The sequence below is a fragment of the Schistocerca americana genome, chromosome 2 (assembly GCF_021461395.2).
Source record: "Schistocerca americana isolate TAMUIC-IGC-003095 chromosome 2, iqSchAmer2.1, whole genome shotgun sequence".
Lineage (NCBI taxonomy): Eukaryota > Metazoa > Arthropoda > Insecta > Orthoptera > Acrididae > Schistocerca > Schistocerca americana.
Genome location: NC_060120.1, coordinates 425,730,781 through 425,802,869, shown reverse-complemented (window position 1 = coordinate 425,802,869; position 72,089 = coordinate 425,730,781).

Here is a 72,089-nt window from a genome sequence, read left to right as displayed (position 1 = left end):
CGATTTTACACACATAAGAACCTTGATCTGATGCCATGAAAATACAATGAAGTCAGGCGTCATGAACGTAGGCGAAGGAACATGCATGGAAGATCAGAGATCCCCTCGCAAAAGTACCGAAATAGAAATGTCTGAGTACTGAATTTAGGAGCAACATCCGGGACACTATTTCCATTAATTATAACAAGCTACCTACAAGCATACGACGAGCTGTATACGGAAACTGAGGAACTCGATAAGAGCCACAAATTCACCCTCGGGTCTATATATATCATCCGAACAACTGCGTTTCACAAGCTTTGCCGATTGCCTTAGAAACTGCCAGAAGCATTATGTCAGCAATAGGAAACAGTCAGGCAAGGCAACATTTTCAATGCGAATTTCGACACACAGACACTACCCACAACGAAAGCAGGATTTAAACTCACCGACGTCAATTACAAGTTACGAGCGTTACACGTGTGTCCAGTGTAGAAGCAGTGGAAAAAGCAGCCAAACAGCTTAACGGCCCACTTGCTGAACGAAATAGCTTCTCCCAGCTTGCAGCCACCCATAGATTTACTTGGATTCAACAAGGAAGGCCATTTACCAGTGACAACAAATTCGTTACGACGGGTAGTTTGTGCCCGGCAAAGAGAAGCGGATGTCCCAGTGTGAGTGAATTGAATGTGGAGCGCGTACGAGAGACATTCAAAGGAGTGAAAAGAAATCGGTGCGTCTTACATCCTGTGAACTCGAAATGGTTCGAATGATAGTGTGGAAAGTCCTGCGACAGAAGCTGTCTACCAAACCATTCGATTTGGAGCCAGTGCAGAAACTCAATGAGAACGACAATGACAAGCGTTTTGAGTTTTGTTCGCAGTTGCAACAACTGAATGAGGATAGGGAGGCATTGTTGATCACTTAATTTTTAGCGGGAAAGCCACTTTTCACACTGATGAGAAAGTGAACAGGCATATTTGTCGAATCTGGGGTTCTAAGCATCCACACGAATGCACTGAATTTAAGCGTGATTCCCCAAATGTTAATGTTCCTTGTGCCTTGTCACGTCGAAAACTGTATGGGCCATACTTGTTCGCCTAGAGCACTGTCTCTGTATATTCCTACTTGGACATGTTGCAGCAATAGCTGATGCCTCAAATGAAATACGACTCTTCGTTCATCTTTCAGCAAGATGGGGCTCCACTCCATTTTCATGGTGAAGTTCGTGGGTACGTTAAACACGGAGCTGCTGCATCGATGGATCGGCTGTGTTACAAAATGGGACAGCTGCTTCATGAAATGGACTTCCCGATCACCTGATATCACTCCGTGTGGCTTTTTCTGTGCGGACGCATTAAAGCTCTGCTGTATGTACCACCTCTACCATGTGATGTAGCGGAGCTCCGGGATAGCCATAGACGACGATGGCACATCGAATGTTAAAAAAAGAAAGAAAAAGAAAAAACTTTTAGAGTTTCTCTTCAAAATGAAATATGTATGACACCTGTGTAATGTTTAGTTTTTGTGCAATAAATAATTGAAAGTGTTCCCGGACTTTATGTACACCATGTATTAATGTCAATATGGAGTCACGATGCAACTCTACATGGCTCAATCGCCGTTACCAGTGAATAGGATTTGGTTGTACTTTTTAAAAATGATTGTTTGGTACGTGAATCGAAAACATATTTCAAGGCTATGTAGCTAGAATCATTCCAGCAAACCACTAACATATACAGAGCATTAGTTTCTGACTGTTGTCAATAAGGATGCTCGACGCTGAAGGAGAATTTTGATTCTCTGGAAGTTAATTACAACCTTTTCGAAACATTCGACAGTCGTTAGCTGTCTTGGCTATTCGATGCGTGATTTTGACTTGATTTTGTAATCACTGAAATAAAATCATAAAACAGTCAGATGAACGAAATGACAGCACGGTAAAATTCGGAAATATTTACTGGGGCCATTACATTCCATTTTCATTCTGTGCTTATGTTTGTATTCATGGTCTACTGATAAATATCGCGCAGTGCAAATGCAAAGGCAAGAGATCTATCACACTCGCGTTTCACGTCTTTAAACCGTATTTCTTGTCATATAACCACATATGCAGGAAAGAGCATAACGACCTTTTCTCATGTGAAGCGTATTGATGTACGTAATCCACCTGGGCAAAATTCATCTGAAAAATAGGGAAACGTGCGCGTAGAACTCGCGCTATGAAGGTTCCGTACAAACTTAATAATGTTTGTAGATAGTAATAATAATTTCGTGTAACCAAATGCACTGGTTCAAGTGTTACTATTGGACTCCACTTTGGCGCATTGTGTGTCCCTAATCTACCCCAGTTATCCAGCCAGGGAAACACGTGTTGTTTCCTTTGTGGCAGCTCCTCACATCGTTTATGTTTGAAGGCTGGGTTACAATGAAGACTGAAACATCGTTGATCCATAATCGATCCTGGGATGTCTCGGTTCCCAGGCACATGTTTTGTAGTTTTTTTTTCGCCAAAGTTGCCATCACTGGCTAGGCTTCTCCGCTGTTCAGGGGTTTCTCTCCCGAAGAGTCATTTATACAAAGTAGTACTTTCAGTTTTTTATAGTTTTCTTAGTTAAATTATGTTTTTAGCTTGCTGAGATAAAGAAAATAGATCTACTTTCTTGATTCTAATAGAAAATTAAGCTGACTCTCAACAATGAAAAAATTAATTATGTAAAACTGTGTGTGAAGTCTTTCGTCTTCATTAACGAGAACGTAACATCTTGATTCCACTTGTAAGTTAAAATTTAAAGTAGAGCATAAAACTTCTCTTCTTGTAAAATAATGAGGAACTGTCAAAGGAAGAAAAATAATTGTGTATCTTAGTTCTTCATGTGACTTTCGTCCTGTACTTGTTTCCATGAATTTGATTCCTTTACTTTTTGTCCCCTAATGAGTCTAAGTAAATCTATGGGTGGCTGCAGGTTGGGAGAAGCTACTTAGTTTAGCAAGTGGGCCGTTAAGCTGTTTGGCTGCTGTTTCCACTGCTTGTGCACTGGACACAGCACGGAAGTTGACGTCATATAATTTCCAGTTCAGACCTTTGAGCATCTCGCTATTGGTGAAATAACTAACAACGTCTGTTCGTGACAAACTCAACGTCGACAGGTGCAGAGTTCGAATCCCTGCAAGGCAAAACTTTTCGTTTCGTCGTTTCAGTGTCACTTATCTCGCTATTGGTGAAAAATTATGATTTCTAACAATCCGATTCTGTACTTGGTTCTAATCCCCGTCCAGCACAAAACTTTGTCATGTCATTTCAAGGTTAAGCATGCGCTCACCATGCTACTCGCTTTTGAAACCATATTTAAAATACTTCGTAGTTAGTTAGCAGGAACGATAGTGGGTGAATTTGAGTCCTGGGTCCCAATCCAGTACAAAAATGTTCGTAATATAATTTCAAGTTGAACGTTCCTTTTTGACATTTGATTTCCCGTATTAAATTTGAGTTTACAAGCGTAATGGTTGTATCATCTCTAATGACGTGTTTTCTGAATGTTGCATTATGACAATACTATTTTGCACCTGGACTGATAGCCACACAGGGCAATTATTTCCTGAAGCCTCTTATAGTAACCATTCTGTGTAGTCAAACGAGTGTACAGAAAAGAGAGCAGAGGACCTGTAAGACAGTCGCCGCGCGGGATTAGCTATTTCGCCCCTGTCTGGAGATACGCTGCGCTCACACGCCTGCGCCGTCTGCAGCTCATACAGAACAAAGTACTCAAAATCATAAGCAACACTCCGCGCTACACACGCATCGCGGACCTTCAACGGGAATATCGGCTAGATACCATCTTGCAGGTATTCCAAAAACTCTCCACACGACTGTACAATAACACGAGACACACGCGCAACCCGTTTATCCTTTCTCTGGGTAACTACGACCACAACCATAGATGGAAGCATAACAGACCAAAGACACTACTGGCTAGGAACTAAACATCTATGGTCCATAGCACGCTAACACGACAGTACTGCAGTACTGGCGAGCCACTGCAACACACGTACTACTGGTGACGCCAGAGGCTCGACCCGCCGAAAAACAGGTAACCGCAGGGAAACCGCACTGTACACAGCACGCAAACCAGCCACACACACCGTCTACACCGTCTGTGAGCCGATCTATGACCGATTGCCCACTAATGTATAACGACCTTGAAGTGTTGCAGGGACGCAGCAACTGCAGCAAGCCCCGCAACGAGCTTCCGCAACGACAAAGGTAACGATCCACGATACATCGCACTGACGTAACCACACCTTGCATGCACTGTCGCAAATAGCAAGCCGCTAATGCCCTTACTACCCATCCTACTGTCGCAGAGGTTTTTTTTTCCCTTGGCGCATGCCTTGGCACTTTTTTTCCTCCGCCCTTACAACCGCTACCCTTCGATCGCTTTCGTCCACTTTCTATCTCCTGATGGACCACGTTAATGAGTAATATTACCCAGACGCATGGATAACATTACAGCCCGCATCCTGTGACTCCTGATTCAAAAACTAACATACTATACCGAGGTGACAGTAGAACTTTTGGTTTGGTCACCACGTTGGTGTGGGCGTGCAGGGGCGTCATCCTTTGGTGAAAAAAGCGGGATTAGCCGCGCGGTCTTGGGCGCTGCAGTCATGGACTGTGCGGCTGGTTTCGGCGGAGGTTAGAGTCCTCCCTCGGGCATGGGTGTGTATGTTTGTCCTTAGGATGATTTAGGTTAAGTAGTGTGTAAGCTTAGGGGCTGATGACCTTAGCAGTTAAGTTCCATATGATTTCACACACATTTTTTGCAAGACAGTTACGTTATGGGGGTTGCAGACAAGTCAAGCGAAACACAGTTCAGGTTGTTCGGGTACTTTTGAGCGTGATTGTACCACCTGTCCGTGGTAGAGGGGCTCCATTCGAAAAATTTGAAACTGAAAGCTACTTTCTGGAATGTGAGGTAATTAATTTCACTCTGGATGCCTTACATGGGCCACAGAAAATTCTCTGTGGGTACGTCACGTCGATCGTGAAAGGAGGTGGTCTTAATGGGTAGTGTGCAATCGCTGCAGGCGAAATAATCGATCCACATTACTTCGCAGGTACCGTTAGAGACGAGGTTTATAGTCGACAGTTAGACGCTGTTCTTGGAAACGTCAGTCTAGGTATTAGAGGACGCGGTACAATGGACATCCTGTTCATACAGCTTATGGATTTCTGCAATAACTGACTAACAAATTTCCTGAAAAATGGTTAGTACGCCAAGGTCCTCAGGAATAGTCCACACAGCAGCCGGATTTAACACCAGTAGATTAATAACTGGTCGAAGTAGAGACGATATAAAATGTAGATTGGCATTGGCAAGGAAAGCGTTTCTGAAGAAGAGAAATTTGTTAACATCAAGTATAGATTTAAGTGTCAGGAAGTTGTTTCTGAAAGTATTTGTATAGAGTGTAGCCATGTGTTTAAGTCAAACATGGACGATAAATAGTTTGGACAAGAAGAGAATAGAAGCTTTCGAAATGTGGTGCTACAGAAGAATGCTGAAGATTAGATGGGTAGATCACATAACTGACGAGGAGGTTTTGAATAGAATTGGGAGAAGAGGAGTTTGTGGCACAACTTGACAAGAACAAGGGACCGGTTGGTAGGACATGTTCTGAGGCACCAAGGGATCACAAATTTAGCATTGAAGGGCAGTGTGGAGGGTAAAAATCGTAGAGGGAGACCAAGAGATGAATACACTAAGCAGATTCAGAAGGATGTAGGTTGCAGTAAGTACTGGGAGATGAAGAATCTTCCACAGGATACAGAAGCATGGAGAGCTGCATCAAACCAGTCTCAATACTGAAGACCACAACAACAACAACAACAACAGATTATTTTTTGTGGAGACATTTTAAGAATAGTGTTTGTGTTGTGCAAAACCACAACCCCAGAACGCTTCAAACCGCCCACCAAAGAAGCTTCGACACCAGCAACTTTATGTACAGTGCGTTGCATCCAATACCGTAACTTTGAACGTTTATAAGCACCCAAACTAAAACTGGTGGAAATGAGATCAAAATTTAAAAAATACGTGATAGAGAAATATGTACAATTTAAGCTATTACGAGTCGTTTCTGTGACTGACTGGAAAATAATTAAATGTAATAAATTTGTAACTCTGAAGAAAAATACTGTTCCAAAGAACTAGGGGAATATGAATTTGGCGCCTCTCATGCTCCATCGAGCAATAATTGAGCACTGGGTATGTTACCAAATTACACCTTTGTCTTTAAGTACACAACGAAACATCGTCACATGCTACATCATTTACATAAAAAGAACAGAAATGTCAGACAACTACTCTGGGACAAAGTGGAAACAATCGTACACCCTGTCATACTATGTGCTTTCGTTAGAATTTCAGAAGTTCAATAACTAGTGTACCATGCTTCAGCGTTTACCACTACCTGACACCTACGGAGGGATACTCTGTATAAATCTCCGGCGGTCACCCTTGTGATATCTGTTCCCATTCTTCAGTGTCAACCCATGAGAGTCCTCGGAAAATAGCTGGTGGAACAGAACGACCCAGAAATGGTCTGTTAAGTATGTCTCACATACCCACGATGGGTTTAGAATAGCACTCACCGCCGACTATTCTATTGCTTCAGTATCGAACGTTCGCAAGAAGTTCCTGCTGACGCACGCCACATAGGCCCTGGCATTAGAAGGGATTGAGGGCCACCACTGTATGCAGCGGCCACCACGTGGTCCAACAGGATCTCCTCAATGTACAGCCCTATCGAAAGGAAACCATGGACAAATACAAATTCTGTATGACTCTCAAAACTGAAGCCTTCCCACAACATCATCTTGGACATCTGTCGATTTCCAGAACAAGATTTGGCAGGTACCGCTCATCACGTGTCTTCGTACACGAACACGGCGATCACCTTGCGTCAGAGGACATCTGGACGTGTTTATGGGTAACAAGTTTATCAGTGACGCAGTTGCCAGTTGGCATGGGAACGGCAGATCTGAAGACGAAATGCAGGATATGCTCGCGTCAAGTGGGATAAACAGAACGTTCTGGATCAAATCAAATGGCTCTGAGCACTATGAGACTTAACATCTGAGGTCATCAGTCCCATAGAACTACTTAAACCTAACTAACCTAAGGACATAACACACATCCATGCCCGAGGCAGGATTCGAACCTGTGACCGTAGCGGTCGCGCGGTTCCAGACTGAAGCACCTAGAACCGCTCGGCCACACCGGCCGGCCATTCTGAATCGTAAGGTCCTTTCTTGTGACCTGTTCATTACAGTCTGATCGTACACAGTGGCTCCAGTGACCCTTCTGAGATAATTTTGCAGTGCTCTGGCGGTATCCGTAAGACGCCGCAACGCAGAGATGGCCAGATATTGGACGTCACGTAGGCCTTGTCCTACTCGCCTTGTGTGCTGACCTGTCTCACAGTAGCATGTCCACAACCTATAGGTGACACGCGGAGAGGCATTGGTATCTACGACAACACGACAATCCTTTTTGGACCGAACAGATCGCTCTCGAAACTTGGACTGCTTTCAGATGTTGATTGTATGTGTTTGGTTGAATACAACATCCACAAATGACAAAATGTGTCCTTCACTAGAACACACTGGGACATCGGCACTCACATCCTTCTGAGGGGTCACCTGGTACTGTAAGACCTATGACATCCAATAAGTTTTGAATGATTTTATGCCCACACTGAAAGCGAAGATCTCAAGCCATGCAATAAGACCAAAGGTACCGTGCGTATGAAAGTAGATTGAACGTACCGGACGTTAATACTCGTGTTCCCCTAATTATTTTGAACAGTTAGCTGCACCTCTTACCTGTACCAACATAAATAAACATTCCTTTCACTTATAACGTCATACGTTTACGTATCTGAAATCCCGCGTGTGTTACAAATAGCATCTAAAATTGATTACGACACAAATTCTAAATAACAAAATGCAACTTTCAACCCTATAGGCGGATACTAATACGCGATTACACCCTTAAATGCTACCCCTTTACAAGAATTTGTAAATGACTGTGATTGTGTGCTAAAGGAAAGGGTAACTGGACATGATCTCGTTTCTTGCATGAGCTAAGTGATGAAGAGTAAATAGTTTTTCGAGCTGGAATCGAACCAACAGTACGTGATCAAAACGTTAACCATCTTGTTGAGGAAAATAAAAAAAATCGTCAGAATAAGTTAGCCAAATGTAATTTCAAGTAACCCTACAGTTAAAGTAAAACTACTGCTGGATGAAGCTACACTTTAACAAAAACTTTGTTTAGTAATTGGGAATGGCAAATGGTTCAAATGGCTCTGAGCACTATGGGACTTAACATCTATGGTCATCAGTCCCCTAGAACTTAGAACTACTTAAACCTAACTAACCTAAGGACATCACACAACACCCAGTCATCACGAGGCAGAGAAAATTCCTGACCCCGCCGGGAATCGAGCCCGGGAACCTGGACGCGGGAAGCGAGAACGCTACCGCACGACCACGAGCTGCGGACAAATTGGAAATAAAAACGATAGAATGTACTAGCAATGTAAGCAGTCATGAACTAATCTGTTTTTTGTTTAAGTATAATATCAGAAAACTACTTTACGCTAATGTACACTCTTTGCATTAGAGTGTAATACAAAATGATAGTAGCACTGTACTACTTAACAAAGCTACTTCAGCTACCAGAGACTATCATGTGTGTGCGGGTTGAGTGTGTGTGTGTGTGTGTGTGTGTGTGTGTGTGTGTGTGTGTGTGTGTGTGTCGGTCGTCTATTTTTGACACAGGCCTTGTTGGCCGAAAGCTTATTTTGTGACAGTCTTTTTGTTGTGCCTATCTCAGCACCTCCGCTGTATAGTGAGTAGGAACTATCCCTTTCATAACATTGTTATATTCCATCTCGGATTTTCCGTCGTTCAACGAAGGAATAGTTGTTTTAGTTGGCTATGAACCTTTCATTGCACAGCTCGTGGTTGTATATGAAGGCCCTGATCCTGTTAGAGCTTAAACCAAATACATCAACTCATAATTGTAGGAGCACAAATATTTCAAGAACATTTAACTAAGCTTGACATAAACTTTCACTGTAGAATTCCTGACAGCATCACTACAACATTGGGGGGTGGGAGGGGGGGGGGGGACGGAACCAAGAACTGTTCTTTCTCACAACAACCTATAGTAATAGCAACAAAAACATCAGCGCAAATACGCAAATATAGTATTATATATTGTGACTTGGCAAGACAGCCAAGTCACTATGAGGTGAAGCCGAAAGGCACGCGTTTAAGCTCACGCAGGATGGCGTGAGGTCTGGAACAGTTAAAGAATTTGAGTCTAGCAAATAAAGTACGTAGCTGCTGGAATACTTAACTTTAATCCATAATTGGTGAACATCGGTCTGACGGTACATGCATCACAAGATAAATAGCAATTGCTAATGGCGCCTTGCTAGGTCGTAGCAAATGACGTAGCTGAAGGCTATGCTAACTATCGTCTCGGCAAATGAGAGCGCCATTTGTCAGTGAACCATCGCTAGCAAAGTCGGCTGTACAACTGGGGCGAGTGCTAGGAAGTCTCTCTAGACCTGCCGTGCTGCGGCGCTCGGTCTGCAGTCACTGACAGTGGCGACACGCGGGTCCGACGTATACTACCGGACCGCGGCCGATTTAAAGGCTACCATCTAGCAAGTGTGGTGTCTGGCGGTGACGCCACATTATAAACCTGTTGTACAAATACGGAATGGTTATAATTAAACTCACAGTCTTCCAAATGCTGTAGTGTGCCTGTATGCGTCGCAGGGTAGTGAAGAATCTTAGTTATGGTCATTAATTGGCGCGCTCGCCGAGTATGTTGAGAATAATAATAGTTCAGTTTTGTGTACCAGGTAATAATATTGTGCCGTAAGCCATCAGAATGCGGTGTGGGTGCAGGAAAAGGAGAGGAACGGTCAAACACATAATAAGGCTGGTTCTGGCACGTCCATTAGAATGTGATCACAAGTCACGGGAGCACGCTTCATCCGTAACTTCGATGGTCGACGGCTGCTTGCAGCATATGATGTAATCACAGCGATAGGTCGTTGTATGCTGTCCTCAACATCTAGGATCTTTCAGATACTCCCAACCAGATGTCACATGAATATTGGTTGGGGGGGGGGGGGGGAATCTGGAGGGCCTCACATCGAGAAGTTGCTTAGAGACAGTGAAGTCGTTGCCGAAGGTTTGTCGTAGCAAATTTTTCACCTGGACAGCTACATGTGGCGTCGCCGCATCTTGCATGAAAACAGTGGTGTAGACACAGTTGCATTATGATGCTACACAAGGAAGTTCTTACAACGGGCAGATGTCACTGCACACCTGACAGGCTCGCGAGGTGTCATCTCCTGCCAGAAAAATCGACAGAGAATGAAAGAGTTTCCCACCAGGCACATACGCTAAGTGCATTGTCCGTTCCTGTTCAACGTGTGCCGGAATAGAACACCATATGCGACAGTTCTGTGCATTGACGGCACTGTGTGGAATAAAATGTGCCCTGTCCGTCCATTCCCCGGCCACATATCATCGATTTAAATGCAAGCCAAAAGTCACAATCACGATGTCGTAGGCTATCCTGGGGCTTCCTTTGGCGCACATTCTAAATGCTGTAGGGATATTAGTGTTAAAAGCGCTGCAAAATGTTTTTAAACCAGGGGAGACTTAATTCCCCTGACACAGCTCGACCACTGGCTTCAGAATTTGAGACATGGTGCTGCATGGTCGGCTATACCTACAGCAACTTCAACAACTGCCATGGGAATAGGCCGCCTTCCTCACGCTGCTGCACCACCTAATTCACATATTTCAGTAATTTTCTTAATCATATTCTTCAGTCCATTTATTGACATGGCGCTTATTCGCAGGTGCTTCTCTCGGTGATATTACCACAACGAAGCGCTCTAATTGCTGCCATTCTGATATAAAAAAAAAAGCTTTACTACAATTGCACGGACTTTCTTCTCAATAGCCATTACGTTTCACACGGAAAACTTCATCCTTATAAATCCTTTACAGCAACAGTCACTTCAGAAAGGAAATCAACACATGTCACCAAGCGACAAACAGCGTGCGGACGTCAGAAACGTAAAAAATTTACATTCAGACAAATTACAGCGTCATATTTTCATCTGGCGATGGAAATGGAACTGGTTCAAATGGCTCTGAGCACTATGCGACTCAACTGCTGAGGTCATTAGTCCCCTAGAACTTAGAACTAGTTAAACCTAACTAACCTAAGGACATCACAAACATCCATGCCCGAGGCAGGATTCGAACCTGCGACCGTAGCGGCCTTGCGGTTCCAGACTGCAGCGCCTTTAACCGCACGGCCACTTCGGCCGGCGGGAAATGGAACTATTATGTTTCTACGTACTGCGCGAGCGCACCGTTTAATGAACGTTCCTATGATGTATCAGCATCCTGCGATGTATACGGCATTCACTACAGCACTTGGAACACCGCTAGTTTAATTTAGCGATCCGGCGGGAATGTTTCAGGTTGTAATCGATTATGCCCTAGACCAGGGGCGGGCAAACGTTGCACGCGGCTCATGAGCGCACAGCGCTGCACGTGTGCTGCTCGCGTGCAGGCGTCGACCGGGGCTGTGGCAACAGCCGGCAGGTTGCGGCAGTGTAGTGCCAGGCTAAGCTGTGGACGTTGATGCGAAGCGAGCACTACGTAGTGAACGTTGTATTTCAAGAAACGGAGAAGTGGAGATTTGCTATCTCTTAAAAAGTAATGGGAGAATCATTTTTTCTTTGTGCAAAAACGTGAAAATTCGAAATGTTTAATATGTGGCAGTATTCTCGCTGGTCAACGGAAGTTTAGTATTGAAGGCCATTATAATAAATTTCACGAGGACGAGTACAATTTATTGTCGGTTTCTGAGCGGATGGGGAATTGACTGAACTTAAGAAGAGCGATCTGACGATACCAGATGAATCTGTCGTAGTTGGCCGGCCGGAGTGGCCGAGCGGTTCTAGGCACTACAGTCTGGAACCGCGTGACCGCTATGGTCGCAGGTTCGAATCCTGCCTCGGGCATGGATGTGTGTGATGTCCTTAGGTTAGTTAGGTTTAAGTAGTTCTAAGTTCTAGGGGACTGATGACCACAGCAGTTAAGTCCCATAGTGCTCAGAGCCATTTGAATTTGTCGTAGTTGCTGTTGTCACGAGAGATCTGCGACTTTCTCTCGTCATGTCTCTCATCTAACTGATTTAACATTTTATGAAGCACTGTATTCAAGTTTTCAGGACGACAACAATAATAGCCCAGCGGTATCTGCAAGTTATAAGACTGCGCTTAATATAGCGAGAACTGGAAAACCATTTGCTGAATTAATAAGTCTGGGTTAAGAGCAAACATCAGTGATGAAAATTTACGTAACTGTTTGTGTTTGTCTGTATGTAGAAATTTTGTTCCAGATATTAAACGTATTGTAAACTCCACCTGTGATAATTAAATGGTTCAAATGGCTCTGAGCACTATGGGACTTAACTGCTGAGGTCATCAGTCCCCTAGAACTTAAACCTAACTAACCTAAGGACATCATACGCATCCATGCCCGAGGCAGGATTCGAACCTGCGACCGTAGCGGTCGCGCGGTTCCAGACTGTAGCGCTTAGAACCGCTCGGCCACTCTGGCCGGCGATGATTAAATAAAACGTATCGTAGGTAATAGGTACTCTTTCAAACCATGATTTCTTTCAAGCACTCCTACTAACCTTATTCATTCACTCAATAAAGCAAGCTAGGAAACAAAACGCATTACAGAGGAAGGAGCGAACAGAAGGTATGGTGGGGATGGGAGATAAGCGGGTGGCCAGCTTGCCCCTGTGTGCACGCGGAACACCTGTTAACTGCACGCGTGCAAGTGCACCGCACACGTGCAGGATTCCTGCCCGCCCCTGCCCTAGACTGTTCTGTGATCATTGTTATCCAAGAATATTTTAAGTTTTGTGATATTTTACTAATTCTTTAAAGTTAAGTCCTCATACTGAAATTTCAAATTAATATTCTTTTACTGTACTTATGAAATTTATCTACCATATGGAGCCCTTCAACAAAAAGTTACTTCTACGATCAATATCTATTGATCCACGAAACTTAATACGTCTTCCAAGTATTGCAGTTGTTTAATTCGACACTTATACTTTGTTGAAAACTTGGAATATTCTTGTAACAGGAACAGGATTCGATCAAGGTAAGTGATATAGGATTAATCAAGATCTGTTGCACAAAGGTAAGATTAAGCAGCTATAAAGTGAAAACTTCAGCCAGTCGCCGGTCCATTCAAATAGGCCTAAGGCGTATATACGAAACTAAACATCACTTTGCCTCAAGGTATATACAGAGGCGATCTTCAATGGCGAAGGAATAGTGAAGTATGTAGCAATCGTGGCTGCCGAATTAATGAACTCCTCATATTCCTTCCCGGCTTCAGAAACGCATAACTCTAAAGCAATCCAACGAATGCCACTCTACAGCGGCTAATAACAATTCACATTCGAGTCATATTCATCTATATTTCGAGGAATCCTTGCCTCACTGAGAACTCGTGATGTTTACTCTTAGAATGCTAACGACAGACTCCTTGCCAGGCAAAGAGATGATATGTTAATTCAGGTCTATCTACCTCTTACAGTCAGGCCTGAGCCTATCTGTTATGGAGCAAGTTCCATCATTTCTATTACATACAACACTACATTCTCTAAGCGCATCAAGTCAGAGAAGTTACAGATATGTTACAATTTATTACATATGTAACGTTACATGTCACAACTCTTAACATATATTTACAGAATAATTCTAAATTACATAAATTTTCAGTATGAGAAAAAGTATTTACATACAGATCAAGACAAAGGAGTTAAAGATTACAGGTGTTGTAGAATCGATAGTAGACTTAAGTATTTTGTATTCCCAATGTTTACTGGTAGGGGCAGCATCAGTGAAACATCTGCAACACTCAACACAATTTTGAACGTCCCCAAACGCAGGTTCTACCAAGTATCGTTGATTTTTATACACTTTGCCTTAGTTTCAAAATTATTTCGTTCAAATTTACTCCATCGTTGATATTCTGCATACACACTATTATAAAACAATGTTTTTGCATCACATAAAAGTTTCGTGTGAAAAATTTACGCACAGGTGAGAAATACATAGAAGGTACGCAGGATTTTCTCTTAACAAATTTTTCATGCAGTATTATCTACGGAACATTTTCAGTATATAGAATTTTTTCTTGTAAGTGTAATAAGTACACTTTGATTTATAGCTGGCGCTACATTTTGCAATGCTTTAAATTTTGAAAAAATAATAAAATATTTTATTTTCATTTTATTAAAGATGAAGTGAAGAGATTACTCTCATCTGAAGGATATTTTGTCTTCAAATATTTTATTAGCTCCATCAAAAGAAAACAAAACATACTTACACACGTTGTTTACAGTAGTTACAATTTTGCTGTAGCGATCCAACACAGGCAGTCCATAGCAAAGAATTTCTTTTACAAACCATATTATGTCAGCAGAACAATATGCTGCATGCTATTGACTTCGGCAGTCAGACTCAATACTTTACTAATGTTTTCACAACAAGTCTTAAGGAGGCCCAGTTTCGTCTCAAAGAATGTTATGTACTTGCTTCTTCCTACAGTCGAAGGTTTCTCAGGCTTTGGGATTTCGAAATGTTTTGCGATATGAATCTGCTATTGACATATAAAGTATTATGTATGGTACATAAATTATTTCTTTTCCGGTTCTTCATCTCCTTCATATTCTTGTACATAAAATATTTTCTCTTTTGCAATTTTTTCTTATGTATTAAATTAGATTACTTAATCATTGTTCACAACTGGAGTAGTTTTAATCATCATTTTCCACCAGTGTCAGTAATTTCGCCACTCCCTCACCAGAATCTTCATATGAGCTTTCTACTTCAGTAGTTATACTTTCTTCTTCGTTAGTTCTACTTTTACTTCGTAGATGATATACTCCTCATTTCCTTCAAAAGCTCATAAGCAATCGCCTGTATCAAATTTATCTAGCTCATTGGCAAAAATGTTTCTTTATTTTTTTTATTTACACGTCAAGTTCTGTAGGACCCAATTGAGGAGCAAATCTTCAAGGTCATGAACCGTATCTGCACATGAAATTACAGCACAAAAGTAATAACAGATAAAAATATCATTTTTATGAAGTCTAAAAAAGTCAAATCAGTAGTTTAAGTAAACGCAAACACCTATAGAACAAGAATCAGCTTACTTGTTCAAGGTACTCCTCCACAGAATAGGAGTGACCCATGAGGAAACTCTTCAGTTTCGATTTGAAAGGGTGTGGATTACTGCTAAGATTTTTGAATTCGAGTCGAAGCTTATTGAAAATGGACGCAGTAGTATACTGCACACATTTCTGCACAAGAGATAAGGAAGTCCGATCGAAATGCAGGTTTGATTTCTGCCGAGTATTAACTGAGTGAAAGCTGCTTATTCTTGAGAATAAGCTAATATTGTTAACAAGAATTGACAGTAATGAATATATACATTGAGAAACCAATGTCAAGAAATGACAGTAAGGAATATATACATTAAGAAACAAATGTCAAAATACACAGACTCGTGAATAGGGGTCGACAAGAGGTTCGTGAACTTACACCTCTTATTGCCCGAACCGCCCGTTTCTGAGCCAAAAATATCCTTTTAGAATAGAAGAGCTACCCTAAAATATAATACCATACGACGTAAGCGAATGAAAATAAGCAAAGTAGAATTTTCATGTCGAACGGTCAATTACTTCAGGTTCCGTTCTACTAGTAAAAATGACAGCATAAAGTCTTTGAACAAGACCCCGAACCTGGGATTTACACGACGGTTTACTATTGTATCTATCTGAACACCTAAAAACTTGAACTGTTCAGTTTCACTAATCATATGCCCATTCTGTGAAATTAAAACGATGGGTTTTGTTGAATTGTGGGTTAGAAACTGTAAAAACTGAATCTCACTGTGATTTAGAGTTAATTTATTTTCTACAAGCCATGAAATTAGGTCATGAACTGCACTATTTGAAACCGAGCCAATGTTGCACACAACATCCTTTACTACTGAGCTAGTGTCACCAGCAAACAGAAATAATTTAGAGTTACCCAAAATACAAGAGGGCATATCATTTATATAAATAAGGAACAGGAATGGCCCCACATTGGTCCCTTAGGCACCCTCCATTTTGCTGTACCCCACTCAGACCCAACATCACAACCATACTCAACACTGTGAACAATGACATTTGCTGTCTGTTGCTGAAGTAAGAGCTGAGCAAATTGTGAGCTGCTACCCGTATTCCATAATGGTCCAACTTCTGGAGCAATATTTTGTAATCAACACTATCAAACGCCTTAGATAAATCCAAAAATATGGATAGTGATCGAAACCTTTTGTTTAACCTATCCAGTACCTCACAGAAAAGAGAGAATATAGTATTTTCAGTTGTTAAACGACTTCTAAAGCTGAACTGTAGATTTAATAGCAAATTATGTGATGTAAAATGATCAATTAGCCTCACATACACAGCCTTTTCAATAATTTTGGCAAACACTGATGGCATAGAAATAGGTCTCAAATTGTCTACATTATCCCTTTCTCCATTTTTGTAAAGCGGCTTTACCACCGAGTACTTAAATCGAATAGGAAATAAAATAAAATAAAATAAAATTTATATTGCATGTCATGTAATATTTTGTCTAATGTAATATCTGGTATAAACACCTTTTATTAACCTGACACGTTCCACATCATTACGAAGTGTCGTATTCATGATCTATGGAACAAGTACTAATCTAATCTAAACTGACCATTCCTAAAAGAAAAAATTACAAGTATGGCTAAATACTGCTAGGTACTCCATCATAACCATGAGAGTCCTTAGTCTTCATTGATTTGATTATTGACTCAATCTCTGTATCACAGAGGAGTATTTCAGACATCAATTTCGGAAAGGCATTTGCCAAGAAAGTTATATGATTCCCTGTAGAAACTAAATTTTTATTTAATTCACCAGCAATCTTCAGAAAGTGATTGTTAAATACTGTACATATACCTGATTTATCAGTATCATAAATATTTTTGCTACCAAAAGACTTCATACCATCGACTCTGTGCTGCTGACCAGACACTTCCTTTACAACTGACCATAAGGTTTTAATGTTATCCTGTGAATTAGCTATTCTATTTGCATACCTTGTACTCATTGCCTTCCTAATAACATTTCTATGCACCTTAGAAGAATGTTTGTAATGGACTACTGCAGCTTGATTGTGACTACTTCTAACATTTTGCTGTAATTCCCGCTTTGTTTTAAATGATATCCTTATCTCACTAGTCAGCCACCCGGGCTGCCTATTACTGCTAGTACCCCGTTTAGAATGTTCAAATGGAAAATAGTTCTCAAAGAGCATGAGAAATGTGTTAAGGAAAGCACTATATTAAATACCTATGTTATCGGCCCTATGAACATCCTGCCACTCTTGTTCCTTGACAAGGTTTTAAAAACTATCTATTGCTGTTGGATTCACTTTCCTACATAGTTTGTAATTGCGTATGACATATGTTTGTGTGCAAAAACCTTTTAGTGTTAAAATTTGAGCAGCATGGTTTGAATGGCAGTTCACCAATTTACTAACAGAATGCCCATCTAATAATGAAAAATGAATAAAAATATTGTCTATGGCTGTATTACTGTTCCCCTCCATCCTAGTCAGAAAATACATAGTCTGCATCAGATTATATGAATTTAGAAGTTCTTCTAACATCCTTTTTCTTGCACCATCATACACAAAATTTATATTGAAGTCACCACATACAACTAATTTCTGGTCGTCTTAAAAAGTGAATCAAGAGTCCTCTCTAGCTCGAGCAGAAATGCTCTGAAGTCAGAGTAAGGGGCCTATAAACAACAGCAATTAGAAGTTTAGTTTCACTAAATTCATCTGCCCCTGCACAATATTCAAATATCTTTTTAGTGTAGTGCCATGATAGTCTATGGACTCAAATGGGATACTATTTTTTGTGTACATAGCCACTCCCCCCACCCTGCAAGGAACTCCTTTAAAAACAGCCAGCTTATCTGTATCCTGGTAAAGGAAGCATCTGAATTGTCAAATTATTTAACTGGTGTTCCGACATATCAATAATTTCAGAGTCAACATCTATAAGCAGTTCACTAACTGTATCTCTAATACCTGTCATATTTTGACGAAATATGCTAATTCCTTCTCTACTTGGAAACATGACAACCTCTGAAGGTGAGCCCTTAGTTAGAGGGACTTCCTTTAAGCAGGTATACCTATCAGCTGACTTCACTCTAAAAAAAGGTGAACCTCTAACACCAACTACTATAGGAATTTTTCCATGTGTGATCCCACCAACACCCACTACACTGTAATCTATAAGATACGCCAGCATCTCATTCCCATACCTATTGATGTGCAGGCCATGCCTAGTGAAACCCGATCTACTGATAGGCCCAACTGCCACCACCGAAATGTGACCCATGCCCTCTGCCATCAGCGCGCTCCCCAGCCCCATGTTAACCCGCCTAACAGCCGCATTAAGATAGGCCGATCATGACGCTGAAACAGTCGCACGAAATGCACCTTACTGCCACCAGTTTGAGTAGCTATCTTTACCAGGTCACCATCTACACTCCTGGAAATTGAAATAAGAACACCGTGAATTCATTGTCCCAGGAAGGGGAAACTTTATTGACGCATTCCTGGGGTCATATACATCACATGATCACACTGACAGAACCACAGGCACGTAGACACAGGCAACAGAGCATGCACAATGTCGGCACTAGTACAGTGTATATCCACCTTTCGCAGCAATGCAGGCTGCTATTCTCCCATGGAGACGATCGTAGAGATGCTGGATGTAGTCCTGTGGAACGGCTTGCCATGCCATTTCCACCTGGCGCCTCAGTTGGACCAGCGTTCGTGCTGGACGTGCAGACCGCGTGAGACGACGCTTCATCCAGTCCCAAACATGCTCAATGGGGGACAGATCCGGAGATCTTGCTGGCCAGGCTAGAGCACGTTGGGTGGCACGGGATACATGCGGACGTGCATTGTCCTGTTGGAACAGCAAGTTCCCTTGCCGGTCTAGGAATGGTAGAACGATGGGTTCGATGACGGTTTGGATGTACCGTGCACTATTCAGTGTCCCCTCGACGATCACCAGTGGTGTACGGCCAGTGTAGGAGATCACTCCCCACACCATGATGCCGGGTGTTGGCTCTGTGTGCCTCGGTCGTATGCAGTCCTGATTGTGGCGCTCACCTGCACGGCGCCAAACACGCATACGACCATCATTGGCACCAAGGTAGAAGCGACTCTCATCGCTGAAGACGACACGTCTCCATTCGTCCCTCCACTCACGCCTGTCGTGACACCACTGGAGGCGGGCTGCACGATGTTGGGGCGTGAGCGGAAGACGGCCTAACGGTGTGCGGGACCGTTGCCCAGCTTCATGGAGACGGTTGCGAATGGTCCTCGCCGATACCCCAGGAGCAACAGTGTCCCTAATTTGCTGGGAAGTGGCGGTGCGGTCCCCTACGGCACTGCGTAGGATCCTACGGTCTTGGCGTGCATCCGTGCGTCGCTGCGGTCCGGTCCCAGGTCGACGGGCACGTGCACCTTCCGCCGACCACTGGCGACAACATCGATGTACTGTGGAGACCTCACGCCCCACGTGTTGAGCAATTCGGCGGTACGTCCACCCGGCCTCCCGCATGCCCACTATACGCCCTCGCTCAAAGTCCGTCAACTGCACATACGGTTCACGTCCACGCTGTTGCGGCGTGCTACCAGTGTTAAAGACTGCGATGGAGCTCCGTATGCCACGGCAAACTGGCTGACACTGACGGCGGCGGTGCACAAATGCTGCGCAGCTAGCGCCATTCGACGGCCAACACCGCGGTTCCTGGTGTGTCCGCTGTGCCGTGCGTATGATCATTGCTTGTACAGCCCTCTCGCAGTGTCCGGAGCAAGTATGGTGGGTCTGACACACCGGTGTCAATGTGTTCTTTTTTCCATCTCCAGGAGTGTACATCGTATTCCCCATCCGTATCAAGACTGTTGCCTGCTCCATCCACTACCACTACATGAAATTCCTTTACAAAATTCCTACATAGCTCCCGTCTGCCGTCAGTCACCTGAGCCAACCCTGCACTGGGCTTCACAATGCTGGTGACCTGATACTCACTCCCCAACACTTCCTACAACTGCTGGCCCACACCTCTACGGTCCCAACTACCTAGCAACAGAACCTTGTTCTTTCTGTTAGACTTTGCAACTAACCTAGGCCTCCTAACTGCTTAGGACTGCTGCATGTTTCCTACATCTACAGCTACAAGAAGCTCCTCTTACAGTTGGTCAAATCTATTGCATATACGCAAAGTATAGCTGTCTGAATACCTCCTCCTCCTAGCTGCCTACTTCTGTCTGCCAGTTCCCATTAATCAGCACCCTTCACCCTCCTCAACCTATCTAGTTCCTCCTTTGTACGTTGTAGCTGCACCTGAAGGGCACAGATCTTACGCTCCTGCTCCTCTATCAACTTATTTCTATTAGAGATTCTGCATTTCGAGGAGAGGATCTCACTAAAATGACCACTGGCTTCCCCACGGCATTCCCCCCAATGAAAATACTTTGAACAAATCCCACACCGTAACCCACTACTCACACCAAAAAAACTTCACAAAATTACTAACTAAAACCAAAAGTTCAAACGGCCAGTGGAACACTCAAAGAAGTTAAAACACTGTATGAAAATTTTACTGAAATATTTCACTAGAAACAATAAGAAACGTCACCTTAAAACTAAGGCACGTCATTTATTAAAAGACTTCAACGCTCAGAAAACTCTAAAAAACACAGCGAGCGAACGTTTCGAAAAGTTTCTTATATCGTCAGTTCACCACAAGCAGCATGAAACACAGCTGAAAACTATTAAATTTAATAGCTGTATAACATAACTTTGTCAGTAATTGGCTTTATACCAGCAACAGCTGCAACTGCATGCTGCGAAACGGAAACACACTACTGAGGCGTGAGGCTTGGACGAACGACATAAGCACACTTGCGAATAACACACCACTCGAGTCAATAACACAGGAGGAAAGACTGAGATTAATGAAAGTCCACAAATAAGTTACTTTTTGAGCGAATATTAACCCAAGTAAACTTTAAAATAAGCAACTGAAGACTGAAACTTTATAAAATATTGACAAGCAACTTCAAAGAAAGTCCAGCACACGTGACGTCACACCCACTGGATACTCATTCTTCAGCAATCCTCGTCCGCAATGCTAATTACTTCACCTTCTTCCATTTTTCACCTGTTTGTGACCTTAGTCTATTTTCTACCACTGACTTTAATGTCACTGGCAGCATGAGTATTTTGCGCGACACATTACTTCCCTACCTGTAGTACTCATTACAGAACATCAATCTGTTCACACCAGTTAGCTACTCCTGGTATTTCAGTTTCACTTTACTGCGTTGTTGCCAGAACTATTGTTAGATATTATTTCGTTGCATAGGCTCGTATTCTTATCTTAAAATGTTACGGAATTATTAGCTAGTGAAACGGGTTCAGTGCTCTCTCTCTGACGTCACTACTCGGCCTAGCTGCTGCAGCAAAGTTTCTCACACGGTAGACGATCGTTCTGCTTCATCTATTGTCATCGTGAGCTCATCTAGTAAGTGTTACAAACACATCGTATAATTTCTAAAAATCTAGAAGCTTTTACAGATTATGACTACAAGGGTAAAGCCAAGCGACTAACGAAACTTTCAATATCGACTTTTCAATTACACTCTCGGGATCTCCTCCTACACAATGAATGGTCAGCATCCCTTCCCACTACTACACCGTTAGGCATCACACAATGTTGAACATGGGGCATCGTTACTACATTAGATACCAGATGTCAGTAGAACGGTTTTAGGATTTGTTGTGAAGCACTTTTTCGTTTTTACACAGGAGATTCCGGGAGAAAGGACATTGCTTGATGTACTTACCTTTGTATCGGCAAGGTAATGATGTACTCAACCCGAACGCTGGCCATTTTTACGAAAGGATTATGCAATAAAAGTCTTATCTCGTCAGCTCACACGTCATGTACATTCAGTATTTAATAACAATTAATGAACCCTCCGACTAAAAAAATGACTGTCTCACATTATCAGTATGTCGTCAGTCGCTCGACTGGTTGGAAGTTGTGTTGCATTTCTTTTCTCTCCTTTGCTAATCTTTTTTTCTTCGCATTGCTGCTGCAACCCAACTTTCTCTATGAACTGTACAGTATATTCTACACTACTATTTTCCCAGCTACTGCTTCTTCCATTGCCAAGTTATCAATTTCTAGATACCATAGCTGATGTCTCACTAACTTGTCCGTTTTCCTGGTAAGGGATTTTTATATATTCATTATTCATCTATTGCTTCCATGAACTCTCCATTTAGTACTTTACCAGGCAACTTCATTTTTAAAATTCTTTTATGGTAACAAGTCTTCTCCTCCGGTTTTCCTATTTATTAAATATCGGTGAATGGCCTTATTGTCACTAAGTTGTTTATTCTCTCACTTAACTGACGTACGTCTACACTAAAATTCCGCTTTTTGCAACGTAAACCCACTTGTCACAAAAATGTGAAATAAGTCTAACTTTACATTTACATCGTGCAAAGAGCGCTATAGCTACATGAAAATGCATCCCAAGAGTTTATGAGAAGCTGGACGACTACTTTTCACACTAATGGAAAAAAGAGCTAAGTTCTTTAATGAGGTTCGTACCCCACGGATAAATTTCTGATCGTTAATAAGAAGTAAATGGTTTTTCTTATTTGCGTAATATTGAAATAAAATCTGTCACAATGTCCTACTACACTTAACGTAGTCCAGAAATACACTGCGTAAGATTTAAGTTACCGACAGAATCGTTATAAGCAGCTGGCTGTGGCTATGTTGTTACACACACTACTCTTGTTCTCAACTAGCTACAAATGGACGAAATATACATTTCCTTAATTTTTGTGTAATGGGCATATTTGTTAGTAAAAGTAAATATACCTCCACAATATTTCATATTTGTCACTTGTGCTTGGTGTCAGTGATGACAGCTTGCTATGAAAACACAATTTCCGCATTCTATCTGTATGGTGGAAAGTTACGTGGAGGCGGATTTGACTCTTTCAGAGATTTCATGTATCTGAAACTATGTTTGTACATTTTATTTCGTACTAGAACTTGAATAGGCTTCTGTACTCTGTTTCAGTATTTTCATTACAGTCGCACTGATCTGTCAACATTAAACACGTCGTTGGTAAACTTGCAAACAATAATGTTATGTCAGACTCCAATTGTATAGGATGACCTTTTAAGAATGTAGAAACGTCGACAGCCAAACACTTGGCAGATGAACGAATTACTCAACAACAAACATCAAAGATTTACATTTATTCACAATTCTAAACTGTTTCAAGGGAGTTGATACTAAGGGTCTGTAAATCATGAAATTGAGTTTGCGTATTTTTACGGGTTGATTTAGATGTGAGCAAAAAAATGTAATCTGAAAATTTGTCTTGCATCTTTTTAAGATTGGAGAAGTGACCAAGTTCCTATTGTCTGACGTTTTTGTTGCGAAGATATAGTACCGTTCACTGTCAAACTGAATCTTCAACAACAATAACGCCAGCCAACAGGTACTTGGTCACTTCTCGAATCTCCAAAAAATCAATCTAAAGAAAAAAATCTTTCGAATGCAGACTTTTATCTCACCACTCAAACAACCCAAGAAATACGTGGAAAGTGTGTTTCCTGATTTCGGTCTTCTTGAGGTACTAAGGTGGGTACTGGATGCATTTAGACATGGAAGAAAAATAAGTAGTTCGAATGGCTCTGAGCACTTTGGTACTTAACTTCTGAGGTGATCAGTCCCTACTTAAACCTAACTAACCTAAGGACATCAGACACATCCATGCCCTAGGCAGGATTCGAACCTGCGACCGTAGCGGTAACGCGGCTCCAGACTGTAGCGCCTAGAAGCGCTTTGCCACTCCGGCCGGCCCTTGCAGACAGATTTGACACAAAACAGAAAAGTCGTATTTATGACTTATGGGCTTATGATTAGAATACGAGTACTAATAAAGTATGTGAATAGTCAGAAACTTAGTAATCCTGCTATTTCACAGAGTACAGTTGTGCTAAATACTATCACTGAAGCTTCTGTCTTCACAGATCTAACAGCGGAAGAGGTGTTCCTCATACGCCTTACAGCAATGATTCCAACCGATTTACCTATTCATTTTAAGCGACTTCAGTTCGCATTCAAGGTTTCGTTTGAACATAGGCACGAGAGAAGGAGGGAGTCATTAGAGAGGAGAGATGGGAGAAGGGATATAGAGAGGACAGAAGAGGGGATGGACACAAAGACTCAGGACGTGATGATGCACAGACAGGGGGTAGAGGACAAGGTGGGAAGAGTGAGGTTGGTGGGGTGGGGGGGGTTAGGAAAACATTTAGGACGTATATTCAATTCCAATACATAGTTAGCAATTAAGAATCATTCACCGATTTGCTAGTAACATATACGTACTACACGTAGGGCTAGCGGCCGTGATAGATGGTGATAGACTAGAAAATTACCTCTTGGTATTTGTTCGTTGTATTTTGTTGACTTCAAATACGGTGGAAGTATGAAACGCAATATGTCTGTTACTTGCATTATTCAATGACTGAGTTACAGCACAAGAATTACTACTGCGAGCCAAAACTGTTGTCTGCCGTTTTCGGAGTCAAATATGCCACACGGCTGAATACCATAGGTACATATGACTTCTCTGGAGCCGTATGATGTAGAATTCCTAAAGATACACATATAAATGCGAGTGGGTTCGATGAAGCTATTAGTAGTCCTGAAAGGTTTTCTGTCTCTTATCTTGTACCTAAGTGTCATCGACAGTCATTTTCAATTTAAAAAAAAAAATTGCATACCTCATGATCTCAATCAAAATTGAAATAACTGCAGGGATATAAATGATGGACACATGTGTTTTTGAAACGGTATTTCATACAGTTTAGTTACTGAATTACGCAAGTACGTAGAAAACATTCGGATGTTACCGCAGTTACTACGCTCGTGGTCTGGGACATAACTCACAGCAAGTTCTCACGTGGCGCTCTCTAACCGGTATTTTCGAAGACTACAGGGAGCCGCAAGAAACCCTAGCAGATCGTAACTCATCTCCTGATAATAGTGGCTTCAGGCAAGGCGGCATCCTTTGTCCACATGGTCGGAAAATTAATCCCTAGGTCTGATTCAGGCCCTTTCCCTAACTAGTACCATTCATCACGTTCCGTGATCTGAAAAGACAGCAACAGAATAACTATAAGCTCCGTTCCGGAAGAGTATTTCTCTCTACTGCAAGGCCAAAACAGGAAAATATACGAAATTATGTTCCCTCGCAGACACGTATTAAGTACAGTGTTGAATTAAATATTAATCCTTGCTTTGTGTACTGACGGTTGCGTCATTTTGGTATTGACAACTGTGGGAAAGTACGATGTTGAGCCTGTGTTTCTGCTCCCAGCCTGAAAAAAGCACTAGGAGTACCACCGAGATAAATGTTTTCATCCGATGGAACGACCACCACTCTTAATATTATATTCCCTTAAAACATTACGTAGAGTTAAGGATTTTACTGTTTCAGCAGACTGCTGTCTCTCACTTGATAGTTTTTCAATCTGTCTCTGTGAGAAGAGACACGGGGCACAGAATCGTTGTTGCTTCCAATTTTCGGCAGTAAAAATACTAATTCGCTATCAAGATACTGTGTCATTCGCTTTTCCAGGCTAAAATAAAACTGTTTTGCGTAAATTGAAGGCGGAGAGGGGAAAAAAGGAAATGAAAGGGAAGGAGCTATTGATGTCAAATGTATCGGGACTTTATGAGGAATCAGTGGCGTCGAGCGAAAAATATGAACCGGATCGGGATTTGAAATGGGGATTTTCTGCTTACTAGGCAGTTTCGTTAGTTACTGCACCACACGGTCACAGCGTTTATCTCAATTGTGCGGCCTACCTCTGCGCGCCTTTGGGGCACTCCGTCTACCGGAAGCCCACACACACAGATCTGTATTTGCAGGCGACAAGCTGCCACCACCCTGCACAAACCATGTGTTTGCTGCGTACTCTGGTGCACAGGGCACATTTGGTATCTGATAAGGACAGCCTTCCTAAAGAATTAGAACATTTGCAATCCGTCTTCAGGGAGAATGGATATTCTACACGCCAAATCCGCACAGCTGTAACAAAGAAGAAATGTAAAGAGAAACAAGAAGAAGAAGAAGACAAAGAGGTGGTCAGGTCCAGGGCGTTTCTTCCGTATGTGGGTAACCTCTCCTCTAAAATAGGAAGGATTTTAAAGAAGCATTGTGTTAAAGTGATCTTCCGACCACCTACGAAAATATCGTCTTTGCTTGGCTCTGTGAAGGACGATCTGGGTCTGAGGAAGGCGGGTATTTATAAGATCCCTTGTCAATGTGGGAAATCCTACATTGGCCAAACTACTCGCACAATACGGGAAAGATGCGTGGAGCATGAGCTCCACACACGTCTACTACAGCCCAACAAATCAGCCATAGCAGAACACTGTATTTCGACGGGACACTCCGTGGATTATTGTGGAACAAAAATTTTAGCGACAACTAGATCTTTTTGGGAATCCATTATCAAGCAGTCCGTGGAGATACGATTGGGAAAAAATATTATTAATCGAGACGGCGGCTTTCAGATGGATAAAGCATGGGATCCTGTAATTTCTTCAATCGCTTCACAGAGACATGGGTGTGCATCTAGTGCGACGGCCGACGAAAATTGATTTTATACTTTCGACTCCGCGCCTCAGCTGCGCGAAGGCGCTTTACGACAATAGCGCAAATGTAGGTACACCACTACGCATGCGCGGTCCGCTTCTGCTGCAGAGCGCGCCAAATTAGATAGGGGGCGCGGTATTAGCCTTCTCCACTGCGCAGGCGCCGCCGCGCCAATTTTCGGTATATATAGAACGACGTGCACCAGTAATCTTCAGTCTCGTACTCACCTGAAGATGGCTGCATGTTTGTTAGCCGAAATATCGTGCCAAGATGTTAACGTGATCCGGCTGCAAGCCCGAAATATGATGGACCAGTCAATACGCCGGGAAAACTTCAAGATACAGATGAATTCAGTTGCTAGCCGCCAACGAACTGTGGAGCCCGCTGTCACATCCTCCATGCATGATCTTGGCGAATTTTAACAGAGCGTAAGTATGCCTCCAGTAATACGACTAATTAGTTTAGAGATTTGCTAACAAGAGTTTCCTTTTTCTGACGGGAACAAACGTCTGATAGAGAATCCGATCACATTGATGTCCAGCTAGGGTACATAAGTTGCTCGAATGTGCCTTAAATAGGCAGAAGTGAACACACGGGTAAATGAAGCTACAGCGCTATGAGGAAAGAACAATCTCCGTTAACTGAGCTGAAGTGCGTCACTCACGAATGTTTAACAGCACAAAGGTATTATCGCCAACATAATTTGCTACAGTGCTGTACGTAGTAGCTTACCCGCATTCCTGTTTCGTTATTCGTTGTTAGACCGACTCCTAAATTACAACTATTTGGTTTTGTATTTCTAAACCTGTATCCAACTGAACGAAAGTGCTGTTCCTTCTGCCACTGAAGTTCGCTAAGCCTCACTATGCTTCAACCTATCCATTTACTTTTTAAAATTTTCTAACCTACCTGCCCAGTTAACGGATCCAAAATTCCGCACTCCGATCCGTTTTGTTTCTTCTGATGTCGACATCGTCCTGAGAGTCTCCGCCTGAAGATCCGAAAGATACTATTTTGCATGCAAAATATTTTGCCCATGAGGATTATATCATCATTTGGCCATACAATAGTGCTCCATGCCCTCGGGGAAAACTACGGTTGTCGTTTCCCCTTGCCTTCAGCCGATCGCACTTCCAGCAAAGCAAGGCTATTTTGGCTGATTTTACAAGGCCAGATCAGTCAATCATCCAGACTCTTGCCCTTGCAAATACTGATACGGCTACTGCCCCTTTTCAGATATCACGCGTTTGTCTGGCCTCTCAACAGATGCCCCTATCTTATGGTCCACTTACGTTACGGCTATCTGCATCACTGAGGCACGTAACCCGTACACCACGGCATAGTTCATGCTTAGTCCGTTTGTGTGTGGGGTGGAAGGGAGGGGGAGGATTTTTAATTATTATTCTTATACTTCCGAGAAACGGTTGAATTGTCAATGAACATTTCATTACATGTCATACGTTAGCACTAAGTGTCTGTGGGAGTTTTTCACGCATAATAGAGTACAGAACTAGTTATAAAATACTGTGAGTAGTGACTCCATCTTTTGTTACAATGTTTCAAAGTACAATTGTGACGGCGCACTTAAAGCCACGATATCGTTCTTATAAATAATTTGATACATGTGTGATGTCTCTGTTAAATAGCGCCGTGGTAAACAGCAAAGCTCCAGTCTTGTTGCTTCCATAACCACTTGTGACAACAAAGCAGTCAGGATCATCTAGTGAGACTAAGCTGCTCAATGTCCAGCTACATTGTGCTTATTACATACCAAGTGAAACTACCGTGTTTGTTTACGGGATAAGAAGTGGGTTGCTATACACGGAGAATATTTAGCATCACCTCATTGAAAAATCTAGGGGCCCTGGTTCGATTCCCAGCTGGGTCGGAGATTTTCTCCGCTCAGGGACTGAGCGTTGTGTTGTCCTAATCATCATCATTTCATCCCCCAAGTCACTGAAGTGGCGTCACATCGAAAGAGTTGTACCCGGCGAACGATCTACCCGACCCTAGTCACACGACATTTACATAGAAAAACGAACAGATGGAAGTAGGGTTTAAGTTTACATACACAACAGGCCACTATATGAGTAAAGTACTCTATCTCCAAACATTCACTTTACACTGTGTTACACGCTCAGCAAGGAATCATCAGTTAAGATATTGCGTCCAGCATACAAATGAAGAAAACGACCATACATTTTTAATATAACGATCAATAGTTATGGAAAGTATGTGATGCAACTAAGCTAGAGTGACATGTAAAAAGAGATAGCATTGTGGCGTCTGTTGTGTTTCACTGACTTGTAACAGAAGCTCTGTCACGGTTTCTCACTTCAGACGGTCTGAAGAAACATGTCTTGCTTGTGATGTCGACGTTTATGGATCGTTGGACAAAAGTCTACAGTCCTTCAGTTCTTCCATCGCTAGTAGTAATAAGACACGGTCCTTACAGTTATTGGGCTCTGCAGTTTCGAGTAGTTAATGGACTGCAAATCCTATCACATCATAGAAAAGTTTAAAATACGAATTCGGCCGGATGGTATTAGTTCCAGGGAAGTGTTAAGTGTTTTTGTGTATTACGACTAATCAACAATGAAATTATGTTTTTCATGGTCAGTATGACTACCGATCTAGAAACCATTTCGATCATTCCACGTATCGTCGGAGTTACAAAATTATCCAACTAGAATCTAGATGATACATGAAGACATAGGGCAAAGGAAACCGGGATATATTTTGACAAACGTTTTGGTGACTACTGAACTCCAACAGAATACCCCTTCCTTCAGTGAGGTAGTGGTAAGGTAGGTACCGTATAAGAAATGGATCGCAGACAATACCTAAAAGTGTCGGACAGGAGTATTGATTATCAACATTAATTTGAAGTTTTACATGCAGCCCAACTTTGTAAAGATGGTAAACTGCGGAAGACAATTCCTAGTAGAACGAGGAAATAATGAGGTTGCAATATAACGCACACTACCTTGTGATGGCAACGAGGGGGAGAACATTGAAGATGTCTGGCGAAACAATTAGCAGGTGTGGCTCGAAAGTTAAACACAGAACTTACAAGGACCTGATCTTCTTCATTTTCCAGTATTCGTAGCCGACGTAGTCTCCTTCAGTTTCCCTTTTCCCAAAAAATCGCTATGACAGAAAACGTATATTTTGTAGACATATAATTCTTCTTTATTTTGCCACTATCATTATTGTTATTAATGTATCATTATTATCTCACCTACTATTGTCACTATTAGTGGCTGCAGCTGTAGTAATTCAAGTAATGTCATTAACTTCGTTAGTTCATAGCCATTATGAATCACTCACTTTATTCCCATACATCTCAATTTATTGATGAGGTTGTTAAGTGTTTTTCTCGTATAAATAGTACATTTTACTTTCAATCAGAAAGATTGATACAAGTCAAGAAAAATAATCCTAGTATATTCTACAAGAGTTTTTATTAAATTCATTATCCCAATAGTTGTTATAATCCTCGCAACAATTTTATCAAAAGAATGACCGGAATAAAAGATCACCATTTGATTGTGGATCCGCCACTTCAGACACTCAGATCATTTAAATACTACCTGTCATATTAAAACTGTAATTTTGCTAAGTAACTACGATGTAATGGTTTCTGTATGTATGAAACCCTTGTCCGATGTAAGAGAGGAGCTGGTGACGCTGATCAGATCGGACCACCAGGAAGGCAGGTACGCGCTGCACATAACAGAGACCGGTTCTGTGGTGTACCCCGTGTCAGTAGAAGGGGAAGACCTCGGAAACTCGGAAACTACGCTTCCTTTGTGAACACGGCTGGTAAAGGCAGACTGGGCGAAGGAACGAAAGGAGCAAAATGTTATAGTGACCAAATTTAGAGCTATTTATGAGTGCCAAATACACTGAGGTGTCAGTCATGGGATACCGAAATACCCGTATACAGATGGTGTTAATATCGCGTACACGAGGTATAAAAGGGCAGTGCACTGGCGGAGGTGTCATTTATACTCAGCTGATCCATGTGGAAAGGTTTCCGGCTTATTATGAGCGTACGACGGGGATTAGCAGACTTTGAACGCAGAATCTTAGGTAGGACACGCTATCTCGGAAATCGTGACGGAATTCAATACTCAGATCCACAGTGTGAAGAGTGTGCCGAGAATACCAGCTGTGAAGCATTATATCTCACCACAGGCAACGCTGTGACCGACGGCCTTCAGTTAACGACTGAGAGCAGCGGCGTTTGCGTTGGGCAATACTGCCTGAAATGACCCCAGACATCAATGTGGGACGTACGATGAAAGTATCCGTTAGAACAGTGCGGCGAAATCTGTCGTTAATGGGCTATGGCAGCAGACGACCGACGCGAGCTCCTTTGGTAGCAGCACATCGCCTGCAACGCCTCTTCTGGGCTCGTGAGCATATCGGTTGGACAGCAGACGAGTGAAAAACCGTGGCCATGTCCGATTAGTTCCGATCTCAGTTGGTAAGACCTGATGGTAGTGTTCGAGTGTGGCGCAGATCCACATAGTTATGGGCCCATGTTATCAACAAGGCACTGTGCAGGCTAGCGGTGCTTCCATAATGGTGTGAGCTGTGTTTACATGGAAGAGACTGGGTCCTCTGGTCTACGTTAACCGATCATTGACGAGAAATGTTGATGTTCGGCTTCTTGGAGACTGTTTGTAGCGATAATGGACTGCATGTTCGCAGACAATCGTGCGCCTTGCCACCGAGCCGTAATTGCTCGTGATCGGTTTGGAGAATATTTTGGACGATTTGAGCCAATGAGTTGTCTCTCTGATCACCTAACGTGAGTCCTATCTAGCATTTATGGGACACAAATGCACATTCGCAATTCTTGACGCCTGTAGAATCAGCATGGTTCAATATTTGTGCAGGTAACTTCCAACAACTCGGTGAGTCCGTGCCACGTCAAGTTGCTGCACTACGCTGGCCAAAAGGAGGTCCGACACGTTATTAGGAGGTGTCCCACGACTCTTGTCACGTCAGTGTATACCACAGTGTTCACGAAAACGAGACAGGAATTCATTGTTGTTAATCCGATAGATTTAACATTACTATAGTAAAAGTATACATATAGGAGTTAATTACTAAAAAACACCTAAAACTTAGAAGTTACTTAATTAGCTGTGATATCTACACAAAAAATATATCAGACGATAGCTGAGGATGGCCACCAATGCCGTTGTACATCTCTGACCTACGGCAATCGCACAGTTTTGAGCTACTGCTTGATTAGTTATGACTGAATTTGTGAACTGCGTAAAAAATTGTAACTCTTCATAAATACGCCTTATTTGAACAGGTACATTACATATAGGATTTTTAATCTTTCCTTTGATCTGTAACATTCGTAGTTTTACATTGATTTATTGATATTTTAGTTAATTATTCACCCTGGCATAAAATAATTGGATGTAATTGGATCCCTCTACTGCAAAATCTGAATGCACTACCGTGAACGGTGAAGAAAAACAATTCAAATTAATGTATTGGTCTTATTGTTTCAGATGTATTCATTTAATTAATCATTCACGTAATGTTTAACCTTTGTTGCCTTGTGGAGTCTCAAGAACACTATAACGTTTCCCTACAGGCAAGAATGGGAAAACTAATTTTTCTTTAAGATTACATGCTTGGCTCAAGATATCGAATTGAAGATAAGAATGGTCGGCAATCGCTTTATATCGTTCATTGAAGGTATTATAGATGTCACTGACACTAGGTCGTCACATCCTAACTTTGATTTTCATAGAATTACGATTCATGTATGTAAAAAATGATAAAACTAATAATTATCACTGCCCAATGCAATATTTATAAATCATTATTTTGTAAAGAAATTTCTCACTCCATTTGGAGACGTTACAGGCCGGACAACTTAGGTGTTATTCTCAATATCTGCTAGTATACTATGTGTGTGTGTGTTCAGATTTTAATGGTCGTCCATTTTATGAAATTGGCGATTAATTGGAAGAGTGGGGGCATCTAGAGAATATAAACGCAGCGTGTATTAGTCAACGGTGTAGACTTACAGGTACTTTAAACTGGGAGGCAGGCGTGTGTGCCACACTAACTTCCTTTCGGACGTAGCACAATTTAGACTGAAGATGGCGACATTCTGACCGGAAGCGATTGCCAATACAAATAAATATTTTATTTTGATCAATTCTGTTTTTATAATGCTTTATAAAATATATTTGTAGCATTTGTAGATTTAGAGAAAATTTATGACAATGTTGACTGGAATACACCACTGGAAATTCTAGATGTAACATGGATAAAATAGAGGAAGCAGATCGTCATCTTCAGCTCTTACAGCAGCTACACAGCAGTTATAAGAGTCGTAGGGCACGAAAGGCAAACAGTGATTGAGAAGAGAGTGGAACGCGTTTGTAGCCTACGCCTGTCCCTATCCATTGAGCACCAACAAATCTTGAAAGGAAAATTTAGCGAGATATACTAAAATGTTTGAAGTCTATCGATGACGTAACTCCCTCGCAGTTGGTAACGGAGTTAGAAGACCAGTTGAAAAGAACGAATGGGTATTTGGCATGCAGTGCAATCTCAGCTGTGATGTTACTTTTTAAATGACGAAAACTACAATACCTATGTCAAAATGATTTATTATTCACGACTAGATTCGTGACATTAAACCTACATATTCAAGGTAACAAACTGTTGAACTAAAGAAGATACAATGACCGTAATTAGAAGCCCTTAAAACAAACAAAGAACTGATAAAATTCTGACAGGCGTGTGAGATACATACACCTTTCGGTACATAAGGTCCTTATAACTTAGTAAGGATAAGTTATAGAATGTCACTATTCTCCAGCACGAAGTTTCCGTTACGAAGTACGCAAAGTAGTGAGTAAAATAATCAGAAGATATCGTAGCCGCAGAAGCAAGGATAGTTGAATAAGAATCGGCATCCTAAATGTGGCTACGACCCCCAGCCCGAAAGAAGCTCATCGGACATACGTGGAATGTCTTCTCAGGCAACGGCCAGCTACACAAGTGTTTCATAGCGGAATAATGAAGCCCCATCCTCGGAAGAATGCACAACGGCGCATACAAGGAAGCCAGGTAAAGCGGATCTAGAGACGCGAGAAGCAAAGGAAAACTGCTGAAATGAATTGATGTAAATATACGGGTAAGCACAAGAGACGGGGAAACCCCTGTGCAAACTAAAGAAGACCATAGAAAGTATTAAAAGCATTGCAAGCAACCTGACACACGTGACAAAAACAAGTCGTAAGATAAGCCCTTGAAAGAGGATGAACACTGCCACGAAAATGCAGTTCAGTGACACCTCCGGGGTTGTTGACCCGGATTTAAATTCATGTGTGATACACATTACCGACATACCACTATAATAACATCGCTCCTTCGTAAGAAGAATTATGAAAACTATTCTAAAATGAGGTCCAATCGGTCGTGAAATGGAAACCACGGTGAAAATAAAAAATGTTTTATTAGCAACAGTTAGATACATCTTCCAGCTTCTTTTCTACATAACCGCCTCTCCTACTTACACATCTTTAGTAGCGTTGTACCAACTTCTTCAATAACCTCGTCGTAGAAGGCAGCCACTTGTGCTTTTTGCCACTCGTCTACGTTGTTTGCAGTTTGCTCTCTGTGTCAAAATGTTGTCTTCATAACCAGCGGTTCATAAGAGCAGAGATGAACATCAGTGGGAGCTAAGTCCGGGCTGTATGGTGGACGATCAAACACTTCCCATCAAAAACGCTGCATGGGCGTCGTTATTGCTCCTGCAGTGTGCGGCCGAAACTGTCATGAAGCAGACCGGTGTGGCCGAGCGGTTCTAGGCGCTTCAGTCTGGAACCGCGCGACGGCTACGGTCGCAGGTTCGAATCCTGCCTCGGGCATAGATGTGTGTGATGTCCGTAGGTAGTTCTAAGTTCTATGGGACCGATGACCTCAGATGTTAAGTCCCATAGTGCTCAGAGCCATTTGAACCATTTGAACTGTCATGAAGAAGGAAATGCGTGAAAAGTATGCCATGAGGAGTTGCACGAAATCGGGTGAAATCACACGACAGGCACTCATACTATTTTCTAGGAATCTTTGCGCGGTCACTGTGCGCTCAGAACTGAGAAGAGTAATGTAAAGCTATTCTCGGGAATACTAGAGACACTGCCGAACATATCTGTGTAAAGCTTCGTCGGATTTTCACTGTCATTTCCATTGCGCGACTATCGGGCCTTACTTTCCGATCAGCCTTCGTATTCTGGCTACGAAGAGGCAGAGGTACAGTTTGTTTTCCCAGTTATTCATACGCATCTACACATCAACAACAGGCCAGAGAATCCCTAGATTGTAAATTACTTTTACTCCTCCTCTATATCGCGCGTGCTTTTGCAAATACCCGAATATGAAATAAGGCTAATCTTAGTACTTGACACACCACACATCTTCAGTGATAAACGAATGGTTTGTCTCCTCATATAGGCGTATATATACCTCCAAATAACGCAGTCCATTCACACTTTAATTATTATTATTAATACTTCTACTCTAAGTGTCACACATGTTTGATTTCAGTTGGTAATCGATGTAGACATGGACATTTGAAACAACAGACACTGTTCATGATCCACAGCTGGATACAGTGGACTACGATTTAAGGACGTAGACAGTATGAGATACGGAAATTTGTGTCAGGCCAGGAAGTGTGTTTGGAGAGCCAAAGTGTTACAGTCTACCTTCGGCAGTGCCACAGTGCAGACACATGCCTCTGTTCTGTAGCGAGACTTAGCTAACCTGATTTTGTGTTTACCGCGCCCGTAACGACATGCCGTCGTTCCTAACCATACATCATGGCGAACAACTATAGTAAATCGACATTGTGTTCACCGTCTGCCCCCCTCCCCCCAATTTCGTCCATCCCAAGGAGTCTGATATCAATGATTTCTGCATGACAAAGGGAAGATACCGCTAACCGACATCGTAGGGATCCATCTTTACAAAGACAGTCACTGTCTATACGAAAATGGTGGACGACATTGTATGTGACAATATTATACAAGAGGTCCATTGTGGACTACGCTCCTTTCACTCTGATGGTAACATAGGACCCGTCACCCTAGTCCAGATGTCTTGGTGTCAGAACGATCAGAGTTTTCAATTACCGTTTGAACTCCCTGCAGACGATGTGGTCGAGGCCCTCCAACCCCTCGGTATGGCCATCAAACATGTGGCCGAAAAGCGAGCGCAGTTCAGGGAGTATACTGTCCCAAACAGTGTTCGGAAAGTTCGCATCGAACTCCGGAGTCATGTACACTACTACTTACCGATCGGAGGTTGCAGGGCCATAATTTTGTACACTGGTCAGCCACACACATGAAAAAGAGGATCATCTATGGTCAGAATGCGTTCAGCAACATGTTGTGCAACCTCCTCTTAGGGACATACCACTCCCAACCACAATGAATGTCCTGCTGGTGACATATGCAGTGGCGCTCATTGTGACGATGACGACTCCCAGTGCACTGCATGGCCACCTCGACCAGCATCATGCGTCTCCCCACCATCACTCAGCCATCCCTGACGTCACTCACACTGCGGAGGCTGCCTTATGGCCTTCTCCCAAGAACCGTAACCAAATGAGTGACTCCACCACATGGCTGCTTAACATAGTGTGTCTATAGTGGCCTTTGAGTCGAGATGTCACACCTAATTGGTGTCATCTGATGTGGAGGAATACATTCATGAACTACGATGACCACACTGACAGAAATGTCGGACCACTTATAAAGGCCGAGATGGCATCTCAACCAGAATTGCCACCACTATTCTGCATGGATACCCAAAAGAGTTTCCATCTGTGCTGTGGAACACAGGATGGTGACGTCTGTCAACACCACATCCCAATGCTTCTGACGATGGTACATTCACTCCCAGCACCACGACGCCAAACGCACAAGTTCAAAATGTGCAATACCAATATCATCAGTAATATCTCAAAGTTTAAACTCATCGCGAGATGTTCAAGGCGCTTGAAGTTGAATCAGCCATTCTACAAGCTGTGCATCTCATTACTATTTCCATTCATTATAGATTCGTCTTTTTTCCTGTCAGTAGTCACACAGGGAGCATTGTGGTGCTTCACGTTTCGGAAGGCATCTTGTCCACAGACGTGGCCCACAGGCGTGGTTTCTCGCCGATCCAGATGGGGTATTTAAAACATGGGGCGTCACCTTATACGCTCATAAGGCTCGACACACCAACGTCAACGAATGTTCTGCATCATAGGAGGCAGTGTCAACAGACTGTCCTCCATCTGAAGGGCCAAACTCCTGGCGGATCACAATGTCCGGCCTTACACAAGTTTGTGGACGATTTTCATCTCATTGATGCTTGGGATACCACACATGGCGACACCCTTGATTATACCCCACACACAAGCCGCTCAGCAAGCCGACTCTGATTTATGTTTCTGCAACGCTTCAGGTTGTTGTGTCCTCTGCGGAAAAATGGCCGATGGCCGTTTATGACTCTTGGGCTTTCATCTTCGCATAACTACTTCCACTGAAACCAGTTCGGTGTGGTCAAGGTCACTGGAAGCCTAATACCTCTCTTTTTCGCCATCCATTGTTGACAATGCATCCCCGTCGCTACTGTGGTGGATCACTTGCACGAAGTCTGTGACCAAGAGGAATTTCATCCACTGTGTCAGAGATGAGGCAGCCTCGCACCAGCACACTATGCACTGTTATTAAGTCATCCTACACGAACTTTATGCTCTCCCACCGTTGTCTGATCTTTATCAGTTGAATTTATAGTCTTGGCGTGACAAGTACTGTTCACTGATATGTGCAGATGTTACGAGTTTACTGCAAGTCCACAGTGCTTTAATACTAACACTGATGATGGTCATGCAGTGATTGAAATCAATTTGCAAGAGTTATAAGGATTTCTGCTTCATCGATCGACGTTGATTCTCCTTTTGCTGTCAATATTTTCATATGTCGGTATTGCGTAGTAGAACTATATCTTACACAGCTGATGTCAAGGAATTCGCATCCTGCGAACTAATTTTGAATAATCGACGTAGTTCAAAAGTCAGCAAATGTGTCATTAATGATGTAAATAATTAAACGCTGCAAAAGTAATTTACTTTTGATGCATAGCACGACATGTTTAAGGATTTTATTCACATTATCAGGTTTAACTGCATACGTAGATGTTTTATGTGATTTCTATGAGTGTGATGTTCTGCTTCTCTTGCCTTGCAGTGCTCTTTTCATGATATTACTGCAATCGGAAAATATAAATTTCGTGATGTTTCTAATATTAGGGTATAGAAAGTTACTGGTGTGATGTTTCTAATATTAGGGTATAGAAAGTTACTGGTATTTAAAGATTTTACTATCCGAGTAAAACCATAAAAGACGACTGCAGGGCCAGTGGAGCACAACACACACACGCACAAAGGCACAACATAAAACACGAATAGAAATTGTTGCACTTGTAAGTGGGAATAAGTTTTCAAAATGCGCCGTAGTATGTGTAAGAAAATATAATTGGTGGAGTGTTTCATTATTCAAATCATCACATGGGTATTTGTCCCTGCCTACTGTTTCACGTTTCTCTCTTGGTTGCTTCTTCTAAATTTAGATGTTAATGTAGGTATTTTTACATGTGAAAAGCAGCTATTCGGACGTAGATTATTTATATGCACTCTTGAATTGTCTTTCTCGCGTAATGAAACGTAAATTATAAGCTTCAATGTTAAAAATAGACTAAAGGCACTAATCTGGACGGGTCAAAAGTAATTAATTTGTAATATGTAAATTCTTACGTCGATTCTCGCTAGAAAAGTTTTATGTGTATGAGTGTGTCTTCTTCCGCTAATGTTTGTTTGGTGCTACCTGGATTTCGAAACATTACCCCATCATCAGATAATAATTGGATACACGATGAAATTACAATAGGTGAGCAATTGGTTTGCTATTCACACTTACAAATCTTACAATTACGAATATCATACTCACAAAAGGCTGCCAACACGATGTGTTCTTAGACAAACATGTCGAACTACTTAGATGGCATAAGATTGATTTTGATTATTTTGTTTTCTCTGTGTTTTAATTTCATGTATAGCTACTTTACCTCTTTCTAAGTTGTTTAAGCGCATGTAAGATAGTGACTGGATGGTCATTTCGAGTGCATGAGTATGCAACAATTTTAGAGTTTCCCTCCTCATTCGTTTGTTTTAATGAGTGTAAGGGCGTTGATGACGTTGCGTTAAGCACACATATGATCCAGAAACGCACACACGCGTTTCATTAACAGTTATTACCATGGTTTTAAGGTAAGACCTAAGAAACCTGTCGGAGCTATGCCCATTACTGTTTGAAAAGATAAGCGACGCGCTGAAGCAATTCCGCCGGTTCTGTATTCCCTTACGATGCCTCTCAGTGCTGCCCCGGCGCACGGAAAGCCGCCGCCACTTTTATCTCCAGTCTCATTTTGCGTACGGGAAAGACATTCGTTGCAAAATCTACTCAGAATGCAAATTCCTGTGTGTAAAACAACCACTATTACACCGCTCATCCGCATCTGAGCAATTGAATTTTCACGGCCCTCCGGTAGGAAACTCCTCTATTTCGGTTCCCGTCGGTTGCTTTGAACGCAAACTGTGGTGCGCTTCCAAACCTCGCGGGCCTGCTACGGCGAAAGAAACGACGCTCTTGACTACAGTAAAACGTTCTCTTCTGCAGTACTTTTCCCTCTGTGGAATCTTCACAGCTGCAGGATTATTTGTAAGTCCAAACATCGTATTTTGGAAGTTATCAGTTGTTGTAATTGTATCGTTGTGCTAATGAGGCCTGTAAGAAAAGCAGAGAGTAAGATTCATAGAGAAATATTACAGGCTGGTTCCATCCTGAGTAGTGTTGATAATAACAGGCACCTTAACTAACCTAAATGGCGTGAAACGTATGCTGTCCGTCTGAGATGAGATATTAGAAGATTATTGTTGAATAAAACATTCTTCGTCCCAAAAATATTGCTTTCATGGCAGGTTTCGGCTTTGTACTGCAAAATCCGATTATCTACAAAAAGAATAAAGAGAAAAAAATAGATGAGGTATAATTGTATCATCCATGGCTATAATGAAACATCCAAGGGAATTTTTACGAACCATGTAAGCAGTGTTTGCGCAACCAAGGTTGTTATATTCAAAAATAACGATTCCTTACTAGTTGGGCAGATCGAGGTGGAGATGTTTCAGTATTAGGAAAAATTGTAACAGATCACTTTCCGACTTACTAGGGAAGAGAAAAATGTTGTTAAAAAGCAGAAATTTACTTTGATTGAAATAATTTATGCAGTTATCAAAGATTTTTTTAGATATATGAAAATACAGGTAATGGCACTCAAGCTTTACCTCCCACTGAGATACGTCTGGTGTTGAGTAAATCGAAAGAGTCATATCCTAGTAACTCAAAAACGTTCAGTTCACCTGGACTTCAAAGGAGAAATAAGTACTGATATTATTCTAAATGATAAAGATGATCATTTACAGAAACGAAGGGAAATTAAAGTTTAAAATTTTGTTGACACTGAAGGGAAGTAGAACCATTATTATGCAAAAGTTATAAACTGTGAACTGTAGCACTTATAAGCAGGCATTAATTCTCCTTTTTTCCTCTCTTGCTCCTACCATTCTTACCTCCCTATAACGCTTCAGTTGGAATTAAGATGGCTTTTTTCCTTGCAATATAAATTTCTAACTGTCGTAGCGGCACTTATTGTTAGAGGGCCCGCAGAACCGACTCGCAAGATGGGTTGCCGACCTCTCTTTCAGGAGCGCGGAGAGAAACATCGCCAGCGGACAGAAACAATAACAGACTTCCCAAATAAACACGGAACTACCTCGCCAGACAAAATGTGACAATGTTCCACCAATCGAAACTTATATGACGCATGTAGCACACCGCCGACCTGGCTTTATAAGCACGCCTAGACCGTCAGACCGGCAGTGTTTACCAACCGCTACGAACAGCTCCGGCCAGTACTTACGACGGCTCCAGCCTTGTATTCACTCGCCATAGTCTTGTATTAGCACGTTGTATTATGTAGAGTAGTTTTGGTCAGTATTTTCTTCCATTGTCTTGTTTCCTTATCTGTTTTGCTACCACAGAGTTTTGGGTTTTTGGTTTTCTTTATGTTTGTTATGCATTTAAAAACTTAGTGTATGCCAAGAAGGCGTCGTTTTCTTTGATTGTAATAAAGTGTGTTCAAATTGACTATTACTTCTTTCCTGCTGACCGCAGGACACAACACTAACAATATACAATGGTAATTCCATCACGTAAATAATTACTTCGACATGTAATTACAAAAGGTTTTAATTTGCCAATTGACACAAAGGCAAACTATGAACTAATAACATGTTTACAGAGTCGTAACAACTTGTCATATCGACATATATCATGCATCTTAGACTTTACTTCCTCTAAGATACTGTACTGAGATAAAACTCGTGCACTGTTAAAAATTCGAGGAAACTTTAAAAAGTGAGTTAGACATATTGTGTCCTTTTATGTGCTGCATTTTATATATAGGAAACTCAGTTCTAATATTGCACTTCAGGAGGATTTCGAGTAGATGCTACAACATATAATATCAGATTCATGAAAACACTTTAATACAGGATACCTAATTTCGGAAGACATCCATGTCCATGTGAGGGGCAGTATACCTTTGATACAATTGCAGAACACAATTATAACAGTTTGGTTGTGCACTGAATGACAGTCAACGGTCACTAAAGGTATAACTATGAACTGTGGTGCAGTGTTATGACTAATGACACTAGCACGCTGCAGCTGGACCTGAATACGATGATGCCGCTATCAGAGTGATAAAGTGGCTATTCAACGAGTAGGGCGAGGGTCGGGGTGTTCTCTCTGGCATAACTAGACATCCAGCAGCGGAGGCGTACCGAAACTCATGAAGGCGTGTCTGTTTTTGTCGACGTCTCTCATTCGTGGCTGGGTCTAGACTTTAAGCAGGGGCGGCGTAAGGAACCTCTGAAAGGCGTACTTTTGTGATGTCTCTCATATATGGCTGCGTCTGGCAGCGACTGCCTAACAGCTTGTGATTCCGTCGTGAGGTATCAGCTTTAACATGGGACTTCACTCTTCGGACGTCACCAGCATTCCACATAAGACCGTTATGTAACAACTGTGGTGCATTGTCGGAAGAGAGAACATGTTCTGCAGACACAGCTCTGCTGCGGTGTGAATAACAGGATCGTCACAGTGTGGGAGTGGAATGTCGTGGTAGCTGAAAACGCGGGACGGTACGATTACTGTGGCCGAAAAATCTAATTCACATACAGAATCACCGTGATATTCTGCCGAAATGTGAATCAAACGCGAGTCGCGTTCGGCCGTAGTGAATTGGTGTGAACCATTTGACGTGTGTCATGCTGACTGGAAAGGAAACCCATCGACATTGAACACAGACGAAAGTGTTCAGACACTCGAGAAGCTATTAGCAGCAATAGCAGAGTTTCAAACTAACATGACGTTGACACAGACGTTCCGGAATAGCCTTGGGAACCATCAGCAGCTTTATATCGTCGAGGAATTGAACGGTAGGTAGAACGTTCCGGCCACTGTTTACACAGACTTGGTGAGCATGTTGCAAAAATGTGTCATGCATCTGTGTCACTTTGAGGTATAGCGCAATAATAATGTGTCACTTACTTTCTGATATCCCCTCTTATTAATCTATAAGGTGAAAGTTTAATCCCTTATTTCACGCGGAAACTTTTTTGTCCGAAAATGTAAACGAAACAGCACACTGAGTGAAGTGAAGTTACCTTACAGTTACGTGACATTCGGATATTTAAAGTCAGCGACTCAGTTTTAAGTCGCTCAAGTTATGTGAAGCATTAATATTACAGTCGTTGCCACAATATTTTAATCTGTGGATTTATATAACAAAAAAAAAAATCATCTATTTCTAGTACTCTTTACAACAGTCATTACGTACTTCCCAACTACGAAATAGCTACTAAACACAAAGTCAAGTATCTAAGTAAAGTTTACACGATCAATATTGACAAGTCAAGTCGCTAAATAGTTTCCAACGGTTGGCATCAACGGCAAGATATAATACAGGACATATACCATGGCCGGGTGGGGTGGCCGAGCGGTTCTAGGTGCTACAGTCTGCCTTCGTATTCTGGCTACGAAGAGGCAGAGGTACAGTTTGTTTTCCCAGTTATTCATACGCATCTACACATCAACAACAGGCCAGAGAATCCCTAGATTGTAAATTACTTTTACTCCTCCTCTATATCGCGCGTGCTTTTGCAAATACCCGAATATGAAATAAGGCTAATCTTAGTACTTGACACACCACACATCTTCAGTGATAAACGAATGGTTTGTCTCCTCATATAGGCGTATATATACCTCCAAATAACGCAGTCCATTCACACTTTAATTATTATTATTAATACTTCTACTCTAAGTGTCACACATGTTTGATTTCAGTTGGTAATCGATGTAGACATGGACATTTGAAACAACAGACACTGTTCATGATCCACAGCTGGATACAGTGGACTACGATTTAAGGACGTAGACAGTATGAGATACGGAAATTTGTGTCAGGCCAGGAAGTGTGTTTGGAGAGCCAAAGTGTTACAGTCTACCTTCGGCAGTGCCACAGTGCAGACACATGCCTCTGTTCTGTAGCGAGACTTAGCTAACCTGATTTTGTGTTTACCGCGCCCGTAACGACATGCCGTCGTTCCTAACCATACATCATGGCGAACAACTATAGTAAATCGACATTGTGTTCACCGTCTGCCCCCCTCCCCCCAATTTCGTCCATCCCAAGGAGTCTGATATCAATGATTTCTGCATGACAAAGGGAAGATACCGCTAACCGACATCGTAGGGATCCATCTTTACAAAGACAGTCACTGTCTATACGAAAATGGTGGACGACATTGTATGTGACAATATTATACAAGAGGTCCATTGTGGACTACGCTCCTTTCACTCTGATGGTAACATAGGACCCGTCACCCTAGTCCAGATGTCTTGGTGTCAGAACGATCAGAGTTTTCAATTACCGTTTGAACTCCCTGCAGACGATGTGGTCGAGGCCCTCCAACCCCTCGGTATGGCCATCAAACATGTGGCCGAAAAGCGAGCGCAGTTCAGGGAGTATACTGTCCCAAACAGTGTTCGGAAAGTTCGCATCGAACTCCGGAGTCATGTACACTACTACTTACCGATCGGAGGTTGCAGGGCCATAATTTTGTACACTGGTCAGCCACACACATGAAAAAGAGGATCATCTATGGTCAGAATGCGTTCAGCAACATGTTGTGCAACCTCCTCTTAGGGACATACCACTCCCAACCACAATGAATGTCCTGCTGGTGACATATGCAGTGGCGCTCATTGTGACGATGACGACTCCCAGTGCACTGCATGGCCACCTCGACCAGCATCATGCGTCTCCCCACCATCACTCAGCCATCCCTGACGTCACTCACACTGCGGAGGCTGCCTTATGGCCTTCTCCCAAGAACCGTAACCAAATGAGTGACTCCACCACATGGCTGCTTAACATAGTGTGTCTATAGTGGCCTTTGAGTCGAGATGTCACACCTAATTGGTGTCATCTGATGTGGAGGAATACATTCATGAACTACGATGACCACACTGACAGAAATGTCGGACCACTTATAAAGGCCGAGATGGCATCTCAACCAGAATTGCCACCACTATTCTGCATGGATACCCAAAAGAGTTTCCATCTGTGCTGTGGAACACAGGATGGTGACGTCTGTCAACACCACATCCCAATGCTTCTGACGATGGTACATTCACTCCCAGCACCACGACGCCAAACGCACAAGTTCAAAATGTGCAATACCAATATCATCAGTAATATCTCAAAGTTTAAACTCATCGCGAGATGTTCAAGGCGCTTGAAGTTGAATCAGCCATTCTACAAGCTGTGCATCTCATTACTATTTCCATTCATTATAGATTCGTCTTTTTTCCTGTCAGTAGTCACACAGGGAGCATTGTGGTGCTTCACGTTTCGGAAGGCATCTTGTCCACAGACGTGGCCCACAGGCGTGGTTTCTCGCCGATCCAGATGGGGTATTTAAAACATGGGGCGTCACCTTATACGCTCATAAGGCTCGACACACCAACGTCAACGAATGTTCTGCATCATAGGAGGCAGTGTCAACAGACTGTCCTCCATCTGAAGGGCCAAACTCCTGGCGGATCACAATGTCCGGCCTTACACAAGTTTGTGGACGATTTTCATCTCATTGATGCTTGGGATACCACACATGGCGACACCCTTGATTATACCCCACACACAAGCCGCTCAGCAAGCCGACTCTGATTTATGTTTCTGCAACGCTTCAGGTTGTTGTGTCCTCTGCGGAAAAATGGCCGATGGCCGTTTATGACTCTTGGGCTTTCATCTTCGCATAACTACTTCCACTGAAACCAGTTCGGTGTGGTCAAGGTCACTGGAAGCCTAATACCTCTCTTTTTCGCCATCCATTGTTGACAATGCATCCCCGTCGCTACTGTGGTGGATCACTTGCACGAAGTCTGTGACCAAGAGGAATTTCATCCACTGTGTCAGAGATGAGGCAGCCTCGCACCAGCACACTATGCACTGTTATTAAGTCATCCTACACGAACTTTATGCTCTCCCACCGTTGTCTGATCTTTATCAGTTGAATTTATAGTCTTGGCGTGACAAGTACTGTTCACTGATATGTGCAGATGTTACGAGTTTACTGCAAGTCCACAGTGCTTTAATACTAACACTGATGATGGTCATGCAGTGATTGAAATCAATTTGCAAGAGTTATAAGGATTTCTGCTTCATCGATCGACGTTGATTCTCCTTTTGCTGTCAATATTTTCATATGTCGGTATTGCGTAGTAGAACTATATCTTACACAGCTGATGTCAAGGAATTCGCATCCTGCGAACTAATTTTGAATAATCGACGTAGTTCAAAAGTCAGCAAATGTGTCATTAATGATGTAAATAATTAAACGCTGCAAAAGTAATTTACTTTTGATGCATAGCACGACATGTTTAAGGATTTTATTCACATTATCAGGTTTAACTGCATACGTAGATGTTTTATGTGATTTCTATGAGTGTGATGTTCTGCTTCTCTTGCCTTGCAGTGCTCTTTTCATGATATTACTGCAATCGGAAAATATAAATTTCGTGATGTTTCTAATATTAGGGTATAGAAAGTTACTGGTGTGATGTTTCTAATATTAGGGTATAGAAAGTTACTGGTATTTAAAGATTTTACTATCCGAGTAAAACCATAAAAGACGACTGCAGGGCCAGTGGAGCACAACACACACACGCACAAAGGCACAACATAAAACACGAATAGAAATTGTTGCACTTGTAAGTGGGAATAAGTTTTCAAAATGCGCCGTAGTATGTGTAAGAAAATATAATTGGTGGAGTGTTTCATTATTCAAATCATCACATGGGTATTTGTCCCTGCCTACTGTTTCACGTTTCTCTCTTGGTTGCTTCTTCTAAATTTAGATGTTAATGTAGGTATTTTTACATGTGAAAAGCAGCTATTCGGACGTAGATTATTTATATGCACTCTTGAATTGTCTTTCTCGCGTAATGAAACGTAAATTATAAGCTTCAATGTTAAAAATAGACTAAAGGCACTAATCTGGACGGGTCAAAAGTAATTAATTTGTAATATGTAAATTCTTACGTCGATTCTCGCTAGAAAAGTTTTATGTGTATGAGTGTGTCTTCTTCCGCTAATGTTTGTTTGGTGCTACCTGGATTTCGAAACATTACCCCATCATCAGATAATAATTGGATACACGATGAAATTACAATAGGTGAGCAATTGGTTTGCTATTCACACTTACAAATCTTACAATTACGAATATCATACTCACAAAAGGCTGCCAACACGATGTGTTCTTAGACAAACATGTCGAACTACTTAGATGGCATAAGATTGATTTTGATTATTTTGTTTTCTCTGTGTTTTAATTTCATGTATAGCTACTTTACCTCTTTCTAAGTTGTTTAAGCGCATGTAAGATAGTGACTGGATGGTCATTTCGAGTGCATGAGTATGCAACAATTTTAGAGTTTCCCTCCTCATTCGTTTGTTTTAATGAGTGTAAGGGCGTTGATGACGTTGCGTTAAGCACACATATGATCCAGAAACGCACACACGCGTTTCATTAACAGTTATTACCATGGTTTTAAGGTAAGACCTAAGAAACCTGTCGGAGCTATGCCCATTACTGTTTGAAAAGATAAGCGACGCGCTGAAGCAATTCCGCCGGTTCTGTATTCCCTTACGATGCCTCTCAGTGCTGCCCCGGCGCACGGAAAGCCGCCGCCACTTTTATCTCCAGTCTCATTTTGCGTACGGGAAAGACATTCGTTGCAAAATCTACTCAGAATGCAAATTCCTGTGTGTAAAACAACCACTATTACACCGCTCATCCGCATCTGAGCAATTGAATTTTCACGGCCCTCCGGTAGGAAACTCCTCTATTTCGGTTCCCGTCGGTTGCTTTGAACGCAAACTGTGGTGCGCTTCCAAACCTCGCGGGCCTGCTACGGCGAAAGAAACGACGCTCTTGACTACAGTAAAACGTTCTCTTCTGCAGTACTTTTCCCTCTGTGGAATCTTCACAGCTGCAGGATTATTTGTAAGTCCAAACATCGTATTTTGGAAGTTATCAGTTGTTGTAATTGTATCGTTGTGCTAATGAGGCCTGTAAGAAAAGCAGAGAGTAAGATTCATAGAGAAATATTACAGGCTGGTTCCATCCTGAGTAGTGTTGATAATAACAGGCACCTTAACTAACCTAAATGGCGTGAAACGTATGCTGTCCGTCTGAGATGAGATATTAGAAGATTATTGTTGAATAAAACATTCTTCGTCCCAAAAATATTGCTTTCATGGCAGGTTTCGGCTTTGTACTGCAAAATCCGATTATCTACAAAAAGAATAAAGAGAAAAAAATAGATGAGGTATAATTGTATCATCCATGGCTATAATGAAACATCCAAGGGAATTTTTACGAACCATGTAAGCAGTGTTTGCGCAACCAAGGTTGTTATATTCAAAAATAACGATTCCTTACCAGTTGGGCAGATCGAGGTGGAGATGTTTCAGTATTAGGAAAAATTGTAACAGATCACTTTCCGACTTACTAGGGAAGAGAAAAATGTTGTTAAAAAGCAGAAATTTACTTTGATTGAAATAATTTATGCAGTTATCAAAGATTTTTTTAGATATATGAAAATACAGGTAATGGCACTCAAGCTTTACCTCCCACTGAGATACGTCTGGTGTTGAGTAAATCGAAAGAGTCATATCCTAGTAACTCAAAAACGTTCAGTTCACCTGGACTTCAAAGGAGAAATAAGTACTGATATTATTCTAAATGATAAAGATGATCATTTACAGAAACGAAGGGAAATTAAAGTTTAAAATTTTGTTGACACTGAAGGGAAGTAGAACCATTATTATGCAAAAGTTATAAACTGTGAACTGTAGCACTTATAAGCAGGCATTAATTCTCCTTTTTTCCTCTCTTGCTCCTACCATTCTTACCTCCCTATAACGCTTCAGTTGGAATTAAGATGGCTTTTTTCCTTGCAATATAAATTTCTAACTGTCGTAGCGGCACTTATTGTTAGAGGGCCCGCAGAACCGACTCGCAAGATGGGTTGCCGACCTCTCTTTCAGGAGCGCGGAGAGAAACATCGCCAGCGGACAGAAACAATAACAGACTTCCCAAATAAACACGGAACTACCTCGCCAGACAAAATGTGACAATGTTCCACCAATCGAAACTTATATGACGCATGTAGCACACCGCCGACCTGGCTTTATAAGCACGCCTAGACCGTCAGACCGGCAGTGTTTACCAACCGCTACGAACAGCTCCGGCCAGTACTTACGACGGCTCCAGCCTTGTATTCACTCGCCATAGTCTTGTATTAGCACGTTGTATTATGTAGAGTAGTTTTGGTCAGTATTTTCTTCCATTGTCTTGTTTCCTTATCTGTTTTGCTACCACAGAGTTTTGGGTTTTTGGTTTTCTTTATGTTTGTTATGCATTTAAAAACTTAGTGTATGCCAAGAAGGCGTCGTTTTCTTTGATTGTAATAAAGTGTGTTCAAATTGACTATTACTTCTTTCCTGCTGACCGCAGGACACAACACTAACAATATACAATGGTAATTCCATCACGTAAATAATTACTTCGACATGTAATTACAAAAGGTTTTAATTTGCCAATTGACACAAAGGCAAACTATGAACTAATAACATGTTTACAGAGTCGTAACAACTTGTCATATCGACATATATCATGCATCTTAGACTTTACTTCCTCTAAGATACTGTACTGAGATAAAACTCGTGCACTGTTAAAAATTCGAGGAAACTTTAAAAAGTGAGTTAGACATATTGTGTCCTTTTATGTGCTGCATTTTATATATAGGAAACTCAGTTCTAATATTGCACTTCAGGAGGATTTCGAGTAGATGCTACAACATATAATATCAGATTCATGAAAACACTTTAATACAGGATACCTAATTTCGGAAGACATCCATGTCCATGTGAGGGGCAGTATACCTTTGATACAATTGCAGAACACAATTATAACAGTTTGGTTGTGCACTGAATGACAGTCAACGGTCACTAAAGGTATAACTATGAACTGTGGTGCAGTGTTATGACTAATGACACTAGCACGCTGCAGCTGGACCTGAATACGATGATGCCGCTATCAGAGTGATAAAGTGGCTATTCAACGAGTAGGGCGAGGGTCGGGGTGTTCTCTCTGGCATAACTAGACATCCAGCAGCGGAGGCGTACCGAAACTCATGAAGGCGTGTCTGTTTTTGTCGACGTCTCTCATTCGTGGCTGGGTCTAGACTTTAAGCAGGGGCGGCGTAAGGAACCTCTGAAAGGCGTACTTTTGTGATGTCTCTCATATATGGCTGCGTCTGGCAGCGACTGCCTAACAGCTTGTGATTCCGTCGTGAGGTATCAGCTTTAACATGGGACTTCACTCTTCGGACGTCACCAGCATTCCACATAAGACCGTTATGTAACAACTGTGGTGCATTGTCGGAAGAGAGAACATGTTCTGCAGACACAGCTCTGCTGCGGTGTGAATAACAGGATCGTCACAGTGTGGGAGTGGAATGTCGTGGTAGCTGAAAACGCGGGACGGTACGATTACTGTGGCCGAAAAATCTAATTCACATACAGAATCACCGTGATATTCTGCCGAAATGTGAATCAAACGCGAGTCGCGTTCGGCCGTAGTGAATTGGTGTGAACCATTTGACGTGTGTCATGCTGACTGGAAAGGAAACCCATCGACATTGAACACAGACGAAAGTGTTCAGACACTCGAGAAGCTATTAGCAGCAATAGCAGAGTTTCAAACTAACATGACGTTGACACAGACGTTCCGGAATAGCCTTGGGAACCATCAGCAGCTTTATATCGTCGAGGAATTGAACGGTAGGTAGAACGTTCCGGCCACTGTTTACACAGACTTGGTGAGCATGTTGCAAAAATGTGTCATGCATCTGTGTCACTTTGAGGTATAGCGCAATAATAATGTGTCACTTACTTTCTGATATCCCCTCTTATTAATCTATAAGGTGAAAGTTTAATCCCTTATTTCACGCGGAAACTTTTTTGTCCGAAAATGTAAACGAAACAGCACACTGAGTGAAGTGAAGTTACCTTACAGTTACGTGACATTCGGATATTTAAAGTCAGCGACTCAGTTTTAAGTCGCTCAAGTTATGTGAAGCATTAATATTACAGTCGTTGCCACAATATTTTAATCTGTGGATTTATATAACAAAAAAAAAATCATCTATTTCTAGTACTCTTTACAACAGTCATTACGTACTTCCCAACTACGAAATAGCTACTAAACACAAAGTCAAGTATCTAAGTAAAGTTTACACGATCAATATTGACAAGTCAAGTCGCTAAATAGTTTCCAACGGTTGGCATCAACGGCAAGATATAATACAGGACATATACCATGGCCGGGTGGGGTGGCCGAGCGGTTCTAGGTGCTACAGTCTGGAACTGCGCGAGCGCTACGGTCGCAGGTTCGAATCCTGCCTCGGGCATTGATGTGTGTGATGTCCTTAGGTTAGTTAGGTTTAAGTAGTTCTAAGTTATATGGAACTGATGACCTCAGAATTTAAGTCCCATAGTGCTCAGTGCCATTTGAACCATTTGAACGTATACCATGGTACAGTTCCTTAGTAACGGCCATACTGCGAAATATGCACTCCAATTTCGTTCTGAATAGTTTGGCTTGATTCACTTAAAGGTCGAGATGCTATGGTTCACGAACACAGAGCATCAGCCACTTCGCCGGCCGCGGTGGTCTAGCGGTTCAGGCGCTCGGTCCGGAACCGCGCGACTGCTACGGTCGCAGGTTCGAATCCTGCCACGGGCATAGATGTGTGTGATGTCCTTAGGTTAGTTAGGTTTAAGTAGTTCTAAGTTCTAGGGGACTGATGACCACATATGTTAAGTCCCATAGTGCTCAGAACCATTTGAACCATCAGCCACTTCACTGTGTCGTGGAAGTGTGTGAACTTACGTCGATAAGCATTTCACCCAAAAAGAAAGAGAAGTAACTTCCAAATCAGTTTAAGAAATGTCGATTAGAGGCTAGTTCTATGCGGAACTGCGTTGTCCGTACCAAAGATTTAGTACTACTGTTGTTGTTGTCTTCAAACAGCGACTTTTTGCAGGTCCTCATGCTCGCCTGTCCTGTAGAAGCTATACTTTGACATGATATCGACGCTTTCACACTGCTGTTCTTTCCACCTAAGCGATTGCAGTCAAGAGGACTTACATATTACTGTAACCACCGCCTGTCTTCGAAGTCAACATGCAATAACCACTCACATACAGCAGGTGGAAGCACTAGCGGTGGATGCGGCAATTAGCGCAGTCTTCGTCGGAATGCAAAAGCCGAGCGAGGTATCTGACGCCCATAAGGGCATGACCGTTGACATTCGGGAGAAAGGTACAACGTTTTCAAAACACCCTTGTAAAAGCTTCTCTTACTGCGGTGGTCGAAGTACAGCATGCATGGCAAAATGATGCTATCCCAAAATGGCATGGAGGTAACTGTGATGCACCACGGGTTGTAGATGACAGGAATGGGTGACAGCTGCGGAGATGTGTACCGGCGAATAGACGTACAACTATTGAGTAGCTGACCACCCAGATAAACCCAGATAAACGGACTTGTCTACTCAATGACCGTTCAGCGAACAGTGCCCTGTATGGGCCTCGACAGCCGGCGCCTGATTCACGCATTCGAGCTGACTGCTGTTTATCGGCGACGAAGGCTGGAACTGATCGCCAATACCGGAACTGGAAGCTGACTGATTGGTGACACGTGGCCTTTTCATATTAAAATTCCCCGTCGGACAGATTCCCGGAACCCTGTAACAATCGTCGGAAGAGTCCAGGCAGGAAGAGGGAGCGTTGAGGTCTGGGAGCTGATTTCGTGGAATTTCCTGGATGATCTCGTACTGGAAGGAAGCCGTACATGTAGTTTGTCTTTCCTCAGTCCCCAGTGACATACACTAACATGGCAGTAGAATGTGTTACGCAACTCCAGTGTACGTAAGTAGTTCTAAGAGCACCTGGATGTATTCTCCCTGTTCTACGGTCATCTACCTCTCGGATTTAAATCAAGAATGTGTGGGACCATCTCGATCGGGCTGTTCGCACCATGGATCCCCCGCAGAGAAACCTAGCGCAGCTGGACATTTCACAGCAGTCAGCATGGCTCCACAACCATCTTGGTACTTACCAGAACTTCACTGCCTCTTCCTGCAAATCGTGCAGCGGTCCGCATTGCAAAGGTAGCACCATGATACTCAATCCTCTGCGAACCGCTGCTGCAACCCACAGCCTTCTAAACCTCCCTACTGTATTGGTCTCTTGGTCTTCCTCTACGATTTCTAACCCCCCCGCCCCCCTCTCTCCACACACAATACCCTCCAAAACGAAATTGGTGATTCCTTGAGGTCTCAGAAATTTCGAAAGATTTATTCTCTTTTTGTCTGAACTGTTTATGGTACATGTTTCAGTTCCATACCTGGCTAAACTCCAGATCTTTCAGAAAAGTCTTCCTAACACTCAAATCTACATCCGATGTTCAAATTCTTTTCTTCAGAAATTCTTTTATTACCGTGGCCAGTCTACATTTATATCGTCTCTACTTCGCTCGTCAAGAGTTATTTCGCTGCCCAAATGGCAAAATTCATCTACTACTTCAAGTGTCTCGTTTCCTAATCTAATTCCCTTATCATCAAGTGATTTAAGCAGACTACATTCCTTTATCTTTTTTATTTTCATTTTATATTATCATTTCAAAACAATGTCCATCCTGTTCAAATACTTTTCCAAGACTTTTGCAGTTTCTGACAGAATTATAGAGTCTACGGTAAAGATCAGAGTTCATATTTATATTTCCTGAACTCTAATTCCTACTCCAGATTTTTCTTTGGTTTCCTTTACTGCTAGTTCAATGTGCTGTGATACGTCGCACTGCTGTCGCCAGTACCCCTTTCTTGTGTCATCTTTGCCATCGATTTCGCTTTGGCCGGCCTCGAGTCGGTTGTTCATCGCGGTTTCGGCTATTTAAGTCTGCAGCGTCCAGGCAGCGTCTCGGACACTGTGGTCTGTAGGTTGCGGTTACAACACGGTTAGGAGATTGACCCTTACTTGGTGCGCATGCTCATTAAGCGTGAGGCCGCAGACGGCAGAAAGGGTATAGGTTCCGGCAGGAGGAGTGGTGTTTGAACTTTCTCTACACGCAGTGCATGTTGAGAAGAAGAGCTTGCTGGAGAGTCGCCTGGCATTAACAGTTCGCCTGGGCATATGGCGTGTGTTCCATTAAAATAGGTGAAATTGTGTGCTTATATATGTTGTTAATGGTTTACTAATGTTGTCGTCAGTGACGAGTCCACTATGTCAAAGTTATGTCACACGTGACATGATAACATGATAACGGGGATTGGGCTTTCCGTCATAGTTTCCTACCACTTTATGACGGATCTGCCGCTAGACGTTAGGAAACCCGGTGAGCTTCTCATTACTGAGTGATGGTATATCTAATATGGTGGTAACCTTGGTGATAATGTATCAAAATTTCACATTAATTAAAGAGTAACGAAATACTATTACATGAAAGTGTAGTTCTGGTGGGCTATTGCCCATGTAAGGTAATACTCGGCTGTTGCTATTCCGTTTCAAGGGACATTCTTATTCACTAGTGTATTACAGTGTTTAAATGAATTTTAAAGGGTTGAGTTAAAAAAATTGACGAGCCTTCCTCTTTCAATGTTGCGTTTTATTCTTTTATGTAATTTGAATGTGCTGTTGTAGTTGATTTATGTTTCAGATAAGCGGAGTGCAGTGTACTTCCTTCGGTACGGTGGGACGTGGCACGGAGGCTTGACGACTTGGCCGTTGCTAGTGGAACTGTGTTTCGTTAGACTGGGCTCCATGTTCCTGGCCTTCTGTCTCCATCTCGTTCTTAAGTCGAGTGTTGCTGTTCTCTTTGTTCCTGTCTCTGTCAGGTCGTTAAGCTTTATAGCTCGTTAATCCGCCGCCTTGGCGGATGCACCTTTCGCTCGAAATCTGAATTGAAACTTGTAAAACTGCGTGACTCTGTAATTAGTGGCCGATCAGATTGATGGAGGCACCGCCTTATTCTGTATTCCCTTATCAGCCATTTTTATCATATTTTTACCTTGTGTGCTGATTGCAAAGTTTAATTCTTATGAGGGAGGGTTTCATGTGCGTATGTTCTCAGATTATGTTTAGAAGCCAGGGCGCTGTTTTTTATTAACTGTTTGACATTTAATTAACGCCTACCTGTATTGGCATCAGTTGGATTATTATTTAGTCAGAAGTTTGTGTGCCCCATGTCTTCATTGCCGAGCGTTCAAGTTTTAGATGGTGACTTATTGTTACTTGTGTGCATTATATTACGCCTTAATGTTATACCTCGATATGAGTTTATATTGCAGAGGAGAAGACATTGTACAGGAGTGTTGTGGGTTTGGGAGGTTTTGATTGCTTTAAGCATTTACATCAACAGAAATTTTCTTCGTATTTTATGGATTTGTTATGCAGATTTCGACAGGGATTTAAGAATAATTTTTATTGTGCTTGTTAAATTGATCGATTTTATTATATTTAAATTGTGCAAGTTGATGAACATTATTTAACACAAGCTGTGTATGTTTGGTAACTACGGCCCTGCTGATTCCTGTCGTGTTATTGGACGCAAGTAGGATGTATCCCACACATTGAATAAAATCAGGGTAGGCTACAATCCGGTTTCACTCCATTCTCAACCACTGCTTTCCTTTCATACTCCTCGACTCTTATAACTGTCGTCTGGTCTCTTTTCAAACTGTAGATAGTCTTTCGGACCCTGTATTTTACCCCTGCTGCCTTCAGAATTTCATAGAGGGTATTCCAGCCAACAATACCAGAATCTAAGTCTACAAATGATATAAACGTAAGTTTGCCGTTTCTTAAACTACATTTAAAGATAAGTCGTAGGTTCAGTGTTGCCTGATGTGTTTCTACATTTCTCGGGAATCGAAACTGATCATCCCCGAAGTCGACTTCAACCGGTTTTTGCATTCTTCTCTAGAGAATTCGTGTTAGTATTTTCCAACCATGACCCATGAAACTAATAGTTCGGTAATTTTCATACCTCTCAGCAACTGCTTTCTTTGGAAGTCCAATTATTATATTCTTCTTGTCGTTTGAGAGTATTTCGCCTGTCTCATTCATATTGCCCACCACATCGAAGAGTTTTGTCATGGTTGTCATTCCCAAGGCAATCTGTAGTTTCGACGGAATATCATCTACTCCCGGGGCATTGTTTCGACAGATCTTTCAGACCTTTGTCAAATTCTTTTCGCAGTGTCGTATTTTCCATCTCGTGTTCGTCTGTGTCCACTTACCTCTCTGTAAAATCGGCTTCAAGTTCATGTAACTTGTATAGACCCTCTATATTCTCCTTCTACTTTTCAGCTGTTACCTACTTCATTGCTTAGGACTGGTTTCCTGTCTGAGCTCTTGATATTCACACACCTGCTTCTCTTTTCCACAGAGGTCTCAGTTTCGCTTTCCTGTAATGAAATGTGCTTCTAAATCCTTACATTTGTCCTCTAGCCATTTCTGCTTAGCCATCTTACACTTCTTGACAATCTCATTTTTTAGACATTTGTATTCCCTTTTGCCTGCTTCATTTGCTGTATTTTTATATTTTCTCTTTAGATGAGTTAAATTCAGTTTCTTCTTTTAGCTATTTGATTCTCTGTTGTCTTCAGTATTTCATCTCTTTCAGCTACCCATTCGTCTTCTATTGTATCCCTTTCTCCTGTGCTAGTCAACCATTGCTTGATGCTCCCTCTGAAACTCTCAGCATCCTCTGGTTCTTTCTACTTATCCAGGTCACATCTTCTTAATTTCCTACTTTTTCTAATTTCTTCTGTTTTAATCTACAATACATAGCCTATAAATTGTGGTCACTATCCACACCAGCGACTGGAAATGTTTTGCTATTTGAAACCTGGTTTTTAAATCTCAGCCTTATCTTTACATAATCAGTTTCTACATCTAAATCTACATCCATACTCCGCAAGCCACCTGACGGTGTGTGGCGGAGGGTACCTTGAGTACCTCTATCAATTCTCCCTTCTATTCCAGTCTCGTATTGTTCGTGGAAAGAGGGATTGTCGGTATGCCTCTGTGTGGGCTCTAATCTCTCTGATTTTATCCTCATGGTCTCTTCGCGAGATATACGTAGGAGGGAGCAATATACTGCTTGACTCCTCGGTGAAGGTGTGTTCTCTAAACTTCACAAAAGCCCTTACCGAGCTACTGAGCGTCTCTCCTGCAGAGTCTTCCACTGGAGTTTATGTATCATCTCCGTAACGCTTTCGCAATTACTAAATGATCCTGTAACGAAGCGCGCTGCTCCCCGTTGGATCTTCTCTATGTCTTCTATCAATACTATCTGGTACGGATCCTCCACTTGAAACCTTTCGGTGTCTCCAGGTCTCTTCCATGTATGCAGCCTTCTTCATGATTTGTACACCAATTGCTAAGAATGATAAAAAAATGCTCTTTGGAAAACTCTTCCAGGCAGCTTCCTCATTCATTTCTTTGCCCCAGTCCATATTAATCTACGACTTTTCCTTCTGTTTCTTTTCATACTATCGAATTCGTCTCCCGTAACTATCTGAGTAACTTCTGTACCTCCTCATACATTTCTTAAATCTCTTCATCAGCTGTGGAGCTAGTTGGCTTATAAACTTGCAGTACTGTGGTTGGTGTGGGCTTTCTGTCTAACTTGGCTGCAATAATGTGTTCACTATGCTGTTGATAGTAGCTTACCAGCATTCTTGTTTTTTGATTCATTATCAAACCTACTTCTGCATTAACTAGTTTGATATTGCATTTATAAGTCTGTATTCGCCTGACCAGAAGTCCTTTTTGACCTGCCACCTAACTTCACTAATTCCCACTACATCTATCTTCGACCAATCCATTTCCTTTTCAAATTTTCTGACCTACCTGCATGATTAAGCTGTCTAACATTCCACGATCAGTTCCAAAGAATGCCAGTTTTGTTTCTCATGATGACAACATCCTCCTGAGTAGCCCCCAAACGGATATCCAAATGGGGGACTATTATACCACCAAAATGTTTCCCCTACAGGAAGCCATCATCATTTAACCATATAGTAGGACTGCATGTCTTTGGGGAAAATTATGGCTGTAATTTTCTCTTGCCATTCACTGTATCACCACAGCAAGGTTGTTGTGGTTGATGTTAGAAGGCCAGATCAGTCAATCATCCAGACTGTTGCCCTACAACTTCCGAAAAGGTTGCTGCACCTCTTCACCAACCACACGTTTGTTTGACCTCTCAACAGGGAGATGCCAGTAGCAGAAATCATTCGCTCACTCGTTTTCTTTAAAAAATTTGTTCACAAGCTGCTGATTTTCGCTATTCTTTTCAAAATTTCGGGTCTAGCTCACTTATTTTCATTAAATAACATGCATTTTATTATAAAATACACAAATAATGAAGGGGAATGAATATTTTTCTAATTACATTTATTTATCTAAGGAAAATATTTTTTTTATAAGAGAGGCGAATGTAAGAAATAAGTTAAAAAAAGTAAAACATTTCGTATTTAACACCCACTCGTTTCCACGTTTGATGCATCCAACCCTGTGAACACCATGTTTCACGAGAACTAAGTTCAGAATTAAATGAACCACATGATTTTCTCAGGTCGTTACTGAGTACACAGGGGATGATAGAAAACGCTTTATCACATGGCTAGCCCTTCCCACATTTGACACACTTATGACTTCATCAAATCTAGGGCCACATTCCTTCACTTGACATAGTCATGGGGAGTCGGCAGTTTGTGTATATAGTTGTTATTTAAGAAACAAAGTGGATTCTTTATATTTCACACATAAAATATATTATTTTCTTCACAATGCGATATTTATTTGAAGAGATGAATTGTAAACAACATGTAAATGTCAATTACAACACAGAAATTATTGTTAAAAAAGAAAAACCATCTTTTGAAATGAGGTGGATTCTCATATTAAAGTCAGTGGAACTTAAATCAGAGACATCTGTTATTCGATAAAGAAACAGAACATGAGCGAGGGGTACGTTCGCATTCATGTGAGGGAGATGGAGTAAGTGGGATGCAGCAGTTTGATGAGTGAACTGCTCCAGCTGCAAGCATTGGGTTTTATTGGAGTCAGTCAGTCACGAGGTTTGATACAGACAGGAGCTACACAACAGCTCTCGCCTGCAGGTGCTTAAGACATCGAATTTTTTTTTCCCGCCAGTTCTAAAAATTCCAAACGCTGTCACAACAGATTAAAAATTTCCTTTTAAAATTTTGAGCTCTGCGCCGTACATTAAATTTCTTTTACCATACAGTTCTATATATACAAGTGTGTCATCCAGAATTTTATCAGTAAAATTTTACACAAAGTTTTATAGTTATCTTCTCACTTGTAACAATAGTTTTTCTACAAGTCATGTTAATCACATAGATAGGATAATTTGTTATGAAGTTATGTGGAGTTATGTCAGTGTCTGCTTCAAGTAATGCAACTCATTTAAAAACTCTAAATGCATTGTAAGATTTCAGAAAATTATTTGGAAGGTAAATGTTCCACATTTCCTCTGGAAACATTTCGTTTCTTCCATTTTTCATATATATATATATATTTTCTACAACTTATCGTGACAGCTGAGTAACTGATTACTATTACAATTTTTCTGAAATGTGACAGTTCCTAAATGCGACATATCAAATTGTTTAGAATTACAAAAATTTGTAATATCTGTCTCAGTAATCTTATTACCACTCAATCCTGCTATGTCCACAGTTAAAAAAAAAAAACATTCGAAATTTTGGATTTTTCATTATATTTTCTCATTGTTCAAGTTAACAATTCAATTGATACTTAACAACTGGTACACACATTTCCAAAGAGTTTACAACAATGTTATCTTGTTTTGGAAGTGTCTTTTATTGCAACTCCAGGTTGGTTGAAATCAGACCTTCATAATATACCATCTCCAGCACTTGAATTCCAAGTAAAACTTACAGTAAAGGCCGTTTCTGAAGTAATTTCTTATAATCTTAAAAAAATCCACCAAGTATTCCAAGTAGTTAAAGTAGTTTATTTTTCTTCTAATTTGTCCATTATTATGATATAACCTTCTATACTTATCAGTAACAAATGAAGTAAAATTCAACAGAACTGATGAATAAATAAAACGATGTTCAATTCTAGATAAAATATAAAGTCCTTTCTTTATCGTTATACAATAAAACAGCTTTGCCCCATCATGATCTATGAAATATTTATTGTATTTTCCACCCTAAATTTTGTAATGTGTCAATGACATTCTCAGAGACTCTGCATAACATAAAAAGCTAAGTCTGGTACTACGTTCATTAATATTCCCCTATTAGGAACTTCACAAAATCTATTTTCTGCAGAATATAAATTGAAAAAAGTATTTGTTAAAAACTGCAAAATGTGTAGAGTAAATTTTAGTGAAGTTGACTCTAGTAGCATCACGTAACATACAGTAAAATTATGAAGGTCCTGCATCAAATAGTTTTTCACAAATGGTTCAAATACTTGCCTAAATTAACATGGATTAGATAGGCAGGGTAGTTGTCACCTTAATTGATATTTTCCATTGGGTAAATGGACATGTTTTGGAATAAATTACATCAGCCTATTGTTGATATGAATGTTAGAAAAGTAAACATAGAAAAGATGGAAAATGAATTACAATCAAAATTGATAGAAATGTTTAATCAAACCGTTTCATAAGCAATTATGTAACACCTTTAAAGTAACTATAAGATATATTGAATTTAAAGGTAGAAAATTAGTAGATTTAAAAACCCTGTAAGTTGATATGGTCCAGCTACCAAACAATACTTAGGAAAAGAAAATGTTAAAAAACCTGAATACACATGTATTCTAACACAACTCAGCCATTATGTCATGATGACAAATTTTAATGAAAATATTAATCAACTTAAAAAAATAATCTAAATATTTTAGAAAAAAATGGCTCTGAGCATATGGGACTCAACTGCTGAGGTCATTAGTCCCCTAGAACTTAGAACTAGTTAAACCTAACTAACCTAAGGACATCACAAACATCCATGCCCGAGGCAGGATTCGAACCTGCGACCATAGCGGTCTTGCGGTTCCAGACTGCAGAGCCTTTAACCGCACGGCCACTTTGGCTGGCTTTTAGAAAAAAAAAGAAACACAGGAAGCTTCTTCAAATTACTTCTTAAAAGCAGATTTAACTTAAGTCACTTGAGTAATCTTCAGAAAGGAATGTGTGATCAACAAAAAATGAAATTTCATTTTGTTAGGGGTGATGGAATATTGAAATGTATATTTGAATATGATGTAAAAATTAAGAGAATTATTTTATTTGGAACCGATATATATGGTGATTCGTCACCTCCTGATTTTAAAATAGAGATTAAAAGATATAATGTTGAATTGGAAACTTTATATCCTACTCAATTCAAAATTCCATTACTTAAAATGAAAAGGCAAGATAAAATGCTTATAATTCTAAAGTAGCCTGTTAAAAGTGTATCAGTTTCAGCTGAATTACTCGCCATGGTGAACTTATTTCAGAATCAATGGATGATGCAAAAAGAACAGTAATTTAAAACCATTTCTACTGTTTGAAGTGTAAAAAAATTACTGAAACATATAATCCTCATAGAGTAACACATGAAATAGAAAGTCAGGGAACAGAAAATCTTTCTACAATTTGTAGCAGCGAAAATAATAAATCAATTAAAAAAATTGTTGGTGAAGGTCTACAACCTAATACTCATGAAGAATTAATTAATGAGTTACATAAAGTGGTGAGAAAGGGTTTTAAAAGATGAAATGTAGTTTAACTTCATATTGATGATTTATGGCAAGCTGAACTAGTCTAAATGAATGCAGGTAATTTGAAGGCAAGTTCAAAAATAAATAAAACATAAGAAGATTTATTAACTGTTACTGACGGTTTTTCAAAATTTGTTTTCACTATTCCAGTTCAAGATAAAAGATGTAAAAATGTAACTGATGTTTTTGAAAAAAATTTTAAAAATAGGTCATATGTGGAAGGCATACTCAGCTCTTCAGAGCGATTGTCAAAAAATTTACAAACAGATGATGGTAAAGGATACTATAATATAGACTTCAAAGAACTGATGTAAAAATATATATTAATAATTTTTCAACTTTTACTTACTTAAACAGCTGTTGTTGAATGACTTAAAACAATACTTAAAGAAAAGGTGTGGAGGAATTTGGTTTAAAAGGAAATTATAGATGGGCTGAAATGGTTTCAGAACTAGTTGATGCATACAGTAACACGAAACATCGAACAATGGAAGTGAAATCGATGGCAATTAACGAAAAGAATTATAAACCAGCTACTGTTGTATTTAATGATAAATCGAAATTTAAAAAAGGATCTAAAGTTAGAATCAGTAAACTTGAAGGACTTTTTGAGAAAGGATATACAGCCAACTGGTCAATGGAACAATTTGGAGTTGAATCTGTTATTAATTCTACCCCAACTTCAAATACATTACGAAATTTAAATAGTGAAGAAGTAAAAGGAAGTTTTTATGAACAAGAATTACAGAAAACAAATTTTCAGAAGTATACCTAGCTGAAAAAAGTTTGAAAAAGAAAGAAGATATAGTATATGTTGAATGGTTGAGATTCGATAATTCACACAACGTTTGGATCGATAAGCATAAAATTCTCTTATAAAAGTTAGGTCTGGTAATTTTTAAATATTGAATGATAATTTCATATATGAGTTTATCAATTAGTGCAGATGAGAAAATTAGTATTTTCATTTTATCTGTTTGTATGTTGTCCTGATGATGATGCAGATATAGTCCCTAAATGCGTAGGTCAATTAACTGATGAAAATGTGAATTATTAGTATGATCTTAATGGTGGAGAAATTTGTATTGCAGTCACTGAGTAATTTCATCTTCTCCTCTTCATATTACTTATAATTCTATGTCCCTTAGGTTCAAGAAGATTTTCTAAAGTTTGTTTAAGAATGTTCAGTTAGCAGGGGATTCCATATATATTTTAGAAGTAGTTGGACTAAGTTCTTCTCTAGACAGATCATCTAATACAGCTGTACCCATTAATTTATTGATCACTTTAGTTGGCAGTTATTTGGAGGTTTTTATTGGTCGAGTTTCTGAAGGTAGCAGCTTGTTACTGCATATTTTACTGGTATCTTCAACATCATTTAATTTTAATTCATAGAAGAAACATTTTATGTTATTAATGTATATGTTCTACAATTCTTTAACACCATTTCTATGTGTTTTAAAAGCTGAATAAAATAGTTCTTCAAGAGTATAATAACTAACATGTTCTCTTAAATAGTAGCATTCAAATTTATTCTCTAGATATTCACCATTGTTGTAGGCAGACATTTTTTATTTCATTTTTTTAGTGTATCATCAAGTTTATGAAAATAGTCTTTCTATAGTTGTGTGCTATTAACAACATATGCTATATTACTCTTTTATTTGTCAAATGTTTGAACTATCTCGCTTAATTTTACATTTTATATTTGTCTTCTACTAGTAGTTTTTTGTTGTCGTTGGGTTTGAATAGTTTCATATCCTTTTGCATATTTGGCATAAACAAAAAATGTTTCTTAAAAAGAATTTTTAATTTCATTACCAACATTAGTTCCTAAACTTATTTTTAGTTTTTGAAATTTTTAACTGATAATAGAATACAGATTTGGACTTAATTGTTGGATGTTAATTTTTTAGCTTTATTTTGAATATATTCATGTTCTAAGGAAAGGGGATTGTCTTGTTGTATTTCAGTGTGTCCCAGATTGAAGTTTTTCAAACATATAAGTAAATTTTTTAATTCTAGACTAGTTTTCGGGCGCTACCTTAATAATAATAAAATTTCTTTTGTAATTAATACATTTTTCTTCAAATAAAGAAAACCAAATATAGTTAAACCATGTACCCAAATCATCTTTTTAATAAATTAAAAAAAGTCAGCATAGATGATTCTGAATTAGATGTATTTACAGTAGCTGCAATTTATTAAAACTAATTTGTATTAGATGTTTTATTTTTATATTAATGGATTAATACTGGTTAATTAATAAAAATAGCATGATTACGAAAATTCGATAAGGGGAGCAAAACCGTCCCTTCTAATTTTCATATGTTTTATGATGTTTTTCTCTAACATTATCATAGTTGATTTTATTAATTTTTTCATGCCCTACCATCGTAGGGCCTGTATTATTTATTTTCCCAAAGATGTCCACCCTTAAAAATTCTTTATTAAATACTTGTAATTTCCTATATATCATGGAAAATCTACATTTTCACAAGTAGCTAAACCCTTACCAACTTAAAAATTACATAAATGAAGTATAAAGTATCATTAGTAACTAACACAATTTCTGGAGCTTGAAAGAATGCCTGGTCCCCAGAACAAATCCACCCTTCGGACTTGCATTGAGGTCTGGTGATCTGGCCAGTCTGTGGATAGCTTTTATGCAGTTTTCCATCTGCCTCAGCAAATGCAGGCTGGTTTCCCTTATTGTGCTTCAGCTGCACTATTTCGCCGATTTCCGAGCAAACAAGTTCTCCATGTATGTGTATAGCACCATTAATCTACCACACAAACATAGGAGCTACAGTCATCTGGTGTGAGATGTTCCCTGGGGGGATCCACTGTGGGCCGAACCATACAATAACCCTGGGTTCGGTGTGGGGCGACAGAGGGGTGAAGTAAGATGCAGCAGTTGTGGGATTGTGGACCAATGTGGCCTCTCCATAGTGGCTAGGTCGCTGGTTAACATACAACATATAACTAACATATTTTTAAAAATTTTTCAGTGCCCATCATCACACACTCTCAATTTTCAGCAAGTGCCTTCACATTGGTTAAAATAGCATAATTAATCTTCTTTAGTGTAAGATCTCTAGGTAGTAAATTTTTGATTTGAAATCCATTAAGAAACATGGACATTTCGTTGTAATCAACACATCTTTCTGTTCAGACAAGGAAATCCTAATGTCTGTTACGATTCCTAAAGTCAATATTTTTACAGGTTGCCAGATAATTGATATCCTAAAAATCTATGTTAGTCCAGGTATCTGATTTTTTAGATTCCTGAAAGTCCTCACAGATATTGTATAAAATCTCTTTAGTAATTAACACAATTTCATATGGAACTCCAGAGAGGACGAGTTCCAATATGGAAATTTTAAAGAAAGAAAAAAAATTCTTTTGTAATAAAGACATTTTTCTGTTGACACAATGGAACCTAGATTCAAGTGTTAATTAATGAATTAAAAACTAAGGAACAATAGCTTAATCAAATGAAACATCTTCATTATAAAAATTGAAATTCTAGATAAGTATAGGTTTTTGATTTTTACAAATGAAACATGTAAAATTGTTGTTGATTATATTAAAAATTAAAATCCTTTTTTGAACCTCAATAGGAGCTTTTAATTTTCAAATATTAAATTGTAACTGAAAAATTTATGAGAGTATTTCGTCATAAATTAAGTTGGGATTTTATACTACAAACTCGCGAATTATGTGAAGCTTTTGTGAGAGAATTCCTAGATCAATTAAATAGGAATGAAAGATCACACTATCAAAAATTATCTGAAAATTTTATGACGAATTTTGGTATAAAGTACATTGGGTGGTATGTAAGGACTTCAAATACTGTCTGAAGATTTTATGAGGCTTTCAGGGTAAACTAAATTGGAGTGAAATATGATATGCACAAAAATTATCCAATGATTTAATGAGAGAATTTCAAAATGAAATAGATTGGGAAAACATATCGAGTTATCAAAAATATCTGATGATTTTATGAAAGAATTGCAAGATAAATTAGATTGGAATGGCATATCAAGTGACTGAGTGTTGTCAAAAATTTTTATATTAGAATTTAAAGATAATTTTAATTGTGAATATATTTCAAAACATCAAGAATTATCTGAATCATTCAAACAAAAATTATTTAAACCTTATGAAATACTCCCACAGTTTGAAGGTTCCAAATGTTCTATATGTGTAATTTATGGGAAGTCATCAAATTGTGAAAACAAATTGTAATCATATTGTACATAAGGTTTTTTTTTACAAATGTTTAGCTGACCATTCTGCTTCTCCAATGTGTAGAAAAGTTATTAAAGGAGTATAAACTCAATATTGATGAAGAGTAATTACAGCATTCATCATTTGAACTTGGGGTGTAACCATTTAAAGTATTGAAACAACTGTGCCAAAAATAGTTTGTTAATTTTTTCACTCACTGGAAAATATTTATTTTATTAAAAAGGTTGTATTTTTGTGGATGGGCCTAACAGGAATGGGTTATAAAAATATTCTATCATTTAAGTTAAATTCCCTTTATATTTTAACGATTTTCTACTCTTGTACTACTAATTTGGTTAATTCTGTATCTTGAGTAGTCTTGTTAATATTAACATAAGAATATGCACAAACTTTAAATTTTGTCTCAATTTTTTTTTAATTTGGCAGATTTCATCATCTCTAAATGTTTTGGAAAAAATATTTCTAATACTAATCAGTAATTTTTTATTAATTGTATTGGTTCTTCTCTACAATAGTAATACTTTTTTTCCATCTTTAATGTGCCTTCTTTTAAAAAGACTTTATTCTATACATTGTACATTTCATATGTTGTGGAAATGTTTTGATAATATCTGCTAATTCAATTAAATTATTACCCCTTTTGATTAATAATGCTTTAGTAAAACTTTGAATTTTTGTGTGCTACAAACAGCCAACCCATTAAATTTATTAAAAAATTTAACTTTAGTGAAGACACTGAAAAAACAATTATCTTATTTTTAGTATAAAAGTTGAATAGATAGATGGTACAAGTGATTTATTTGCATTTAATATTGCTTCTAATAAAACGTCTCTATCATTCTAGAGTTACTAAGTGTTAAAAAAATACAGCAAAAGATAGAAAGTTTTGATTTCCCATAACACATTTTTTACATGAATGGAGTCGATTATAAATAAACTGTCTAAATATCATATCACCAAGAAGTCAACAAATATTTTTACTTCACAACAACATGCAAAAATTGTTATGCAACGATTTGTAGACAAAGTGTAAATGAACAACATGTAAATGTGTAGAAAGAAAAATGAATTCCTTGTGTATGAGGAAATAATATTTCTATACATTGTTATAAAAATCATTGCAACAAATTTCAAGTGAAGGATATTTTAAAATATTACTATTGATCGAAAGTGATGGAGAACCAATTGATCCATCCTCAAAGAAAGAATTAAATCCTTTTTACAGAAATCCTTTTCATAAAGATAAACATGATAGTAAATGTGAAAAATTTATTTCAGAATACATGAAAAATATGATAAGACAATCATCACATATTTAACTGTAAAATACCTACGAAATAGGAATTTTCACAGGCCAAATTCTGAAATCTTAGTTTCTTACAGATCTATTGAATTTTAATATTAATAAATGCAGCAATTCACATTTGTTTAACTTTGTGATTATTGTGGAACCAATAATGAGTAAATTAAAAGGAGTTTGTCTAATTACATCCATTAATAGACATTAATTAATAACTCTTGGGAAACAGTTACTTCATTCTTAGGATCAACTTTTCGAAACTGAAGAAGATAAATCATTCAAAAAAATGTTTCCGATTTCTACCAACAACTTTGATAAACATGAAAACAAGAAAACAGTTAATTATTATGAAGTTTATAAAACATTTGCCAGTAGATTACAAACTATAAATTTTGAAAATAATCTGAGCTTAATTCAACCTTAACATTTTTTAACTATAGTAAAACCGAAAGTTATGAAAAATGTAATAGATAATCTAAGTGTAATATGTGGTTTGAAAGTAACTTTAAAAATTTTTGTGAGTGCAAAATGCAGACAAGTAAAAATATTATGAAATTTATATCTCAACAGTAAACTATAGGATCATAAATTAAAGAGACTTAATTAAAAAATTTAAGAAAGTTAAAAAAGATATTGTATCAGGAATGGGTAATTATCAAGCACATGAATGAGGATGGACATTAAACAGAATTGTTGGTTTACAACTAGGAATGAGCAGGTATGTTACACTAAGAAGATCATCTTACATTTCATTACCAGATAAAATTTAAAATAAAACAAATATTAATGTAAAAAATATTGTTCGAAAATGTTTTTGTGGTCTATAAAATCTGCATTATATTGTAAATATAAAAATGTGGAAAAAGCTACTAAATGTAAATATATTGGAAATGATCTCGATCACAATCTTAAAAATTTTGTATTCCAAAAACTGAGATTAAAAGATTATTGTTTAATGAAAAATGTCGAGTGTGTCCAATAACAGTTACAAAATATAAGACAGAGAAACATCTAGACCTCCTTCATTTCAAGGATGAAAGTAATTCACACCATTATTATATGAAAAATTTATCTGGAGTTGTTTCAAGTCAAATTAATAAACACGAAATGGTATAACTTACATGTGATTTGTATTTTCTCCATTTCAGTAGTATAGAAAAATTAGATAATCGCACATCACAACCAACCATTAAAATTAAAAATGGCAGAAAAAGATTCATACCTCCATTTAGGAAATTATCGAGATACATAGAAATTTCCATTTGTTATTTAAACTGGTTTTAAAAGGTTACTGTTGAAGTTGGATAACTGTAAAGTAAATCTACATCTACATCCATACTCCAAAGAAATATCAGAAATGTGAATTGTCATTTTATCAAGTACATTAATGGAAATTATAAAGATCCTCTTCTGTGCAGAGGACTAAATTGTCATAAAAATTTATGTGCTGTACAAAACAAGAAATAGAAGATATTGGATGAATTTATTCTGAAAGTGAGGAAGTGAAACCGTTAATGGCTGAAAAACAACCAAGATAAAATCGAGATAAAATTATGTACACTGTGAAAAAAAATCGTCATAATGAACACACGAGTGAAAAATTTATAAATCTATTATATAATAATTATTATCTAAAACTGACAAATCTCCATTTTGTACCAATTTATTTACATAATCTCTCACAATATGGTTATGATAAAACATAGATTTAATATCTAATTATGAACTTAGGTATATCAGTTTTGGTAAAAAACTGAAAATATTGAGGTCGATAAATGGGTGGTCATCAGTCCTATTGGATTAGGGAAAGATGGGGAAGGAAGTCAGCTGGCATTTGCCAGAAGTGATTTAGGCAATCACAGAATAAATAAATCAGGATGGCTGGAAGTGGGTTTGAACCATTGTCTTCCCAAATGTTCAGAAAATATCGAGATGAGATTTGTTGATGCTTTCAAATTTATGACTACTTCACTAGACAAACTTTCATTAAATGTAATGGGAGATCGAATAAAAACCATCAGAAAATTTTTACCAGAACAGTTACTGAATCTAGTGCTCAGAAAAGGTGTTTACTCATATGATTCATGAAATCTTGAAAGAATTTTGAAAGAGACACATAAGAAGCGAAGGATGAATTCTACAGTAAACTGAATGACTGTAAATTAAATGATGAAGATTATTAACACACAAAAATTATTTGGGAAAAATTTAATATAAAAAAATCTTAGTAAATACCATGATCTACATCTTAAAACTGATGTATTGTTATTTGCTGATGTGTTTGAAAATTTTGGAAAACTTGTATTTATGCTTATGATTCAGATCCATCATGTTACTTTATGGCAACTAGTTTATCATATGATGCAACTTTAAAAAAGGCCAAACAAGCACTAGAATTGTTACATCTTTACAGTATGATTATTATGGTTAAAAAAGTAATAAGAGGTAACATATTAGTGTTATAAAAGCAAATAATAAATATATAAATGATTTTGATGCTTAAAAAGTTTCGAATTTTTTAGCCTATTTGGATGCCAACAACTAATATGGTTATCTAATGAGTCAATATTTATCATATGATAGATCTGAAAGGAATAATCCAAATTCTTTTGATTGTAAAAATAATAACTGAAATCTCAGATGAATCTGCAAATGGATACATATTCGAAGTAGATACTAAATATCAAAAAGAATCACGTGATTTACATAAAGATTTACCACTCACTCCTGCAAGTAAAATTGTACCTAACACCAAATAAAGCAAGTTAAGTACTCTAGAAACATTGCTCACTACAGAATTCCTAAACATTATCTGTCTCTAGAAATGAAACTAACAAGAAGACATGGAATTTTCAAAAATTTGATCAATCAGATTGGTTGAAGAAATATATAGATCTGAATACTGAAGTGAGAACTAAAACTAAAATGGGCCTAAAAAAGAATTCTACAAATTAATGAATAATTCAGTATTTGGTAAGCCAATGGAAAATATCAGGAACAGAGTCAGCATAAAATTAGTGTCAAATGGGGAAAATCGTGATACCCTGGTAGCAAAACCAAATTTTAAAGAAAGAACAATATTTAATGAAAATCTTGTTGGTATTCATAACAATAGAACTGAAATTGCACTTAATAAGCGCATCTATTTTGTATGAGTATACTTGATTCATCTAAAGAACTGATGTATAATATTCACTATAGACTAATGATACCAAAATATAGAAAAAATATTGAATCGTATTGTCAAGATACAGATAGTTATATCTACAATATACAAACTGAAGATGGCTATGAAGCCATGAAATCGATCGATGATTACTTTTATACAAGTGACTATTAATCAGATAATATTTATGGTACTCTACAAGAATATTTTAGGAAAATTGAAAGTTGCATGTAATGGAGAAGTAAGAGAAGAATTTTGTCATTTAGAGCTAAAACATATGCTTATAAAGTTGGTGATTAAAAAAGATAAAAATCTAAAGGTATTAAGCAATGTGTTGTTACAAGTAGAATATACAAACTGAAAATTGCTATGAAGACATGAAATCGATCACTGACTGCTTTTATGCAAGTGACTATTCGTCAGATAATGTTTATGGCACTCCACAAGAAAGTTTTAAGAAAATTGAAAGTTGCAAGTAATGGAAAAGTAATGAAAGAATTTTGTCATTTAGAGCTAAACCATATGCTTATAAAGTTGGTGATAAAAAAGAGGAAAATCTAAAAATGTTAAGCAATGTGTTGTTACAAGTAGAATAAATTTAGAGAACAGTACAGAATAATTAATATGATTTGAAGGGAAAAATATGAAATCCACACAGTTGAGGTAAACAAGAAAGTATTGATCCCTCATGAAGGTAAAAGATGTGTTTTGGAAAATAGAATAGGTACACTATCATACAGACACTATGCAGTCCGAGACTGCTCAAGCAGTCACTTTATGCGTTGTAAAAAAATCTAATAACACATTTTTTATATAAATGGAAACATTTCTGAAAAGCTCAACAACGTCACCAATACCAATTTCTTTAAAAACATTCGTGAGTTACAATTAAATGCTTTATATTATGTCACTTATGGTAAATATTTACTTACCATATGGAGTACATCAAGGACGTCGTTAGGCGGTGTGGTTAGTGTGGAATGCGGTACCAATACTGTGGGTATTTGCTGACTATCTGTGGCAGTGGATGGATAGTGTGCACCGTCACGAGTAAGTGCTGTTGCAGTACGAAATGCTGGCCCACATACGAGCTGGACAACCATGGCTGCCATCGCTTAAATAGGGTTCCAGGTAATGCCATACCCACTGTATTCTTCTGACTTGGTCGTTTCTGATTAGCACCTATTCAGGGCTATGAAGAGAAGTCTGCACAGACTTGACCGACTTAAAGGAAACACGACCAGTTGTCATATGGTAGGTGCGACAGACGCCACAAGAATGGTCTGAGGAGGACCTAAGGACTTTGTATGACCAGGTCTGGAGATTACAAATGAACATTCAGGCAGATATCCCTGGAGGCAATGAGAACTGTGGTTTTCCCACTCGTATGGGGACGAGCTTTTTCATGTTGCGGGAGCACTTCTCACGACAGTGCACATTCTGCATTCACAGGAACCAATCGCCTGTAACTATCTGCATTGTTTACACTCCCCTTCCGCAGTAACCATGCCCTCCAGCGCCGTCCATTATGATCACACTTCACGTGCTCGCTCACGTAATGAAAGTGGTTGTGAAAATCTGCTGTACTGTACAGGTATTACAATCCAAACGATTGTTCTGCCACATACTGTTAGATCAAAGAAGATCATGCTTGAAACTGTAATGATGAG